Below are 72,089 nucleotides of genomic sequence, written 5' to 3'. Positions count from 1 at the left end.
CAAAGAAACGAGAGCTTTAAATGATACATTGGACCAGATGGATTTCACAGATATTTACAGAAGTTTACATCCGAACGCAACTGAATACACATTCTTCTCAAGTGCACATGGAACTATCTCCAGAATAGACCACATACTGGATCACAAATCAGCTCTTAACTGATACCAAAAGATTGGGATCGTCCCCTGCATATTCTCAGACCATAATGCTTTGAAACAAGAACTCAATCACAAGAAGAAATTTGGAAGAAATTCAAACACGTGGAGGTTAAGGACCATCCTGCTAAAAGATGAAAGGGTCAACCAGGAAATTAGAAAAGAATTAAAAAGATTCATGGAAACTAATGAGAATGAAGATACAACCGTTCAAAATCTTTGGGATACAGCAGAAGCAGTCCTGAGAGGGAAATACATCACAATACAAGCATCCCTCAAAAAAATGGAAAAAACTCAAATACAAAAGCTAACCTTGCACCTAAAGAAACTGGAGAAAGAACAACAAATAAAACACACCAAGCAGAAGAACAGAGTCAATAAAGATTCAAGCAGAAGTCAATGAAATAGAGACCAGAAGAACTGTGGAACAGATAAACAAAACCAGGAGTTGGTTCTTTGAAAGAATTAATAAGATAGATAAACCATTAGCCAGCCTTATTAAAAAGGAGAGAGAGAAGATTCAAATTAATAAAATCACGAATGAAAAAGGAGAGATCACAACCAATTCCAAGGAAATACAAACGATTTTAAAAACATATTATGAGCAGCTATACACCAATAAATTCGGCAATCTAGAAGAAATGGATGCATTTCTGAAAATTCACAAATTACCAAAACTGGAACAGGAAGAAATAGAAAACCTGAATAGGCCAATAACCAGGGAGGAAATTGAAGCAGTCATCAAAAACCTCCCAAGACACAAAAGTCCAGGGCCAGATGGCTTTCCAGGGAAATTCTATCAAACGGTTAAAGAAGAAACAATATCTATTCTACTAAAGCTGTTCCAAAAGTGAGAAGGGGATGTAATGCTTCCAAACTCGTTCTATGAGGCCAGCATCACCTTAATTCAAAACCAGACAAAGACCCCACCAAAAAGGAGAATTATACACCAATATCCCTGATGCACACAGATGCAAAAACTCTCAACAAGATACTAGCCAATAGAATCCAACAATACATTAAGAAGATTATTCACCATGACCAAGTGGGATTTATCCTGGGATGCAAGGCTGGTTCAAGACTCATAAAGCAATCAACATGATAGATCATATCAACAAGAGAAAAAACAAGAACCATATGATCCTCTCAATAGATGCAGAGAAAGCATTTGACAAAATACCCCATCCATTCCTGATCAAAACTCTTGAGTGTGTAGGGATAGAGGGAACATTCCTCAGCATCTTAAAAGCCACCTATGAAAAGCCCACAGCAAATATCATTCTCAATGGGGAAACACTGGGAGCCTTTCCCCTAAGATCAGGAACATGACAGGGATGTCCACTCTCACCACTGCTATTCAACATAGTACTAGAAGTCCTAGCCTCAGCAATCAGGCAACAAAAAGAAATAAAAGGCATCAAATTGGCAAAGAAGAAGTCAAATTCTCCCTCTTCGCAGATGACATGATACTGTACGTAGAAAACCCAAAAGACTCCACCCCAAGATTCCTAGAACTCATACAGCAATTTGGCAGTGTGGCAGGATACAAAATGAATGCCCAGAAATCAGTGGCATTTCTCTGCATTAACAATGAAACTGAAGAAAGAGAAATTCAGGAGTCAAGCCCATTGACAATTGCACCCAAAAGCATAAGATACCTAGTAATAAACCTAACCAAAGAGGTATCTATACCCTAAAAACTATAGAACACTTCTGAAAGAAATTGAGGAAGACACAAAGAGATGGAAAAATATTCCATGCTCATGGATTGGAAGAATTAATAATGTGAAAATGTCTATGCTACCCAGGACAATTTAGACATTCAGTACAATCCCTATCAAAATACCATGAACTTTCTTCAGAGAGTTGGAACAAATCATCTTAAGATTTGTGTGGAATCAGGGGAGGAGGGGCAAGATGGCGGAGGAGTAGGGTCCCCAAATCACCTGTCCCCAACAAATTACCTAGATAACCTTCAAACCATCCTGAAAATCTACGAATTCGGCCTGAGATTTAAAGAGAGACCAGCTGGAATGCTACAGTGAGAGGAGTTCACGCTTCTATCAAGGTAGGAAGACGGGGAAAAAGAAATAAAGGAACAAAAGGCCTCCGAGGGGGAGGGGCCCCGGAGGAGCCGGGCTGAGGCCGGGGCGACTGTCCCCAGGACAGGAAAGCCCCGTCCCGGAGGAGCAGGAGCTGCACCAACCTTCCCGGGCGGGCGGAAAGGGGCTCGCAGGGAGTTGGAGCAGGACCCAGGAGGGCGGGGATGCCCTCGGGCTCCCGGGGACACTAACAGGCACCTGCAAGCGCAGGAGAGTGCACCGAGCTCCCTAAGGGCTGCAGCACGCACCGGAGCAGTTCGGAGGGGCTCGGGAGCGGCTCCAGGGAGGGAGCTGCGGGGCGGGAGCGCAAATCCAACAACACAGGCCCGGGAGCACAGGGCGCCGGGACACAGCCCAGGATCCGGCCTCCCCCCGGGACAGGCAGAGGCCGGGAGGGCCCAGGACAGCAAGGACGCTCCTGCCCCGAGCTGAGCAGATCAGCGGCCCCGCCCCGGAGCCTCCAGGCCCTGCGGACGGAGAACCGAGAGCCCCGAGCCCCGTAGTTCCTGCGGAGGCTGAATCCAGGCTTCCAGAGTTGCCATAGCAACTGCCGCTGATCCTCCTGAGACCTCACGGGGTAAACAACCCCCGCTGAGCCCTGCAGCAGGCAGGGGCAGAGCAGCTCCCCCAAGTGCTAACACCTGAAAATCAGCGCAACAGGCCCCTCCCCCAGAAGACCAGCTGGACGGACCAGTTCCAGGGGAAGTCAAGGGACTTAAACTCTACAGAAATACTCCCCCGTGTTTTTTTTTTTCTTTTCTTTTTTCTTTTCTTTTTGATTTCTGATTGCTTCCCCCACCCCCTTTTTTTTTTACCTTTCTTTCTTTTTCTTTCCCTTTTTCTTCTCTTCTTTCCTTTTTCTTTTCTTTTTCTTTTTTCTTTTTCTCTTTTCTTTCCTTCTCTCTCTTTCTCTCATTCTCCCAATACAACTTGTTTTTGGCCACTCCGCACTGAGCAAAATGACTAGAAGGAAAACCTCACCTCAAAAGAAAGAATCAGAAACAGCCCTCTCTCCCACAGAGCTACAAAATCTGGATTACAATTCAATGTCAGAAAGCCAATTCAGAAGCACCATTATACAGCTACTGGTGGCTCTAGAAAAAAGCATTAAGGACTCACGAGACTTCATGACTGCAGAATTTAGATCCAATCAGGCAGAAATTAAAAATCAACTGAATGAGATGCAATCCAAACTAGAAGTCCTAACGACGAGGGTTAACGAGGTGGAAGAACGAGTGAGTGACATAGAAGACAAGTTAATGGCAAAGAGGGAAACTGAGGAAAAAAGAGATAAACAATTAAAGAACCATGAAGACAGATTAAGGCAAATAAATGACACTCTAAGGAAGAAAAATCTACGTTTAATTGGGGTTCCCGAGGGCGCCGAAAGGGACAGAGGGCCAGAATATGTATTTGAACAAATCCTAGCTGAAAACTTTCCCAATCTGGGAAGGGAAACAGGCATTCAGATCCAGGAAATAGAGAGATCCCCCCCTAAAATCAATAAAAACCGTTCAACACCTCGACATCTAATAGTGAAGCTTGCAAATTCCAAAGATAAAGAGAAGATCCTTAAAGCAGCAAGAGACAAGAAGTCCCTGACTTTCATGGGGAGGAATATTAGGGTAACAGCAGACCTCTCCACAGAGACCTGGCAGGCCAGAAAGGGCTGGCAGGATATATTCAGGGTCCTAAATGAGAAGAACATGCAACCAAGAATACTTTATCCAGCAAGGCTCTCATTCAAAATGGAAGGAGAGATAAAGAGCTTCCAAGACAGGCAGGAACTGAAAGAATATGTGACCTCCAAACCAGCTCTGCAAGAAATTTTAAGGGGGACTCTTAAAATTCCCCTTTAAGAAGAAGTTCAGTGGAACAATCCACAAAAACAAGGACTAAATAGATATCATGATGACACTAAACTCATATCTGTCAATAGTAACTCTGAACGTGAACGGGCTTAATGACCCCATCAAAAGGCGCAGGGTTTCAGACTGGATAAAAAAGCAGGACCCATCTATTTGCTGTCTACAAGAGACTCATTTTAGACAGAAGGACACCTACAACCTGAAAATAAAAGGTTGGAGAACCATTTACCATTCAAATGGCTCTCAAAAGAAAGCAGGGGTAGCCATCCTTGTATCAGATAAACTAAAATTCACTCCGAAGACAGTAGTGAGAGACGAAGAGGGACACTATATCATACTTAAAGGATCTATCCAACAAGAGGACTTAACAATCCTCAATATATATGCCCCGAATGTGGGAGCTGCCAAATACTTAAACGAATTATTAACCAAAGTAAAGAAATACTTAGATAATAATACACTTATACTTGGTGACTTCAATCTAGCTCTCTCTACCCTTGATAGGTCTTCTAAACACAACATCTCCAAAGAAACGAGAGCTTTAAATGATACACTGGACCAGATAGATTTCACAGATATCTACAGAACTTTACATCCAAACTCAACTGAATACACATTCTTCTCAAGTGCACATGGAACTTTTTCCAGAATAGACCACATACTGGGTCACAAATCGGGTCTGAACCGATACCAAAAGATTGGGATCGTCCCCTGCATATTCTCAGACCATAACGCCTTGAAATTAGAACTCAATCACAAGAAGAAGTTTGGAAGGACCTCAAACACGTGGAGGTTAAGGACCATCCTGCTAAAAGATAAAAGGGTCAACCAGGAAATTAAGGAAGAATTAAAAAGATTCATGGAAACTAATGAGAATGAAGATACAACTGTTCAAAATCTTTGGGATGCAGCAAAAGCAGTCCTGAGGGGGAAATACATCGCAATACAAGCATCCATTCAAAAACTGGAAAGAACTCAAATACAAAAGCTAACCTTACACATAAAGGAGCTAGAGAAGAAGCAGCAAATCGACCCGACGCCCAGCAGAAGAAGAGAGTTAATTAAAATTCGAGCAGAACTCAACGAAATTGAGACCAGAAGAACTGTGGAACAGATCAATAGAACCAGGAGTTGGTTCTTTGAAAGAATTAATAAGATAGATAAACCATTAGCCAACCTTATTAAAAAGAAGAGAGAGAAGACTCAAATTAATAAAATCATGAATGAGAAAGGAGAGATCACTACCAACACCAAGGAAATACAAACGATTTTAAAAACATATTATGAACAGCTCTACGCCAATAAATTAGGCAATCTAGAAGAAATGGACGCATTCCTGGAAAGCCACAAACTACCAAAACTGGAGCAGGAAGAAATAGAAAACCTGAACAGGCCAATAACCAGGGAGGAAATTGAAGCAGTCATCAAAAACCTCCCAAGACACAAGAGTCCAGGGCCAGATGGCTTCCCAGGGGAATTCTATCAAACGTTTAAAGAAGAAATCATACCTATTCTACTAAAGCTGTTTGGAAAGATAGAAAGAGATGGAGTACTTCCAAACTCATTCTATGAGGCCAGCATCACCTTAATTCCAAAACCAGACAAAGACCCCACCAAAAAGGAGAATTACAGACCAATATCCCTGATGAACATGGATGCAAAAATTCTCAACAAGATACTAGCCAATAGGATCCAACAACACATTAAGAAAATTATTCACCATGACCAAGTAGGATTTATCCCCGGGATGCAAGGCTGGTTCAACACTCGTAAAACAATCAATGTGATTCATCATATCAGCAAGAGAAAAACCAAGAACCATATGATCCTCTCATTAGATGCAGAGAAAGCATTTGACAAAATACAGCATCCATTCCTGATTAAAACTCTTCAGAGTGTAGGGATAGAGGGAACTTTCCTCGATATCTTAAAAGCCATCTACGAAAAGCCCACAGCAAATATCATTCTCAATGGGGAAGCACTGGGAGCCTTTCCCCTAAGATCAGGAACCAGACAGGGATGTCCACTCTCACCACTGCTATTCAACATAGTATTGGAAGTCCTAGCCTCAGCAATCAGACAACAAAAAGACATTAAAGGCATTCAAATTGGCAAAGAAGAAGTCAAACTCTCCCTCTTCGCCGATGACATGATACTCTACATAGAAAACCCAAAAGCCTCCACCCCAAGATTGCTAGAACTCATACAGCAATTTGGTAGCGTGGCAGGATACAAAATCAATGCCCAGAAATCAATGGCATTCCTATACACTAACAATGAGACTGAAGAAAGAGAAATTAAGGAGCCAATCCCATTTACAATTGCACCCAAAAGCATAAGATACCTAGGAATAAACCTAACCAAAGAGGTAAAGGATCTATACCCTAAAAACTATAGAACACTTCTGAAAGAAATTGAGGAAGACACAAAGAGATGGAAAAATATTCCATGCTCATGGATTGGCAGAATTAATATTGTGAAAATGTCAATGCTACCCAGGGCAATTTACACGTTCAATGCAATCCCTATCAAAATACCATGGACTTTTTTCAGAGACTTAGAACAAATTATTTTAAGATTTGTGTGGAATCAGAAAAGACCCCGAATAGCCAGGGGAATTTTAAAAAAGAAAACCATAGCTGGGGGCATCACAATGCCAGATTTCAGGTTGTACTACAAAGCTGTGGTCATCAAGACAGTGTGGTACTGGCACAAAAACAGACACATAGACCAATGGAACAGAATAGAGAATCCAGAAATGGACCCTGAACTTTATGGTCAACTAATATTCGACAAAGGAGGAAAGACGATCCACTGGAAGAAAGACAGTCTCTTCAATAAATGGTGCTGGGAAAATTGGTCATCCACATGCAGAAGAATGAAACTAGACCACTCTCTTGCACCATACACAAAGATAAACTCAAAATGGATGAAAGATTTAAATGTGAGACAAGACTCCATCAAAATCCTAGAGGAGAACACAGGCAACACCCTTTTTGAACTTGGCCACAGTAACTTCTTGCAAGATACATCCACGAAAACAAAAGAAACAAAAGCAAAAATGAACTATTGGGACTTCATCAAGATAAGAAGCTTTTGCACAGCAAAGGATACAGTCAACAAAACTCAAAGACAACCTACAGAATGGGAGAAGATATTTGCAAATAACATATCAGATAAAGGGCTAGTTTCCAAAATCTATAAAGAACTTATTAAACTCAACACCAAAGAAACAAACAATCCAATCATGAAATGGGCAAAAGACATGAAGAGAAATCTCACAGAGGAAGACATAGACATGGCCAACATGCACATGAGAAAATGCTCTGCATCACTTGCCATCAGGGAAATACAAATCAAAACCACAATGAGATACCACCTCACACCAGTGAGAATGGGGAAAATTAACAAGGCAGGAAACAACAAATGTTGGAGAGGATGCGGAGAAAAGGGAACCCTCTTACACTGTTGGTGGGAATGTGAACTGGTGCAGCCACTCTGGAAAACTGTGTGGAGGTTCCTCAAAGAATTAAAAATAGACCTGCCCTACGACCCAGCAATTGCACTGTTAGGGATTTACCCCGAAGATTCAGATGCAATGAAACGCCGGGGCACCTGCACCCCGATGTTTCTAGCAGCCATGTCCACAATAGCCAAACTGTGGAAGGAGCCTCGGTGCCCATCGAAAGATGAATGGATAAAGAAGATGTGGTTTATGTATACAATGGAATATTACTCAGCCATTAGAAACAACAAATACCCACCATTTGCTTCAACGTGGATGGAACTGGAGGGTATTATGCTGAGTGAAGTAAGTCAATCGGAGAAGGACAAACAGTGTATGTTCTCACTTATTTGGGGAATATGAATAATAGTGAAGGGGAATATAAGGGAAGGGAGAAGAAATGTGTGGGAGATATCAGAAAGGGACACAGAACATAAAGACTTCTAACTCTGGGAAATGAACTAGGGGTGGTGGAAGGGGAGGAGGGCGGGGGGTGGGGGTGAATGGGTGACGGGCACGGAGGGGGACACTTGACGGGATGAGCACTGGGTGTTATTCTGTATGTTGGTAAATTGAACACCAATAAAAATTAATTTATAAAAAAAAAAATAAATAAAAAAAATAAAAAAAGAAAAAAAAAAGAAAAAAAAAAAGATTTGTGTGGAATCAGAAAAGACACCAAGTAGCCAGGGCAATATTGAAAAAGAAAACCAGAGCTGGGGGCATCACAATGCCGGATTTAAAGGTGTACTACAAAGCTGATCATGAAGACAGTGTGGTACTGGCACAAAAACAGACACATAGATCAATGGAACAGAATAGAGAATCCATAAATGGGCCCTCAACTCTATGGCCAACTCATGTTCGACAAAGCAGGAAAGACTATCCACTGGGGAAAGGACAGTCTCTTCAATAAATGGTGCTGGGAAAATTGGACAGCCACATGCAGAAGAATGAAACTAGACCATTTTCTTACACCATACACAAAGATAAACTCAAATTGGGTGAAAGATCTAAATGTGAGACAAGAGTCCATCAAAATCCTAGAGGAGGACACAGGCAACACCCTTTTTGAACTTGGCCACAGTAACTTCTTGCAAGATACATCCATGAAGGCAAGGGAAACAAAAGGAAAAATGAACTATTGGGACTTCATCAAGATAAAAAGCTTCTGCACAGCAAAAGAAACAGTCAACAAAACTAAAAGACAACCTACAAAATGGGAAAATATATTTGTCAATGACCTATCAGATAAAGGGCTAGTATCCAAGATCTATAAAGAACTTATTAAACTCAACAGCAAAGAAACAAACAATCCAATCATGAAATGGGCAAAAGACATGAACAGAAATTTCATCAAAGAAGACATAGACATGGGCATCAAACACATGAGAAAATGCTCCTCATCCCTTGCTATCAGGGAAATAACAAATCAAAACCACAATGAGATACCACCTCACACCAGGGAGAATGGGGAAAATTAGCAAGACAGGAAACAACAAAGTTTGGAGAGGATGTGGATAAGGGGGAACCCTCTTGCACTGGTGGAGGGAATGTGAACTGGTATGGCCACTCTGGAAAATTGTGCAGAGGCTCCTCAAAGAGTTAAAAATAGAACTGCTCTATGACCCAGCAACAATTGCACTTCTTGGGATTTACCCCAAAGTTACAGATGCAGTGAAACGCTGGGACACCTGCACCCCAATGTTTATAGCAGAAATGTCCACAATAGCCAAACTGTGGAAAGAGCCTCAGTGTCCATTGAAAGATAAATGGATAAAGAAGATGTGATCTATATATACAGTGGAATAGCCTTTAGAAATGAGAAATACCCACCATTTGCTTCAACGTGGATGGAACTGGAGGGTATTATGCTGAGTGAAGTAAGTCAATCGGAGAAGGACAAATATTTTATGGTCTCTTTCATTTGGGGAATATAAAAAAATAGTGAAATGGAATAAAGGGAAAAGGAGAGAAAATGAGTGGCAAATATCAGGGAGGGTGGCAGCACACGAGAGACCCCTGACTCTGGGAGATGAACAGAGGGTGGCGGAATTGGAGGTGGGTAGTGCATTGAGGTGACTGGGTGACGGGCACTGAGCGGGGCACTTGATGGGATGAGCATGGGTGTTATGCTAAGTTGGCAAATTGAACTCCAGTAAAAAAAATTCAAAATAAAAAATAATAAAATAAAATAAAAAAGAGAAAAAGAAAAGTTATCTTACATTATTAATTATTTGGGAAATGCAAATCCAAATCACAATGAGAAACCACATCTCACCCACTTAGAATGACTGTAATAAAAAAGATTGAAAATAACAAGTGCTGGTGAGGATATGGAGAAATTGGAACCCTCATGTTTAAAATTTCACCACCATTTTAGGGATCCCTGGGTGGCGCAGTGGTTTGGCGCTATCCGGGAGACCCTGGATCGAATCCCACGTCGGGCTCCCGGTGCATGGAGCCTGCTTCTCCCTCTGCCTGTTTCTCTGCCTCTCTCTCTCTCTCTGTGTGACTATCATAAATAAATGTAAAAAAAAATTTCACCACCATTTTGGAAAATAGTTTGGCAGTTTTTTAAAATGTTGAACATAGTTACCACATGATCCACCAATTCTGCTAGATATAGTCCCAAGATAAATGAAAACATATTTCAGAAAAATATTTGCTCATGAATATTTATAGCAGTATTATTTATAATAGCCAAAAATGGAAACAATTGATGAATGTATAAGTAAAATGGAGTAAATCTACACAATGAGATATTCAGCAATAAAGGGGAATGGACTATTATGCCCTTGTATGGATGAACAAGAAGCCAGACATAATACATTATATATTGTATGATTTCTTTATATATAATGCCTTATATGGGAAAATCCATGTAATCAAAATGTAGTTTAATGGTTGCCTATGGCTGAAAGAAAGAAGAATGGAGACTGATCTCAAATATGAATAGGATTTCTTTTTGTCATGATGAATATATTCTAAAATTAGATTATTGTGGTGGTTACATAACTCTGTAAATGGACTAACAACCATTGAATTATACACTTTATTTTTTTTATAAATTAATTTTTATTGGTGTTCAATTTACCAACATACAGAATAACACCCAGTGCTCATCCCGTCAAGTGTCCCCCTCCGTGCCCGTCACCCATTCACCCCCACCCCCCGCCCTCCTCCCCTTCCACCACCCCTAGTTCATTTCCCAGAGTTAGAAGTCTTTATGTTCTGTGTCCCTTTCTGATATCTCCCACACATTTCTTCTCCCTTCCCTTATATTCCCCTTCACTATTATTCATATTCCCCAAATAAGTGAGAACATACACTGTTTGTCCTTCTCCGATTGACTTACTTCACTCAGCATAATACCCTCCAGTTCCATCCACGTTGAAGCAAATGGTGGGTATTTGTTGTTTCTAATGGCTGAGTAATATTCCATTGTATACATAAACCACATCTTCTTTATCCATTCATCTTTCGATGGGCACCGAGGCTCCTTCCACAGTTTGGCTATTGTGGACATGGCTGCTAGAAACATCGGGGTGCAGGTGCCCCGGCGTTTCATTGCATCTGAATCTTCGGGGTAAATCCCTAACAGTGCAATTGCTGGGTCGTAGGGCAGGTCTATTTTTAACTCTTTGAGGAACCTCCACACAGTTTTCCAGAGTGGCTGCACCAGTTCACATTCCCACCAACAGTGTAAGAGGGTTCCCTTTTCTCCACATCCTCTCCAACATTTGTTGTTTCCTGCCTTATTAATTTTCCCCATTCTCACTGGTGTGAGGTGGTATCTCATTGTGGTTTTGATTTGTATTTCCCTGATGGCAAGTGATGCAGAGCATTTTCTCATGTGCATGTTGGCCATGTCTATGTCTTCCTCTGTGAGATTTCTCTTCATGTCTTTTGCCCATTTCATGATTGGATTGTTTGTTTCTTTGGTGTTGAGTTTAATAAGTTCTTTATAGATTTTGGAAACTAGCCCTTTATCTGATATGTTATTTGCAAATATCTTCTCCCATTCTGTAGGTTGTCTTTGAGTTTTGTTGACTGTATCCTTTGCTGTGCAAAAGCTTCTTATCTTGATGAAGTCCCAATAGTTCATTTTTGCTTTTGTTTCTTTTGTTTTCGTGGATGTATCTTGCAAGAAGTTACTGTGGCCAAGTTCAAAAAGGGTGTTGCCTGTGTTCTCCTCTAGGATTTTGATGGAGTCTTGTCTCACATTTAAATCTTTCATCCATTTTGAGTTTATCTTTGTGTATGGTGCAAGAGAGTGGTCTAGTTTCATTCTTCTGCATGTGGATGACCAATTTTCCCAGCACCATTTATTGAAGAGACTGTCTTTCTTCCAGTGGATCGTCTTTCCTCCTTTGTCGAATATTATACACTTTAAATGGGTGAAGATTATGGTATGCAATTTATATATTAATAAACTTTTACAAATTATTGGAATAGGCAGAAAGTGGAGTGCATACAAAGAGATCACCAAAAAAAAAAAAAAGGAGTGGTCATCAAAATAACAGGGAAACCTGGAGAAAGTAAAGTCACAGGATCAAGGATATACAACATTTTAAGGAGGAAGTTGTAAGGAGTATGGATTGTTATGACAGTGACATAGTAGAAAAGTGTTAACAAGAACTATTTTTAAAGAGTGACGGTGGGAATTCAGATGACCGTGAGTTGAAGAATGAGTGGCAGATAAGGAATTAGATTCAGTGAATCTAAATAATTCACTCAAGTAGTTTGACTATGAAGGAGAAGAGAGAAATGGAATGGTAGCTCTAAGGTGATGTCAAACAGGAGAGTTTTATTGTTTTCAAAGTGACAGACACTCGGACACCCTTATTTGTTTAGAGGAGCTAGTAGAGAGGGAAATCGTGAAGACATAGAAAGATCTGGTAACCAATGGAACAAGAGCCTAAGAGAGTTGCAGGATTTCTGATGTGAAGCACAGAGAAGGAGTTTATCTTAGACTAGGGGAAGGCTACCTCTTCTCCTGCACCTGGAGGGAAGGAGGGAAGGCTGGGTTAGGGCATAAGGAAGGTTGTATACTTGTGTTATGAAATTAAGGTATGTTATACTTGAGAAATTTGATTTCCTTGTAAGAATCAGAGTTACCTGCTGAGTGTGAGGAGAAAATGCATAAGATAAGAGGTTAGGAGAAAAGGGAGCAGAATTGGTATAGCTCTATGGAGAAGAGGAAAGAGAACTGACAGAAAACAGAACAAGATTTCTAGGCAGCAGTGAGAGCCCCAGGTGAGGTAGAAAACACCTGTGTGGTGACAAGTGGCTACAGACCCATAGAAACTCTACTTATTGTTACTCTGTTTTTTAGAGTTAAATGAAAAACCAAACAAATATTCACTGCTTACACTCTAAAAACAATACCTCTATTTGAATATATTTTATCTGTTATTTAGATTTTGCACTTTACCTACTTCTGGGAAGCTCAAAATCCACATATTTAAAGTCTATCTCATGACTAGTCCTAATAGCACTTTGCCAGAGGATAGGACATTTAGGTGCCTGATGCCAAAGGGCAGTAAGATGAAGAGAAATGTCAGATAGGGGGAATAAAAGTGTGATTTGTCTTTTTCAGAAGAAAAAGAGAACAATCTTGAAGATCTCAGGTCTTATCATTGTCTTCTTCCATCTCATTAACTCTAGCAATTAGGACATCCAGTTTGGATTGCATCTCATTTAATTTATTTTTTATTTTGGCCTAATTAGATCTCAATTCTGCAGTAATGAAGTCTCTGGAGTTCTTTATGCTTTTTCCAGAGCCACCAGTAGCTTTATAATTGTGCTTCTGAATTGACTTTCTGACATCATATTGAAATCCAAATTCTGTAACTCTGTGGCAGAGAGTACTATTTCCAGTTCTTTCTTTTGTGGTGAATTTTTCCTTTTAGCCATTTTGTTCAGTTCAGAGTGGCTGTATGAATGGGCTGAGTCAAAAATATCAACCACAACCTAAGTAAAATACACCGTAGATGATTTTAAAGAGGTCAGAGACCAGAAAATAAAAGAAAAAGAACAGAACAAAATAAAAGGACCACTAAAGTGAAAAACAAATTTTAAAACAAAGTAGTAAAAATAAAAAGCCAAAACCCCCAAATGATGAAGAAAAAAGAAAGAAAAAATAAGTAAAGAGGAAAAAGAGAAAAAAGAGGGGATGGTGGTGGTGAAGAAGTGGTAGTGGAGAGAGAATATAGTGTACCTGAGCGGTCCTAGAGGGCGATCCTCTTTATTCTGAGTGTATTTTGTCCTGTATGTTAGAAGATGCTCAATCCCAAATTTATATAAACCAGCAATACTTATTGAAAGCCCAACATTGACCACCAAAAGATAAACAAGATAAAAGAGGGGGCAGAATGCGAAGGAAGAGAGAATATAATTTCACAGAATGAACCATCATGCTATTCCACTTGGTTCTGGATATATGTTGGTTGTGTTTTAGAAGGTATCAACTTCCACCATTGTAAAACCAAATGAGGCAGAAAAAACAAAAAAACACAAATCAAAAACCCATATCTCCTATATCTACTAAAATTAAATTGAATACGTTGAAGGGAATCCAGAAGTGAAAAATATATATAAGACATGCAGTTGTTTAAATATGATAGTCACAAAGGAAAAAACTTAAAAATGAAAGAGCTGATAAAATATTTTAGTTAAGGTGGGAAAAGAGAATAAAGTTGGAAATTTTTAATCTAATTTTTATAAAAATGAGTCATAATGGAAAAAAGAAAAAAAAAGAAAATTGAAAAAGGGACTCTAGTTCTGTAATACTATTTTCCCGCAGTCCTGGAGCTTTCCAGGGCTGCTTGGTCAATAAACTTGCTCTTTCCTTGTTCTTCCAGGAGTTCTTCTGGGGGAGAGGGTCTGCTGTGCTGATTCTCAGGTGTCTGTGCCTAGGTGGAGATGCCCCACCCCTTGCCTGATGCTGGGCTCAGTATGAGCTGTTTACCTGTGAGGCCTTTGTTCCCTAGAGGCCCCCCGCCTCTCTCAGGCACAAGGTGAAACAAATTGAATAAACAAGAATGGCGTTGGCCAGATTTCCAGCTCTGGAGTCGAGCTCCCGCAAATACCTAACCGCAGTATCCCAGTCCACACTAGCCTAGATATTCCTAGGGGTAGGCATGAGTGCACTGATCTGCACAGCTTGTGGTACGTCCAGCGGCAGGAGAATTCTTGCCTTCCTGTACCCTCCCCACTTCTGCTTGTCCCAGATGGAATGCAGGATCGTTGGCCCTGGATCCCAGGCCCTGTACTGCTGGACCCGTGTTCCTGGGGACAGCCTCTCCCAAAGGCAATGCGGCTCAGCCACCTCCATCTGGAGCCGGCCCACCTAACTAACTGGTTTCTTCCAAATGCCCCAGAGGGCTGCAGTGCTCCAGCTATTTGCTGATACTTGACCGAGGTTTGTGGTGAGCATTCCCGGGGTGCCCCTCCTCTTATAGTGATTCTGGGAATCTTGAGGCTTCACTGCCCCTCCTCCAATTCTGCCTGATTTCCCTGCTAAGCACTGTTTTGTCAGGGAAAACTCTGGCGCAGATTTTTAAAGTTCCCACTTCTCCAGGGCTGGGCTTTCCTGTCCTGGATGCTTTCACTGCTCTGCTTTAGCCCGGCTACTTGAAGTTCTCCGACCCTATTTTATTCTTTTAAAAAATTTTTGGAGGGTATTATGCTGAGTGAAATAAGTCAATCGAAGGACAAACATTATATGGTCTCATTCATTTGTGGAATATAAAAAATAGTGAAAGGGAATAAAGGGGAAAGGAGAAAAAATGAGTGGGAAACATCAGAAAGGGAGACAGAACATGAGAGACTCCTAACTCTGGGAAACGAACTAGGGGTGGTGGAAGGGGAGGTGGGTGGGGGGTGGGGGTGACTGGGTGACGGGCCCTGAGGGGGGTACTTGATGGGATGAGCACTGGGTGTTATTCTATATGTTGGCAAATTGAACACCAATAAAAAGAAATTTATTAAAAAAATTTTTCCCCTTCCTACCTTGTTAGAAGCGAAAACGTTTCTCTCTGTAGCATTCCAGCTCTCTCTTTAAATCTCAGGTCGAATTTGTAGGTGTTCAGCATGTTTTGAAAGTTATCTAGGTAAGTTTGTGGGGCGAGGTGAGTTGAGGACCCCTACTCTTCTGCCATCTTGCCCTTCCCTCCAATTCAGTAGTAGAAATATTTCAAAGAAGACATACAAATGGCCAGCAGGTATATGAAAAACTGCTCAACATCACTAATCAGGGAAATGCAAATCAAATCCACAATGAGATATTATCTTACACCTGTCAGAATGTCCATTATCAAAAAGACAAGAGATAACAGTAGTGGCAAGGGTGTTGGAAAAAAGGAAATATTGCAGTTATAAGGAATGAAGATTTGTACAGCCACTATGGAAATTATTACTGAGGTTCCACAAAAAAATTAAAAATAGAACTACTATATTATCCATCAATCCCACGTCTGGGTATATATCTGAAGGAAATAAAATCACTATCTCGAAAAGATAACAGCACTCCCATGTTCATTGTAGTATTATTCACATTAGCCAAGACATGGTAACAACTTAAGTGTCCACTGATGGGTGAATGGATAAAGAATATATGTATGCACAGAGACACAGACACAGACACACACACAGGAACATTATTCATTCACAAAAATATTTGCTACAACATGGATGCAACTTGAGGGCATTGTGCTAAGTGAAATAAGTCAGACAGAGAAGGACAAATATTGAATTATATTACTTATATATGTTATCTAGAAACATAGAACTAATAGAGATGTAGAGAAGAATGGTGGTTGCCAGGGGCTAGGAGCTTGGGATAAGCAGATGTTGATCAATGTGTACAAACTTTAAATTATAACATTAATAATTTCTGGGGATATAATCTACAGTATGGTGGAATTAGTTAAAAATACTGTATTATATACTTTGAGTTGCTAAGAGAGTAAATCTTACATATTCTCACCACCACCACAACAAAAAAATGGTAATTATGTGAGGCAATGGATGTGTTAAGAACCCTTACTGTGGTAATCATCTCTCAATATATATGTGCATCAAATCATTATATTGTATAACTTACACAATGTTATAAGTCAGTTATATCCTAATAGAGCTGGGAAACAGAACATTTAAAAATTGGTCAAAAATCAATAAAATAGAATGTAGTAAAACAGTAGAGGTAAATCGTTTCTTAGAGCCAGGATGCCTGGGTGGCTCAGGTGGTTAAGCATCTGACTCTTGATTTTGGTTCAGGTCGTGATTGCAGGGTCCTGAGATTGAGCCCCATATTGGGCTCTGCACTTGGCATGGAGCCTGCTTAAGATTCTCTCCCCCCTTCTCCCTCTGCCTTTTCCCCTTCTCGAGAAAAAGTTTTTACGGTAAGAACAATCTTACAATAAAAATTTTAAAAATGCTTCTTTGAGAAGATCAGTAAAATTAACAATCTCTAGTGAGAATTAGAAAAAAGAAAACACAAATTATTAATAATTGGAATGACAGGCAACATCACCACAGATTCTACAGATATTAAAGTGATGATAAGGGACCAATAAAAGCAACTTAATACCAATAAATTAGACAAGGTATAAAAATTTACAAATTCCTTGAAAGCCTTAAACTATCAAAGCTCACACAAGAAGAAATATACAATTTGAGCATTCCTGTACTATCTTAAAAAATGATTTTGTAGTTAAAAGCCTTCTCACAAGGAAAACTCGAGGACCAAGCAGATTTCAGTGTTGTACCAAATATTTAAGGAAGAAATAATACCAACTCTACTAAATTCTTCTGGAAATTTCAATAGAAGATAATACTTCCCAACACATTACATGATCTCAGCATTTCTCTTAAACAAGGACAAAAATATTTAAAAAGAAAACCACAGACACAAATCCATCATGACATAGATGTAAAAAATTTTAAGTACTTAACAGATAAAGTAATATATTTTTAAAATAAAGTGATATTTAACATAAGATTATACATAATGACCTAGTTGAGTTTATCCCAGGTTCTCAAGTTAATTTTAACATTTGAAAGTTGGTCAGTATAATTTACCAAATTCATATATTAAAATATAAAACAGGGATCCCTGGGTGGCGCAGCGGTTTGGCGCCTGCCTTTGGCCCAGGGCGTGATCCTGGGGACCCGGGATCGAATCCCACGTCGGGCTCCGGGTGCATGGAGCCTGCTTCTCCCTCTGCCTGTGTCTCTGCCTCTCTCTCTCTCTCTCTCTCTCTCTCTCTCTCTCTCTGACTATCATAAATAAATAAAAATTAATAAAAAAAATTTAAAAAAAAATAAATAAAATATAAAACAATATATTCTTCAAAATTTAGACAACAAGCATTTGAGAAAAACCAACATCCTTTCCCAAGAAAAGCTCCCTGAAAACTAGGGGTAAAAAGGAACTTCTTCAAATTTATAAAGGGCCTATGCAATAAGAAATAGTTAATATCATAGGTTATAGTGAAAGTCTGAATGTTTTGCTCCTATAATCAGGAACAGTACAAGGATGTCTGCTCTCACCACTTCCATTCAACATTGTAATAGAGATTCTAGCCAGGGTCTGGAGGTAGGAAAAAGAAACATAAGGTATCTACATTGGGAAGAAAGAATTAATGCACTATTCATAGATGGCATTATCATCTAGACAAAAAATACTAATGAATTGACAAAGTTAGATTACCAGAATAAATTAGTTATTTATTAATAAGCTGAAATGTGGGGCACCTGGGTGGCTCAGTCAGTTAAGTGTCTGCCTTTGGTTCAGGTCATGATCCCAGGATCCTGGGGTCCAGCTCTGAATCACGCTCCCTGCTGACCTAGGAGCCTGCTTCTCCCACTCCCATGGCCCCTACCCCTACCCCAGCTCTTGCTCTCTCTCTCTTCTCTCAAATAAATAAATCTTTTTTAAAAAGCTGATATAGCTCATGGATTGGCAGAATTAATATTGTGAAAATGTCAACGTTACCCAGGGCAATTTACACGTTTAATGCAATCCCTATCAAAATACCATGGACTTTCTTCAGAGAGTTAGAACAAATCATTTTAAGATTTGTGTGGAATCAGAAAAGACCCCGAATAGCCAGGGGAATTTTAAAAAAGAAAACCATATCTGGGGGCATCACAATGCCAGATTTCAGGTTGTACTACAAAGCTGTGGTCATCAAGACAGTGTGGTACTGGCACAAAAACAGACACATAGATCAATGGAACAGAATAGAGAACCCAGAAGTGGACCCTGAACTTTATGGTCAACTAATATTCGATAAAGGAGGAAAGACTATCCACTGGAAGAAAGACAGTCTCTTCAATAAATGTTGCTGGGAAAATTGCACACCCACATGCAGAAGAATGAAACTAGACCACTCTCTTGCACCATACATAAAGATAAACTCAAAATGGATGAAAGATTTAAATGTGAGACAAGACTCCATCAAAATCCTAGAGGAGAACACAGGCAACACCCTTTTTGAACTTGGCCACAGTAACTTCTTGCAAGATACATCCACGAAAACAAAAGAAACAAAAGCAAAAATGAACTATTGGGACTTCATCAAGATAAGAAGCTTTTGCACAGCAAAGGATACAGTCAACAAAACTCAAAGACAACCTACAGAATGGGAGAAGATATTTGCAAATAACATATCAGATAAAGGGCTAGTTTCCAAGATCTATAAAGAACTTATTAAACTCAACACCAAAGAATCAAACAACCCAATTATGAAATGGGCAAAAGACATGAACAGAAATCCCACAGAGAAAGACACAGACATGGCCAACATGCACATGAGAAAATGCTCTGCATTACTTGCCATCAGGGAAATACAAATCAAAACCACAATGAGATACCACCTCACACCAGTGAGAATGGGGAAAATTAACAAGGCAGGAAACCACAAATGTTGGAAAGGATGCGGAGAAAAGGGAACCCTCTTACACTGTTGGTGGGAATGTGAAATGGTGCAGCCACTCTGGAAAACTGTGTGGAGGTTCCTCAAAGAGTTAAAAATAGACCTGCCCTATGACCCAGCAATTGCACTGTTGGGGATTTACCCCAGAGATTCAGATGCAATGAAACGCCAGGACACCTGCACCCCGATGTTTCTAGCAGCAATGTCCACAATAGCCAAACTGTCGAAAGAGCCTCGGTGTCCATCGAAAGATGAATGGATAAAGAAGATGTGGTTTATGTATACAATGGAATATTACTCAGCCATTAGAAACGACAAATACCCACCATTTGCTTCAATGTGGATGGAACTGGAAGGTATTATGCTGAGTGAAGTAAGTCAATCGGAGAAGGACAAACATTGTATGTTCTCATTCATTTGGGGAATATAAATAATAGTGAAAGGGAATATAAGGGAAGGGAGAAGAAATGTGTGGGAAATATCAGAAAGGGAGACAGAATATAAAGACTCCTAACTCTGGGAAACGAACTAGGGGTGGTAGAAGGGGAGGAGGGCAGGTGGTGGGGGTGAATGGGTGATGGGCACTGAGGTGGGCACTTGACAGGATGAGCACTGGATGTTATTCTGTATGTTGGTAAATTGAACACCAATAAAAAATAAATTTATTATTAAAAAAAGAATTGTTGCAGTAAAAGTGTCTATCTCTTGTTTTAGTCTTTGGTCATCTGTAGAATTATTCAAGAATAAGTTTGTTGGGGGCGTCTGGGTGGCTCAGTAGATTAAGTGTCTACCTTGGCTCAGGTCATGATCCCTGTGTGAAGGATCTAGCCCTGTGTCAGGCTCCCTTCTCAGTGGAGAGTCTGCTTCTCCCTCTCCTCCTTGCTTCTGCTCTCCTATCAATGCTCCTCTCTTTCTCAAATAAACAAAATCTTAAAAAAATAAGTGTGTTGGAGATCAAGAGACCATTGGCTGACATATGAGGTTGTCCTGGGAAATCAGAGGGTCCTACCCCCCAACCCCTAACCCCCTCTCCATCCTTAGAACACACGTTTTGCCAAGCATTCCCACAACTGGAGCTGTTTTCAAGAACGCAGCCTTGAAGACCAAGGAATGTGCTGTCAAGACCAGCCAGTCAGCATATGCAACTGAACCCAGTTCAGGCCTCTAAATAAACTTTTAAGATTCCTGTGGGTAGGTAAGGAGATTTACTCATCTTGTGGCTGCCCAAGACAAGCCTCATATGTAAGTTCCCTTGCTTATTAAGACTGCCACCTACCAATATGGAGTGGTCTTCCCCTTTCTGCCGTCTGCTGGCCTCTGTGTACAGGGTCCAGTTTTGTGAATCAACAAAGTAATGTGAGAAAATAAAAGCCTTAGAAATGTGTTACCCAAAATATTTCCTTTAGTTATAAATATATTTAGTGGAATGCCCAATCCTTTTTGTTCTGATTCCTAAGTGTAGTTCTTTTATCCTTTTATTCCAGTTTAGTACAGATGATGGTTCCTGTTGTGTTCCTTTGAGAGCCACGAAAGGGTTGACTGTACACACTGTTATTAATAGATATTGGGACAACACCTAAAGGGGAGGTGGCATATTTTTCAAGGAGGAAGGACACTTGGTGAAAAAGGTTCTGAGAAGATGGTGGTGGCAGTGGCTATATAGTTTTTCAATCTTTCCAAACACATAAAAACAGAACAACTCAAGAGCAAAACCAGAATCCATAGATAATATTTTCAGCAAATCTAGGTTGTAAGACATCCCTTAAAACGCCCAAATTCAAGTATATGAGGACAAGTCACCAACAGTCATGTTACCTACATGGTACCAGTGTCTGTGCAGGAGGAAAAAAGAAGTGCTGGAATAGCATCTGCCTAACTTGCTAATAGAACCACAAACCAACTCACCAGAAAGATCAGCAGAAATTCTCAGAGTTTTTCATATCAGGTGAGAACAGGGGGCCCAGCTCAAGAGGCACTAGAGGTGCTAGAAGCATCAGAGCCTTTGTGAACTCTTAAAACTGGCACCTCAGGCCTCTCTTGACAGGAGCCCACAATTAGGAGAAACTACTGGAGGCAGAATCACAATTCAATAGGAAATGAACAAGAGAGACTAAGGAAGTGAGAAGGTTTAAAACTGCTGTACAGAGATGTTCACATTTGTGGCTATTTTGAGCACTTGAAATGTCCTAGTCAGAATTGAGATATACTGTATGTGTAAATTACATACCAGCTTCTGAAGATTTAGTAAGAAAATAAAATATCTCAATTTTTATATTGATTAAATTTATATTGAAATAATATTTTGGATAGATGGAATTAAGGAAACTATTAATTCCATGTGTTCCTTTATACATTTTTTAATTTAGCTAGTAGAAAATGATAAATTACATGTGTGGCTAATATTCTTTCTATTGGACAGAAATCCCTATTATCAATGTTTGTTATGCCTTTTAGACATCTCAAATGGAAAAGTCAATTACGTAGCTGGCTATCCATAACTGGAGTACAAGTGGATGGGTAGGAATAGATATACAATATTTTGATTCACCAGCTTAAAACAATATTTAGAGACATGAAACTAGATGGGATCTCTAGGAAGTAAATATATATATATTTATAGGCAAAAAACTGAGGCCTTTGGATATTCTAATACTTAAGAGGTGTGGAAAATGAGAAAAGTCTAGGAGAAAGTGGGGTGAACACAAAGAGAACACTCTTTAAAGACTAAGGAAGAACATGCATTAAAGAAAAGAGAATGATCAATGGTGTCGTATGTTGCCAAAAAAGTAGTAAGTGTCTGCCTTTGGCTCAGATGATGATCTCTGGGTCCTGGGATCCATCTGCCAGTTGGGCTCCCTGCTTGCTGGGAGCCTGCTTTCCTCTCCCTTTGCCCTACCCACCCTCCCACACTCCCCTCTCATGTGTACACATACACTGTAATATATTTTTTAATCTTTTAAAGATTTTATTTATTCATCAGAAACACACACACACACACACAGAGAGAGAGAGAGAGAGAGGCAGAGACACAGGCAGAGGGAGAAGCAGGCTCCATGCAGGGAGCCTGATGCGGGACTCGATCCCAGGACTCCAGGATCACTCCCTGGGCCGAAGGCAGGCGCTAAACTGCTGGGATCCCATAATAAACATTTTTAAAAATTACCCTTTACATTTTGTAGTACGGAGGTCTACTCTGTGATGGCATTTGGTACTTCCATAAAGAGGGAGCATTAGAAGGACCAAAGGTCAAAAGAAGAGCCTGTAGTCAATAGGGGTATATGGATTTTGGTATGGTGAGCTTGGGTTAAGGACATTGGATTAAGGTCCACTCCCAAGCACACCAACTGCCCAGATATCTCCTAAAACACTAGCATGCAGTATGGTAGTGGCATCTCTTATTTAGCCCACTGAATGCCGGCTCACTATAGGAAGGAACCAGACCTAGTACCTGAACTAATGATTCCCTCAATATCTGAGATAAATAGGGGGTGTTGTGTGGTCAGAGCCACCTCCAGGGACAAGGTATGGCTTCCTAGATATGTATCTATGGGGGGTCTCTAATTCTCTGGGGCTAGTCTACAGAGCTAATTATATATACAGGCCAGTCACTAACATCTGCAGTGGCTAAAGTACAAATTAAGGCCCATGACCTCCATCTCTTCCCATTGCCAGCTATGTCTTATGACAAGAGGTGTCTTCCACCCAACCCTGAGAACACCTGTCTACATCAAATTTTGCATATCCTTTGCTCTTACAGTTGCCTCCTGGCAACATTTCAGGCCTAAGAGTATATATTCCACAGGCCCAGATCTCCCTTCCCTAGGAGAATAGGGCCTTACAGAATCTGGAAGCAGCCTTGGGGAATGAGGGAACCTAAAATATTTTCCACAAAAATTGCAGGGTGTTGGGATCTGGTGGGATCTGTCTCTGTGGATTCCTAGCTTTGTAGTCCGAATACAGCATGAAGATGGCCTAGGCAGAAACCTCTAATATGTGAGGCCCCAGAAAGAGGGCCCTTCTTGGCCAAGTCTATGCCAGACTTGGCCTTATACTAGAAAAGCAAAGAGAAGAGAAATCTGGCAAAGTAAGGAGAGGGAGTTCCTTTTACTGGTTTGGTTTATTTATTCATTCCATTCCTTTCCTGTAGTCTCCCACTGTGTTTCCACAACTTCTTAGAAAACAGCTGAATTTCATTACAGAACTAGCAATATTATCAAGGTGTAAAATGTAGTACATAAAAGACCATGTCATTAGTTATTCCAAAAACTGTATATATCCTGTTCACAAAATGATGGTGCATGTCCATCCAGTTCTTGCCAAATAGATCTATACACACATACACAGACAAACACACACACACACCCTTACATACCTGCTCACAAATTCAGTCACAATTATTTTTTAATGAGATTATTTATTAACACATTTTTCACTAAAAATCTTATTTCATTAGATTATTAACCTTGAATCACCCTCCCAGACCTTCCTTTCCCTCACACAGACCTCAGGAGTTCCCTTCCCAGTATACAATTTTTTTCCTCTAGAAACTGAAACCTTTCCTCTTGGTACTCTTGACTCTTGCTGTTCTCCTCCTTCCTGAGACTTCTTTCAGGCACTCCCTACTTCCATCTGGGGAGTATTTCCCCAACACACACACACACACACGCAGAATCATGTCCTCTTTCCTGACCCTGGATATCTCCATCACCCCTCCTTGGGCTGAATTTTGCTCCCTTTTCTTGTCTAAGTTTGCAAATCACCTATGGTAAGAGGGTATATATCACATAAATGGGAATTTCCTGGACAAAATGCACTTAGATAGTAGAAATAAATGATTGCTAGAATATTTTATTCCCTCTCCCTTCCAAAGAATTCAGCTAGCATGCTAACAACTTTTTTTAATCCTCTAAATCAGATGTAGGATCCAGGTTTTTGGACATAAAAAAAAAAACACTACATCTTAAAAATGAAGTCAACATTTTTATTTTTTTCATTCAAAAATTTCATTATCTAAAGGTAACATGGAAAAGGGAAATCTCAACTCAGGGGCAAAAGCAGGCCTTTTTGAGGAAAATGTGGGCCTGGAATCAAGGGCCAACAGCAAGTAAGTGCTAGGCAGTGCCATTATGGGAAGTAAAGGCTTTAAAACTGCGTCTCCAAACAATAGCATCAAAATTATGTTGGTTAATAGCTAGAACCCTTGTAAACCTCACAGGTAACTGCAGAACAGGCACCCCTTTCAGGTTAGTGGGTACATGCTAATTCCTATTGCGGCTGTCACACCACAGGACGTGTAGGGGAGGAAGGCATGCTCCCTGTTTCAGCCTGCTCTTCCGCAGAAAGAGGGCTCAGGGCATCAAGCTCTGGCAGCAAGGCACGCCTCAGGCTTGCAGGACTAGGAGTGGAAATGGAGCCCAAGCCACAAAACGTAGGGGAAGAGGGGCTCTGGCCAGAAAAATTAGTGGAGGAAGAGGCGGAGGAAGAAGAGGAAGAGGAAGAAGAGGAGGAGGAAGAGGAGGGGCTCTGGCCAGGAGACCCGGAGGCAGAGGAGGAAGAGGAGGAACTCCCACCACACTGCTCAAAGAAAGGAAAGAGCCTACCAGGAGGTGACGGAGAGGAGGCACGCATACGGACTGCATGCCAATGAGGTTGGGCAGCAAGGCTTGGAGCCTCAGGATTAGGAGAGCTTGACCTACTCTGGCAGACTAGCCTTCGTAAGGCTAACCCAGTGGAAGAAGGAGGACTCAGGTCAGCAGACACAGGTAGAGAGGCGTGGCTTCTAGGGGATGACCTCAGGATGGTGCGGCTCCGCAGGACAAAGCCTGGAGTCGGGAAGCTGTTGCGGAGAGCAAGGCCTATCTGGTTGGCTCGGCTTCGGAGGGCAGGGCCGGACCCGGATGCACGGCTGCGGAGAGCAGGGCCTGGTGGGCTGGCGTGATTATTGACGGCAGGGCCTGGCCCAGATGCACGGCTACTGGAAGCAGGGTGGCTGAGAGCAGAGCCTGGAGCGGCTACACCGCGGCGGTAAGCTGGACCCTCCGCGGCTGCACGGCGGTGGAGAGCAGGGCCCGACGCGGAAGCACGGCGGTGGCGGAGAGCAGGACCTGAATCGGAAGCACGACCTTGGGGAGCTGGGCCCGGCGCAGAAGTACGGCGGCGGAGAGCAGGGCCCGACACGGATGTGTGGCTGCGGCGGTTGCGGAGAGCTGGGCCCAGCGCGGAAGCACAGCGGCGGCTGCGAAGAGCTGGGCCTGGCGAAGAAGTATGGCGGTGGCTGCGGAGAGCTGGGCCCGGTGAAAAAGCATGGTGGCGGCTGTGGAGAGCTGGGCCCGGTGAAGAAGCATGGTGGCGGCTGTGGAGAGCTGGGCCCGGCAAAGAAGCATGGAGGTGGCTGCGGAGAGCTGGGCCTGTAGAAGAAGCATGGCGGTGGCTGCGGAGAGCTGAGCCCGACCCAGGCACATGGCGATGCTGGAGAGCAGGGCCTGGCGCAGATGCACGGGAGTGAAGAGCGGGGCCTGGTGCGGATGTACTACGGAAACGATGAGCAGGGCCTGGTGCAGATGTACGGTTGCGATGAGCAGGGCCCAACCCGGAAGCATGGCCATGGAAGGCGGGGCCTGGCGGGGTGCCACGACCATTGACCGCAGGGCCTGGCCTGGCTGCTTGACTGCGGAGCGCTGGGCCTGGTCTGGCCTGACTTCGGAGGGCAGGGCCTGGCTGAGATGCGAGACCGCATGGAGAAGCCTGAGAACGGCGGCGGCCGCGGGGCTGAGACGTCGGAGAAGATGGTGGCACAGGCACGGGGCACTGAGGCCCAGGAAACAGACAGCGCCGCCGCGGAGGCTTCTGAGCTTCAGCAGTCTCCTCAAGGCTGGTCAGCTCCCTCCCATGGCCCTTCCCTGGGCTCATGGCCTGGGTCGGAGGCCCGATGGCGGGGCCCACACCCCTCATAGCTTGCACCATGGTGGCCACGCTGCCCGCGTGTGAGGTCTGGAGACCTTGGCCTGCCTCAGGCACCACACATTTCAGCTTGGTGCAGGGACTGCGGCCACCCTGGAGGTTAGCTCGCTCCCTCTCCGGCACACAGCCCATAAAGGGCAGCCATGGGCCCTCGCCAGTGATCGAAATAGCGCCCACGGCAGCCAGGGCGGAGGTGGAGGAACCTGCTGTGCCACTGTGCAGGGCGCCACCACCTGATGGAGACAGGTCGCTCGAGACCGAGGGGACCGAAGCACCGGGATCGGGGTTGCTGACCCCGCAGGCATCGCCAGGAGCAAGGGCGACCTCATTCTTTGGCCCTGGGGGCACCTCACCCAGCTGTTGCTTCTGCGCCTTCTCCTTGGACGATGGGGTGGCCATAATGCTAGATTCTCGCTCAGAGACTCGAAAGCGTGGCTGCAGATGGCTGCCTAGGTAGAGTTCTGGCTGAAGCAGTGAGGAGGATGGGCGTGCCCTGGTCGGATTTTTGCTTTTGATTGGCCGGCTGGTTGTCACATGACTGTTGTCTTAAAGGGGGCGAGCCAACCTAGCTCCATCGCGCGCCAAACCACAATAGTGCTCCACTATTGTGGGGGGTCGCTACTGCAGGCTCCACATGTGAATTCCCCATCCATACCTTGACCCCTATGAGAAAGAAAGAGAGAGAGTGTGTGTGTGTGTGTGTGTGTGTGTGTGTGTGTGTTTCGAGGGAAGGGGTGGGGGCGGCGATGCTGTCTGTATAAACAATTTGAGTCACCCCAAATCAGTTTAGCTTGTCAGCATCACTCTGGTGGTTAAACTTTGAAGCAGTGGCTTGAAAGAAACACCACACTGGCCAACAGGAGATACCTCTGTGCTGAGTGTCCCTCCTGGAATCCAGTCAAGACACTGGGCCCATGTGTGACTCCAGAATCGACAGTCCCAGAATGCCTCCCGGCTGCAGTCTTGAAAGCCACCTGAAATCAAGAAATGGATGGGGCCCACTCTGTCATGCCTTGGGATGTTCAGCACTGCTGCCATGTACCAGAGGGGGAATTTGAAGTAACATGTTTCCCCCCTGCCTTATCTCCTGAGGCTTGAGCTGGAGTCGCCCGAATTAAAGATAACATGGTCCTTAAATATACATCATCATTTGTATGGGCTGTATAGTAATCCACTGATGCATGTATATTAATTTATATGAGCCAGTCTCCATTCTTGGCTACAGTTCTCTATTATGTTGTGATGCACAGACTTAAAGTTTAATATTTAGACACTAATTTTTAGTCACTATTACAAAAATTATTACTGTGTGCTCAGAAACCAAAACAGAAAAGCAAAGTGAACCTAAACTAGGATAACTAGAACCTAAATTCCCACATATCCATGGGTAAATATTGGTAATGTTTTAATTATTTTTGGTAGAGTGGCCATTTAAAAATAATTAGTAGTTATTGTTTCATAAAATGGAATTATTTATACATACTATTTTGTAACCTGTTTTTGGGTCTAGACAAGACACTTCCCATAACAATAAATAGGTTTCCACAAATCCAGTTAACTACAAGATATTCCTTTTATGGAGGAAGCTTACATTTTCAAATACTGCTGTAATGATCAACACGTCTCCAACTTTTTACTCTATAAACACATCAGTGTGAGACATATCCTTTTTTTTCCTTTTTTTTTGAGACATATCCTTTTTGCTAAAAATTACCCATATCCTCAAATATGACCTCACTGTGAATAAATTCCTAGGAAATTCTTGATACAGGCCATACACACCTGTGATTCTTTGATAAACATATTGGTAACTGGTTCTCCTGAAACTTGCTGTTATAGCAATTTTCGCAGAGTAGAATGGATACTAAGTGGGACGGATGAGTAACTGGACTGAAACACAACTCAAAAATGGAATGGTATTTGGAATGTTAAATAATATAGAATGGAAAAGATTTGAAAGGGAATGCAGAATGGGATGAAGTGGAGACTGCAGTGGAGGTGAAATGGGAAATTGAATGGGATGGAAATGGAATGAAATATAATGGCAAAATGGAATGGAATGCCCAACAGAAATAAATATCTAATAGCATATGGAATAACAGAAAAATATAATGTTATATGAAAAAGGAATGGAGTATCATGTGAAATAAGTAAATAGAAGGAAATTGAAATAGGAAAGACTATAAAATGGAATAAAATAAGCAATGACCTGAAATAAATGGACTATGAAATACTATAAATTTTGAAATACCATAAAAAGATGGAATGGAATATGGAATACAAGATTATGAAGGATAGAATGGGACTTGAATAAAAAAATGTGGAAAATAATGATGAAGTAAGGATGGACTTAAAATGAAGAATAAATGAATAGAATGTGTTCTGGTCATCTACCATTCTATAGTATTGTGGAGCAACATACATTTAATTATATTCATGGATTAAATAAAGCTAGAATTCAGAAAGGGTAGAGCAGGAATGGCTTGTTTCTGCTCTATGATGTCATTGTCTGAAACCTCAGCTGGGAAAACTTAAATATCTGTGAGATCATGAGGGAAGGACAGCAATCTGTGATGACTCCTAGATTTTGGCCACAGTATCTGGGCAGACAGTGGTCCCACTTCCTGAAAAGGGAAGGCTTGCAGATTATGGACACAGTGGAGATTGGTGATCCTGTTCTGACCATATTGGCCACTATACCCTCTGTACTTGTCCCAGTCATTTAGGGTTATGAACCAACCTCACCTTATAGCCATTCTCTTAATTCTATAGGTCACCTTTCACAGGTTTCATAAGTCCAGTTTCCTCTTGGGAGTCATTTCAATTTACTCTCTGAGATCTTTTCTTTACTCCTTTCTGGGATCTCAGGGCCTTAGTCATGATCCTAACTTAGTAATAATTAAAATACTCTCATCTATCCTTGTTTTCTTTATATATCATATATATACATATATGTATATACATACACACATATATCCTTTTATATATATCCTTTTATATATATCCTTTATATGAAAAATAATGTATACATAGAAAAATATATATAAAGGAGTCATATAATAGACATTCTATTTATTGATTTGCTCTTCTCTAAAGATCTCAAACATTAAAATTGTTTTAAAAGTTCAAACAAACAAAAAGAAATAAAAGTTCAAACAGCTGTACTTTTTAAAGAAATATGCTCATTGAAAATATTTGGAAGATAAGGCTGAGAGAATATTCCAGATATTCCAGATATTTTTTCTATGAGCACATACATACACATACACTATCTCTAAACAAGAGCACAGAGAAAGAAGGATAAGGCCCTGAAGACACACCAACGGAGCTAAAGAAGAGAATTTAGGGACTTCCTAAGCTGAGTCTTAATTTCAACTCAGTTCGTGATCTCAGGGTCATGGGGTCTAGCCCCACATTGGGCTCCACACTCAGCACAGAGTTTGCTTGAGATTCTCTCCCTCTCTGTCCCCTTCCCTCTCCTCTGCACGCACAGTTGCTCTCTCTCTAAATAAATAAATAAACAACAAACAAAAAACCTTTAAAAAAAGAATTAAAAGTCTTAAACATGTCCATTTAATGTTACAATTTCTCTTCTGGGGATTAATTCTAAAGAAATAACTTAGGGGCACCTGGGTGGCTGTGTCAGTTAAGTGTATGCCTTCGGCTCAGGTCTTGATCCCAGGGTCCCGGGATTGAGCCCTACATCAGGCTCCCTGCTCAGTGGGGAGCCTACCTCTCCCTTTTCTCCCTGTGTTCTCTTGCTATTTCTGTTTTTCTCCCTCAAATAAATCTTTTTTTAACAAAAGATTTTATTTATTTATTCATGAGAGACACACACAGAGAAAGAGAGGCAGAGACACAGGCAGAGGGAGAAGCAGGCTCCATGCAGGGAGCCTGATCATGTCCTGGGTCAAAGGCAGGTGCTTAACCACTGAACCACCCAGGGATCTCCTCAAAGAAATATTTTTTAAAAATAAAATATTCATAGACTTACAATGTTATATGCTCAAAGGTGATTCTTATAGTGTCATTTATTTAAAATCTCAAACAATCTCACTTTGCAATAGGATATTGGGTGTCCATAGAATAAACATACAGCTTTTATAGGATGTTTTTGAAAAAAAATTTTAATACCATGGGAAAATATCTTTGGTATACAAAAAGTACATGGTGTATCTCTATCTACTGATCTATATTTACATCTCTGTATTTTTTTTTTTACCTACCAAGCTCTCTACATATATTAGAATTTCATTCACTATAGTGCAGTTTTTCTCAACCAGAGGCATTTTGCCCCTTGGGGGGAATTTTGAAAATGTCTGGAGAGAGGGAAAGGTACTAGTGGCATCTAGTATGCAGAAGAAAGGGATACTCTCAGTTAATTCAATGCATAGGAGAGTCTCTAACAACGTGCAGTTATCTGATGCAAAATGCCAAAGCTGTCCAGTTTGACAAACTGTGCTGTTGAGCATTTAGATAATTCAGAAAAGTTCAAGACAAAATTTAAATCACAATCCTTCTAGTGATTGATAACTATTATTAAAAATTTGATATGTGTATTTTCTATGATGATCTTATGCTTTTTAAACAGCAAAAAGATGCTTTTTGAAATTAATTCATTAAAAAAATCAAGCTTACAGATGTTTTCACATGAAATATTCTAGTCATTGCTTAAGAACTTGGGCAGCCCTGGTGGCTCAGCGGTTTAGTGCCTGCCTTCCGCCCAGTGCATGATCCTGGAGACCCAGGATTGAGTCCCACATCGGGCTCCCTGCATGGAGCCTGCTTCTCCCTCTGCCTGTGTCTCTGCCTCTCTCTCTCTCTCTCTCTCTCTCTCTCTCTCTCCCTCTCTCTCTCTCTCTCTCTCTCTCATGAATAAATAAATTAAAAATCTTTAAAAAAGAACTTATATAACTTAATTTTAATTTCAATTCATTTACATGGAGGAATATTCTACAAATAACAATCCATCTCCTCTATGACCTGATTCTCAACACTCTACTCAAAGCATTAATTTCTAAATATTTATATATTTGCTTTAAAAAGTTGTGGGCAGGGATCCCTGGGTGGCGCAGCGGTTTGGCGCCTGCCTTTGACCCAGGGCGCGATCCTGGAGACCCGGGATCGAGTCCCGCGTCGGGCTCCCGGTGCATGGAGCCTGCTTCTCCCTCTGCCTGTGTCTCTGCCTCTCTCTCTCTGTGTGTGACTATCGTAAATAAATAAATAAAAAAAATTTAAAAAGTTGTGGGCATCATAATCATAATGTAACATTTCTAATATATAAAGGGCAATATGGGGATCCCTGGGTGGCGCAGCGGTTTGGCGCCTGCCTTTGGCCCAGGGCGCAATCCTGGAGACCCGGGATCAAATCCCACGTCGGGCTCCTGGTGCATGGAGCCTGCTTCTCCCTCTGCCTGTGTCTCTGCCTCTCTCTCTCTCTGTGTGACTATCATAAATAAACAAAAATTAAAAAAAAAAATAAAGGGCAATATGTTTGACTAACCAGGTCATGGTAATCTCACTACCACTCCAGTGACTGTTTTGCAAATGGATGTTTCCCAGTTGTAGTTTATAAGGTATAAATGTAAAATGCCTTGGGGTCTTTAGAGAAAGGTTTCTCCGCTCTTACCAAAAAAATAAAAAAATAAAAAATAAAATAAGAAAGATATAAATTGCTTACATAAAATTACTTAAAACATTATATATCATGTTGGAATTCATAAGTGAATTTGTACGATTGCTGGATATAAGGTCAATATTACAACATTGAGTAGTTTTTCTAAATATTAGCATAAAAATTATGAAGAAAAAATGTTATGCCTTTTATTATAGAATCAGAAAACATCACTAGGGACAAATCTAATAAAATAATCACAGGGGCAGCCCGGGTGGCTCATGGGCAGCCAGGGTGGCTCAGCGGTTTAGCGCCACCTTCAGCCCAGGGCCTGATCCTGGAGACACGGGATCGAGTCCCACGTCAGGCTCCCTGCATGGAGCCTGCTTCTCCCTCTGCCTGTGTCTCCCCCTCTGTGTGTGTGTGTGTGTGTGTGTGTGTGTATCATGAATAAATAAATAAAATGTTTTTTTTTAAAAAAGGAATCACAGTTGGGCTCCCTGATAAGGGGGGAGCCTGCTTCTCCCTCTTCTACTGCCCCTCCCCCCTGCTTGTATGTGCACATGCTCTATCACTCTGCTGTCTCTCTCAAAACAAAAACATCTTAAGAAAGAAAAAAGAATCACAAGATTGCTGCCCAGAAATCTGCATAACACTTCTGAGAGAGGGCAGCCCCGGTGGCGCAGCGGTTTGGCGCCGCCTGCAGCCTGAGGTGTGATCCTGGAGACCCAGGATCGTGTCCCACATCGGGCTCCCTGCATGGAGCCTGCGTCTCCCTCTCCCTCTGCCTGTGTCTCTGCCTCTTTCTCTGTGTCTATGAATAAATAAATAAAATCTTTAAAAAAACACTTCTGAGAGAAATTAGAGAAGACCTAGGTGAATCAGAGATATATCATGCTTATGGATTAGAAGACAATATTATTAAAATTAAAGAGATTTCTTATTAAAATGTTCTAAGGCGTCAGTATAATCCCAGTTGAAATTCCAGCTGGTTTTTTGTAAATGAAAACTGGTAAACTGATTCCAAAATATTTTTGGATATCAGTGATTTAAGAATAGCCAAAGCCATCAAGAAGAAATCTAATGGACTTTCACAGCCAGATTACGTGGCCCATTATAAAGGCAAAATAATTAAGATAATGTGATTTGTGTACACGAATAGACAAATAGACTGATGGAACAAAGAGCCCACAGACACATATATGGTCACATATATATGGTCACCTGATTTACAACAAATGTACTAATGCAGTGGATAGTCATTAGAGTAAGTGGAGCTGGACTAATTGGCTATCCATCCATATGGAAAAAATTAATTTGGCCAACTCATACACAAAAACTAGTTCCAGAAGACTATACACACACACTCATACACTCACATATAGTCTTCCCACATACATCCAACAAATATCTTACATACAGAAGAAAATAAGTGAAGAAGAAAAAAAGTAGATGCAATTAAACATCGGCACAATATGTTAACAGGTACTTCAAAAAATGGGACATCCAACTAACCAATAAAAATTGCCCAAACTCAGTCATCAAGGATATGCAAATTGAAATAATGAAATATCTATAAACATCTCCCAGGATACCCCAAATCACTACCAATATTGAAAGTTGGAGAAAATAGAAACTGGAACTATTAACTGCTGGTGGGAGTGTCGGTACTTCTGTGGGGGAAAACTGTTTGGCAGTATCAAAGCTGAGTTTATACATTTTCTGTAACCCAGCAACTCCACCTGTATTAGTTTTCTATTTCTGCATACTATATTACCACAAACGTGGTGGCTTAAAACAGTGTCTGTTTTTAGCTCACAGTTCTGTAGTTTCAGAAGTTCATGTGTGGCATGGCTGGGTTCTCTGGTCAGGGTTTCACAAGGTGAAATCAGCCTGAGAAATCAGTTGGCCAGTGCTACAGACTGAATGTTTGTGTCCTCTACAATCTGCAAGTTCAACCCCTAATCCCCATTGTGATGGTATTTGGGGATGAAGCCTCTGGAAGGTAAATGGGTTTGGATGAGATCCTGAAGGTGTGGCCCCATGATGGGACTGGTGCCCTTATAAGGAGATGAAAAAGAACAGAGCTTGTGAGGTTACAGCAAGAGGGTGGCCATCTGCAAACCAGGAAGTGGGCTTTCATCAGACATCGAACTGCTGGCACCTTGATTTTGGACTTGCCAGCTTCTAGAACTGTAAGAATGAAATGCTTTTTGTTTAAGTCACCCAGTGTATGGTATTTTGTTATAGCAGCTGATTTAAGACAACCAGGCTGTGTTTCTTTTGGGGGGCTCTTTTGAAGAACACATTTCCTAGCTCATTTAGGGTATTGACAGCATTTAGTTCCATTTTTATCTTCTAAAGATTTCTCATAGTTCCTTGCCACATTCATCCCTCCAAACACCCCCACACAGATTAATCTCTCTGGAAGTGAACACTACATATTATACAAGGTCGAAGGTCATTAGGAATCATCTTAGAATTCTGCCTAGGACACTGGGCCCTCTGGCCCCCAGGGATCCAGTCTGTCCCACATACAAAATTCATTCATCCCATTCCACAATTTCCAAATTTCTCATAATAGTATGGCATCAGCTCAATCCCAAATGCTCACTGAAATCTCATCAGCTCAAAGTCTAGAATCTCATCTCAGTCATTAAATCAAGCATAGATGAGTTTTCTGGGTAAAATCCATGCAGTACAACTCCCATGGCACAATCCCTTTCCAACTGGCCCTAGTGACACTAAAGTGACAAACAATTTTACTCTGACACACAGTGCTGGGACAGGCCTATAACATTATGATTTAATATGGGGCAGGGGGATGGGAATGGAAGGCAGAGAGGAGTTAAGAGTCCAAAGCAGTTTGGAAATTCAGCTGATTTCTACTAATAGTCTGTCCAAGGCAATCAGGGCTTTCTCTAAGGCCACTTAGGCTTTCTCTAGCATGCACCTCAAAATTCCTCCAGCCCTCGCCGACCATCCAGTTCCAAAGCCACGCCTACATCTTTAGCTGTTTGCAATGGTGGCACCCCACATTCAGGTACCAACATCTGTATTAGTGTCCTGTTGTTGTGGAATAGATGATCATACCCATTTACTAGCTCACAGTTGTGCAGGTCAGAAGTCTGTGCCAGAGTGAGATGGCAGTGGACTTGCTGTGCTCTTTTCTGGAAGTTTTTAAAGGGAAGAGTCCCTTCCAAACACATCCATGTTGTCAGCTAAATTCGGTTCCTGGCTGCTAGAGGACTGAGCCCCTTTCTTTCGCTGGCTGTTAGTCGGGGACAGTACTCCTCTCCCAGAAGCTGCTTTCAGTTCCTCACCATGCGGCCCCCTGTGAATGCCTGCAAATGGCTCCAATCTCTCTTTCAGGTGGGGCCTCTGCTCTTGTAAGTGTTCCCCTGATTAGGTCTGGTCCACCAGGTACAATCTCCCTATCTTAAGGTTAACTGATCTGTGGCTTTAATTACACCTGAAAAATCCTTTTTACTATGTAATTTCACATAATCATGGGAGTGCTAGCTCATCATCCACACCCAATGGGAGGAGATTGTGCAAAGACAAGGGTCACTGGGCATCATCATAGAATTCTGGCTACCACCCAAACCATGTACATATCAAACAGCATTGCAAACATGTTCTCCAAAACACCTGAATAAAAATGTTCACAGCATCATTATTGATAATAGTCATGAACTGGAAACAATCTGAACATCTATCAACAGCTGAATGAATACAGTGTTCTCTACTCATGGTAGACATACAGACACAAAACAAGCAAATGTCCCTATATACAGTAAATATAAACAGATTACCAAATCATAATACTGGGTGAAGGGAACCAATTATAATTCTGTTTGTATAAAGTTTTAAAACAGGCAAAATGAATATATAGTGTCATAGGTCAGAATAGTGGTTAAGTCAGGTGTAATGACTAGATGAGGGCATAATATAGGTTTCAGGGGGTTCCAGTAATGTTCTATACCTTAATCTTGGTGATTCATGTTCTCACTTTGATTTTTTTAATAATAGTATTTTATAATATTTTTAATTTAAATTTTAGGTAGTTAACATACGGTGCAATATTGGTTTCTAGAGTAGAATTTAGTGATTTATCACTTATGTACAACACTCATCTGAACAAGTACCCCCCTTAAAACCCATCACCCATCTAGTTCCTCCCCTGCCATCCTCCTTCCATCAACCTTCAGTTTGTTCTCCATCATATAAGTCTCTTATGGTTTGTTTCCCTTTCTCCTTTTTTCTCTTTTCCCTCTTCCCATATGTTCAACTATATTCTTTCCTAAATTACACATATTAGCGAGATCATATGGTATTTCTCTTTCTCTAATTTCATCTAGAATAATGCATTCTAGCTCCATCCATGTCCTTGCAAATGGCAAGATTTCATTCTTTTTGATGGCTGAGTAATATTCCATTGTATATACATATATACCACCTCTTCTTTATCCATTCGTCTATTGATGGACATTTGAGCTCTTTCCATAATTTGGCTATTGTTGGTAATGCTGCTATAAATATTAGGGTGCATGGAGTGCTTGCTTGTTTTCACTTTGTAAAATGTCATCAAGTTGTTGCCTATTATAATTTATGTACTCTTCTTTTTATATGTTCTACTTCATTGACAAATAAAAGCTAATGTAAAAGAAAAAACCTTATAAAAGGCAAGAAGAACAGACATATACTTCAGACTCACAATCCCTTATAGGCAATTTTAAAATTGAAAATGTTTTGATAACTAATTTCCCGGACTCATTTGCCCATAAAATTTGACCTGAACTGGCATGAAGCTATTTGCAATCTTTATATATCTTAGAGTGATTATTTATATGTTTCACTGCAGAAATATTGTTGTATTAGATATAGTAGTATTATTCCAGATCCTGCTCTGGATCTTATAGAATGTATGGTGTATGAATTCTGAAATATTTAGTCCCAAGACTTTTAGATAAGTATACATATATAGTAGTAGAGAATTTTTACATTATTCTGTCAGCTGATGACAGATCAAGAACTGAACAAGAACTACGAAAAACTGCAGTTTGAATTTATCGAATTCTTTGTTCAGCACTTAAGATGATTATATGATTTTTCTTCTTTGTCTTATTGGTATAATGGATTGTTAAAAGGTTAAAATATTCCTAATATTACACCCTGCTCTCATGACCAGGAAAATACCAGGGTATGGTAGATTTTTACATATTGTTGAATTTTATTCAAACTTTATTGATAAGAATTTAATCTATGTTAATAAGCAAAATAGATCCATATTTCTCTATGTGTGTAGAATATTATGACTTCCAGGTTTTGGAATCAGGGGTTGGACTCCATTAAATAAATTTGGAAGATTTCTATCTTTTCTTCTAGCTTCTAAACAACATTTTTATTGTTTTAGGGATTTGTGATCCATTAAAAGAATGGGATGACATTATTCAACTTTCCTTGTGTATTCAACAGAAATTTTGGTTCCCAAGCCCAGTGAAAGAATCACACCATTTTCTGACAAAGGGGTAGGTATCAGAAGATGTGTATTCCAGGAAACGGAGAGAGAGTTACTACTATAAATAACATGGATGCTAACCTCAGATAGATTTGGGTGACTGTCCCCATTCCACCACTTACTTAGTGTATGACTTTCTTTTTTTTTTAGATTTTATTTATTTATTCATGAGAGACAGAGAGAGGCATACATAGGCAGAGGATGAAGCAGGTTCCTTGCAGGGAGCGGAATGCGGGGCTCGATCCCAGACCCCAGGGTCACATCCTGAGCTGAAAGCAGACTCTCAACTGCTGAGCCACCCAGGCATCCTTGTGTATGACTTTCAACAAGTTAATCCTCTAAGCCTGATTTTCTTCATTTGGGAAATAGGAATTTCCTCTTGCATTGCTTATCCCAAATTTAGCCAAGTGTAATTTTCTCATTATTACTGAAGTTAATTAATATGCAAACCTGATGGAATCAAGAGTAAAATGTGTGGGGTACCTGAGTGGCTCAGTCAGTTAAGCATCTGCCTTTGGCTCAGGTCATGATTCTGGGGTTCTGGGATCCAGTCCCACATCAGGCTCCCTGTTCAGTGGTGAGTCGGCTTCTCCCCCTGCTCATACTCATTCTCTCAAATAAATAAATAAATAAATAAATAAAATATTTTTTAAAAAAGAGTAAAACGTGTTAATTTACAAATATTCACAATTAGCATCAACAAGGGAGAGACAACCTCACATCTGTCAGAAGGGATAAAATCAACAACAGAAAAAAACAACAACAACAGGTGTTGGCAAGGATGTGGAGAAAAAGGAATGTTTGTGCATTCTGGTGGGAATGCAACGTGGTGCAGCCACTGTGGAAAACAGTAGGGAGGTTCCTCAGAAATTTAAAAATAGAACTACTTTATGATTCAGCAATTGCACTACTGGCATTTACCCAAAGAAAGCAAAAACACTAATTCAAAGGGATATATGCACCCCTATGTTTATAGAAACGTTACTTTACCATAGCTAAGGTATGGAAGCAGCCCACGTGTCCATTTATTGATGAATAAAGAAGATGTGGTATACTTTTACAATGGAATATTATTCAGCCGTAAAAAGAATGAAATCTTGCCATTTGCAATGCCATGAATGGAGGTAAAAAGTATAATACTTAGCGAAATAAGTCAGAAAAGGACAAATACCATATGATTTCAATATCATATGTGGAATTTAAGAAATAAAACAAATAAAGGTTAAAATAAGAGAAACAAATCAAGCAACAGACTCTTAATTATACGGAACTGATGGTTACTAGAAAGGAGGAGGGTGGGGGATGGGTTAAATCGATGAGGATTACGAGTGCACTTGTGATGAGCACTGGATGATATATGGAAGTGTTAAATCACTAAATTCTTTTTTTAATATTTTTTTAAATTTTTATTTATTAATTTATGATAGTCACAGAGAGAGAGAGAGAGAGGCAGAGACATAGGCAGAGGGAGATGCTCCATGGACTGGGAGCCCGACGTGAGATTCGATCCTGGGTCTCCAGGATCGTGCCCTGGGCCAAAGGTAGGCGCCAAACCGCTGCGCCACCCAGGGATCCCCCTAAATCACTAAATTCTACACTTGAAACTAATATTAATATTAAACTGTACATTAACTAACTGGAATTAAAACAAAAACTTGAAAAAGGGGAAGCAATAACTTTTAGGAATTGTATGCACGTTTAAGCAGTTATTTAATTTTCTTGAAATTAAGCTGATTATAATGTATTTTTCTACATAGAATTTCTATATACTATTTTTATATAAAATACATTACCTAGACTAATTTTCTCAAAATAACATACACACAAGATCTTTATTTTTTAAAGATTTTATTTATTTATTTATTATTATTATTTTTTATTTATTTACGATAGTCATACAGAGAGAGAGAGAGGCAGAGACACAGGCAGAGGGAGAAGCAGGCTCCATGCACCGGGAGCCTGACGTGGGATTCGATCCCGGGTCTCCAGGATCGCGCCCTGGGCCAAAGGCAGGCGCCAAACCGCTGCGCCACCCAGGGATCCCCAAGATTTTATTTATTTATTTAAGACAGAGAGAGAGAGAGAGAGAGAGAGAGAGAGAGAGAGAGAGGCCATTAGAGCAGCGGGGGAGGGGCAAAAAGAGAGGAAAAGGGAGAAGATGACTCCCCGCTGAGCAGGGAGCCAAACAGGGGAGTCCATCCTAGGAGCCTTCGGAGATCATGACCTGAGCTGAAGACAAATGCTTAACCAACTCAGCCACCCAGGCGCCCCCATACAAGATTTTTAAAGTTAAATAGTGACTCTAGCCTTTCATGAAATCACCCCCAGCCCTACACACCTCACTTCTGCTCTAGCTGAGACTTTCATCTTTTCTGTCTCTCCGAAATTTACCATATTATTTCTAAATCATAGCCTTTTTTAAAAAGTTTTATTTTTTTTTAATTTATTTATGATAGTCACACACACACACACACACACAGAAAGAGAGAGAGAGAGAGAGAGAGAGAGAGAGAGAGAGGCAGAGACATAGGCAGAGGGAGAAGCAGGCTCCATGCACCGGGAGCCCGACGTGGGATTCGATCCCAGGCCTCCAGGATCGCGCCCTGGGCCAAAGGCAGGCGCCAAACCGCTGCGCCACCCAGGGATCCCCAATCATAGCCTTTTTTTAAAAAAAAATCATAGCCTTATATTGATTTTAGCATACTGCAAAAAAAAAAATGGCCACAAATGAGGACTTTTGGTTTCAGCGCCCTTGTGTGAAGAGGCTGGAAATCATCACCCCCTTTCCTATAACAAGAAGACTTTGTACAAACTGAATCAACTTTTTTTTTTAACCCATTGGAAAACTGAGGTTGCAGGGCAATCCTTAAAAACAGATTTAACAACCAAGATTTGCTTACTTGGAGCACATGCGTCTAGAGCCATAAACATAGAACACTTAAATGATAAATTTGCTTAATTGCTTAAAGCTGAGCCTGTACTGCTAGGATAGTAAGGGAGCCTCCACGTGTTTGTGGGCTTTACCTCCAGTAAAAATGTTTCCTTGTCCAGGCAGTGCGGGGCGACGCCGTAAATGCCGGGGTCAGAGACAGATGCGTGGAAACTCTGCACGCCGCACCTGCTGCAGAAGCTGTGCAGCGCCGGGTGCGTGTGGGACCGATACGTGACGATGCTCTAGGCGCCCAGCAGCAGAGTGAAGCGTGAGGCCGGGACGAGGAAGTGTCGATGCTGCTTCTTCCTGCACAGCCTGCACCTGCAATCCACCATGCGCAGGTCTGCGGGCGCCCAGACCGCGAAGCCGACCGCGCCGCAGTGGCAGCCGCCGGTGTGATACACCAGGCCGGGGTACTCGAAGGTGTCCAGCAGGAACTTGGCTGCGCCCTCGCCGCTGAGGCCCCGCCGCTTCCTGAACGTCTCCCGGCGCTACCGCTGCGCGCCCAGGTCCAGCTCATTGAGGGACTGGGAGGGCGCTAGGGCGGAGTATATGGCAATGTTCTTTGTAGCCCTCTTCACTGGCCTGCTGGCTTTCTTCCAGCCGTGTTCTTTGCCACAGCCAGGCTGCTGACCCTGGCTTGGACTAACAGGCAGCCGTGCGCGCCAGGCGCCAGGACCCGTGGCTGAGCTGGTGAGCTGTAGTGAGGGTGAGGGTGGAGGTGGGCAGCGGGGAGAACCGGGAGCAGGGATCCCTGGGTCACTCTGTTGTGCGGTTGGGCGGCAGTCCTATTCCTTATCCTGAGTGTGGCATCCTCAGCCATAAATGTAAATCTGGCTAAGCTGTCACCCTGCAGTGCTGGCTGGAGGACAGAGGGTGGGGTGTTGGGGGGTGGAAGTTCAGGGGAGTGCTTGGGTTCTAAGAACTTTTGGGACTACCCTTTTGTCTGCACTACCACGGTTGCCCACTTGTTAAAAATGAGGCCAAAAGACCCTTCCCCTGACCCTAAAATAACTTTACTGGGATAACATGTTGGTAAGCTGTATTCATAGCCCCTTCTCCTAAGAGATTTTTTTTAACATGGTCTGTAGACACTGGAGATTGCCTATATCCTTGCTCAGTTTGTTACACATACCTGCCTTGGAACCATTGACATGACCCTGCAGTTTTCTGAATCCCAGTAATCTTCTATGAGAAAAAGGTAATTAATACACTATATTTCGAGTGTAGGGGGTAGTAAATTCAAGAACATATTTTAAGTATTTAATACAGCAGAAAAGAATTAGATTTATTATATCTATGTTATTTCTAAATTCGTTTCCCAATATTTTCCTTAGTTTTAAATTTTTTATTAGATTTATTTTTAGTTTTCTTCTGTGCTAAGATTTGGGAAGTATTCTGGTTGCTGGATGGGAAAAAGCCCGCATAATCTGATCCTTCTCCTAAAGCATCTCAATTTTTAGTGTATAGCAAACAGATAAATTACATGAAAGGGTTTACCATGAAGAATTATCTGTCTTTTAGGGGTATTATGAGAATGTAAAGTAGAGACACAAAGGAAGAAGCTACATACTGGGATGGACTGGAGATGAGTGGCCAAAGAAGAAACAGGATACCAGAGAAAGCCATATCTTTGTATGTGTGAAATGACAATTCCACTTATCTTTGAGTTCATGTTCTTGATTCTATCAGTGTAATCCTGAAAAATATCTGTGCCTTTCACCCAGAAAATAAATAGAAAGAGCAGGGGGCTCTAGGAACACATTTGGAAGTATCACTAAGTTTATTTTTCAAATGAGGGAACTGAGACACAAGATGGTCAGAATTTTCCATGGTCCCACTGGAAGTTAGTAATAAAGCTGATATGACCTAGATAACCTGACCCACTCCCCCATCTCCCCCCTTCCCCCACTCCCCCTTTCCTATCTCTTCCCCTTCCCTCTCTCCTCTTCCCCTACCTCTTCCCCCTTCTCTCTCCTCCCACTCTCTCCCCTCTTACACACTATACCCCCTCCCCCTCCTCTTTCCTCTTTTCCCCTCCTCCCTCTCTAGCCTGCCCCTCTCTTCCCCCTCCCTCTCCTTCCTTGCCTTCCTTCCTCTCTCCTCTTCTCCCCTCCCCCTCTCTCCCTTCCTCCCTCCTCTCCTCCCTCTCCCCTTCCCTCTTTTCCATTCCCCTTTCCCCCCTCCTCCCTCTCTCCCCCTTTCCTCTCTTCTCTAACCCCTTCCCCCCTCTTTTTTCTCTCCTCCTCCTCTTCTCTCTTCCTCTTCCTCCTCTCTCTCCCTTGCCCCCTCCCTCCCTTTTCCTCCCTCTGTCTCATCCCATGGTGCCTTGGCATATCTCCTCTTTACTGGACCTTCTGCCTACCTTTTATAAGGACCCTTCTGATTACATTATAACCATCTGGACCGCCCAAGATAACCTCCTCATGTCAATATCATTAACTTATTCACATTTGCAAAGTCCCCTTTTCCATATAAACTAATGGAAGGATTAGGATATGAAGTGTTTTTACATTTTACCATAATTTCTTGTCCCAGAGGCTAGCAAACCCTGGGCATTTTCACTCTCAGACTTGCCAAAGGTACTTCTATTATCTTAGCCAGACTGAGATCAGACCTCCCCCTGCCAAGCCTTCCCATAGCCAGACCCTGACCCATTGGACATAGGACCCCATGTGTCCTATGGGGAAAAGAGGAGTTTTATCCCAGTGTGATAAATAAGCTGGAATCTAGGTTGTATTTGAGAGTGGTGGGTTATTCATCCAGATTCTTACAAATCCTGCCCCAACAAGAGGCAGGGTTCAAAGGAGAAATATCCAAAGAAGACTAGCTCTCATATGTGGGGAGTCCTAATAACTCCTTTCTTGGGTGCCCCTTACACTTTTATACCTCTTTTTCTTTCTTTTTTATTAGTTTCAGAGGTAGAGTTTAGTGATTCATCAGTTGCATACACAGTACTCATTACATCAAGTGCCCTGCTTAATGCCCATCACTCAATGATCCCTTCCCCCACCCACATCCCCTCCAGCAAACCTCAGTTTGTTTCCTAGAGTTCAGCAGCTCTTATGATTTGCCTCCCTATTTTCATCTTATTTTATTTTTCCTTCCCTTCCCTTATGTTCATCTGTTTTGTTTCTTAAATTTCACATATGAATGAAATCATATGATATTTGTCTTCCTCTGATTTATTTCTCTTAGCCTAATACCCTCTATTTCTATCCAGATCTTTGCAAATGACAAGTTTCATTCTTTTTGATGGCTGAGTAATATTCCATGGTGTGTGTGTGTGTGTGTGTGTGTGTGTGTGTATACATATATATTCATTACACCTCTTCTTTATTCATTCACCTGTCAATGGACATTTGGGCTCTTTCCATATTTTGGCTATTGTGGGCATTGCTGCTATAAATATTGGGGTGGATGTGTTCCTTGGAATCACTATGTCTGTTTATTTTGGATAAATACCTAGTAGTGCAATTGCTGGGTTGTAGGGTATCTCTATTTCTAACTACTAGAGGAACCTCCATACTGTTTTCCAAAGTGGTTGCACCAGTTTTCATTCCCACTAACAGTATAAGAGGGTTCCCCCTTTCTCTGCATCCTTGCCAACATCTGCTATTTCCTGGATTGTTCATTTTAGCCATTCTGAGAGGTGTGAGGTGATATCTCATTGTGGTTTTGATTTGTATTTCCCTAATGGAAAGTGATGTGGAGCAGTTTTTTCATGTTTCTATTAGCCATTTGTATGTCTTCTTTGGATAAATATCTGTTCGTGTCTTCTGCCCGTATCTTGACTGAATTTTTTGGTTTTGGGTGGTGTTGAGTTTGATAAATTCTTTATAAATTTGGGATACTAGCCCTTTATCTGGTAAGACTTTTGCAAATATCTTCTCCCATTCCATAGATTGCCTTTTAGTTTGTTGACTGTTTCTGTGTAAAAGCATTTTATCTTGATGAAGTCTCAATATTTTTGCTTTTGTTTCTCTTGCCTTTGGAGAAATATCTAGCAAGAAGTTGCTGTGGTCAACCCCCAAAGAGGTTGCTGCCTATGTTCCCCCCTAGGATTTTGATGGATTCTTGTCTCACATTTAGGTCTTTCACCCATTTTAAGTTTATTTTTGTGTATTATACCTCTTTCATGTTTCATTCAAGTCTAAGCTTAGATCTCATTTCCTTTAGGAAAACTTTCATGGCTCCCTATCTGAATCTTGGATTGGTGCCCCCCATCAATGCCCACATCCTCTATTTCCTCTATCATACTCCTAATACCTATTACTTATATTTTTAAAATGTATTTAAATTATGACATAGTTTTATTTTCAGAATATTTATTGATTATATATGTTATCCATTTTTGGTAAGTAGTTAACTTGGCTGAAATCAAATGGAAAATTCCATCTCCACTGTGGTGTAGTAAGTGCTCAAATATCAGTTCAGGTTTTTTTTTTTTTTGACCCTCCTTTTTTTAAAGCATTATTTATTTTTGACGAATAAAAATTGTGTATATTTAGGGTATACATTGTAATGTTTTTATATATGTATGCATTGTAAAAAGATTGCCATAATCAAACTAGTTAACATACTTATCCCCTCCCATAATTAACTTTTTTGTGGGTAATGCAAACAGTTGGAATCTACTCCCTTAGTGGAAACACTTATTATTAAATGTTATTAGTAACACGAAGCAGGATTGTGATTTCTCGGGTTCATGCCCATCCATCTAGTTAATATTTTTTAGTGTAGTTAGGACATATAGTAAGACACAAGATACTCTAAGAAAAGCATGTGGAAGAATATAAGAAGCCTCTGCTTTTAAAAATTTATAATCTAAAAAAATAAAAAATAAAAATAAAAATTTATAATCTAATTAATGCAAGAGATTTTTAAAAAGAGTGAAGAATTAAAGGTAAAAGTTGGGGAAATAATTATTCTTAAAATAAGAATGCTAATTAATAAATGCAGTATACAATGTAGCAATTGCCCTAGGCCAGGGTAATCAATGAATGATAAAATCATCGAGTGAATTATTGGAGAATATGATATTGAAGTTATTAGCTCACAGGCTACTTAATAATTACTAAGGGAAAATGTGCATTTTATTAGAAAGGTAGTTAGTTACCAGTTTAACCAAAATTGAGGTAAACTGACATTACATGCCTTTTGATTTACAGTATTAAATATAAAATCCCACTTTTGTAATATTTTTTCCAAAAATTTAACCAGAATCTAATCATGAGGAAACTGACAAATATAGATTGTGAGACATTCTAAAGGAAAACTGGCTGGAGTGTTCAAAAGTCCAATGTCATGAAAAATGAAAAGAGGTTGAGGGATTTGTTCTAGATCCTTAAAAAAAGACAATAGGGGCATATGTGCAACAGATCAAATGATTGAATCTTGTATTAGGGAAAATAAGGTCTACAAAAGATATTTGAGGGTCATTTGAGAAAATTAAAAATATATTTATATAATATCAATTTTTATATAATATTGAATTAATGTTTAATTTCTTAATTTTGCTAAAAGTCACATAGGGAATGTCCTTATTTTTACAAGATGAATGCTGAAATATTTAGAAGTGCCATAATATTTTATTATTTCTTCCAAATGATACACCATAAAGTTTAGATAGTTTATAGATAAGATGATTGATAAAAATAATAGAGTATGTGCATGCAAATATGGAAGATTATTAACATTTGTCTTCAGCTATTCATCTTATGATTTTATTTTTAAGATTTTATTTTTACGTCATCTCTACACCCAATGTCAGGTTTGAACTCACAATCCAAAGACTAAGAGTTGTGTGTTCCACAGACTGAGCCAACCAGGTGCCCCTTTGGGTACTCATTTTAGTTTTCTTTTAGCTCTTTCAAATTTTATGTAAGTTTTTTCTGTAAATTTGAAAATTTTCAAAATTAAAAGTTGGAGGTAGATATTTAGTTCAGTTGTCTAGCATCAGCTATAATCCAACAAACATAGAAACCAATTATCTACTAGTTTCCTAAATATTATATTGAAACTTATGAATTGTTATTAACAACCTCAAAGATGCATCACATGCCAAGGCAGAAAACAAAGAACACATGAAAAAACTCATGTATGCAACTTGGACAAATGCAAGTATTAATGCTCACTCTAAAAGAAGAATCATTTATAATTTAATAGTGGAAATAAATGTTTCTAAATAAATAAGTACTTTATTTTCCCTTGGAAGGAGACATCCTCTTAAGAAAACAACTAAATATAAAACTTTAGAATGTAATTTTTACAGAGTTATCCCCTGATTTACATATGTCTCCTGGAATCTCAGAATCAAAACTAGAGTGTTTTTGTACATTCATCTAGTGTTTAGTCAACCCATGCATTAGAAAACTATTTACTTCTTAATCTGTGTACAATGATATACTCAGAACACACATATTATTTTTAGCCATTTTGTGAAGGTAAACAAGACTACCAGTCTTCCACTAGTTAGTTGAAGTCCAGATTGAAGAATGTTACTCCTTTTTCCACATTTCCTCACCCTCACTTTATTTCTTCTCTTGAGTTATACTAGTTTTATAACTATTTATGATTCCTTGGACCAAATACCTCAATTACCACAGCATCAAGTCTCCTTCATCAATTTGTGCAGCTTCTGAAGACAGGGTAAGGCTTTATTGGAGAGCAGTGAATCCAAAAGGCAGGTCCAAAGTCAAAGCTTTAGTTTGCCAGATAGATTTCCCTGAATTTATAGTTTCCCACAATTCAGAATATTTCCCTCTAGGTCAGGGGTTCATAAGGCCATTTCATGGGTTTAGAGAGGTCAAAATTATTTTTTTAATAATACGAAACATTAGTTGCCTTTCCATCCTTACTCTCTAATGGATAGCAGATTTTTCCAGAGATGACAGGACCTGTGATGACACCATCACTCTGACATTTAATGGACTGTGTGTTTGTATATTCGTGTATTTGAAAAATTTCTCCATTTTAATTTCTAATATAGTAAACATCAATTGATAGGACTCACATAAGCTAAAGCACTTTAACATCCTCAAAAAATTCGAAGAGTATAAAGGGTTTCTGAGACCAAAATGTTTGAGATTCATTGCTCTAGTTCATTCATTTAAAAAAAATTATTTAAAGCACATCATTTGCCATGTAAAGGCTTTGTGACATATATTGGGAATACAAAGATATCTCAAAATAACCATTTTTTAGAAATATTTTATTTATTTATTTGACAGAGACAGCACAAGCAGGGAGAGTGGCAAAGAGAGAAGCAGGCTCCCTGTGGAGCAGGGAGCTGGATGCGGGGCTCAATCCCAGGACTCTAGGATCTGACCTGAGCCGAAGGGAGATAGATGCTTAATCAACTGAGACTCCCAGGTACCCCTCAAAGTAACCATTTATAAAAATCTATGTAGTACATACTGTAAGTTGGGAGGTTTATGTACCTTATTCAATTTTAACCTCCCAACATACCTTTAAAATAGGTATCACCTTCGTTTTACAGACGAGGAAAGTTAGTCCTTAAGACCAAGTCTAAAACCCAGTAGTGTCCTATCAGAGTATGAAACCAATATAAATTCCACTTCATCAGTGGGAGGGGCAAGATGGTGGAAGAGTAGGGTCCCCAAGTCACCTGTCCCCACCAAATTACCTAGTAACCTTCAAATCATCCTGAAAATCTACGAATTTGACCTGAGATTTAAAGAGAGAACAGCTGGAATGCTACAGTGAGAAGAGTTCGCGCTTCCATCAAGGTAGGAAGAAGGGGGGGGGGGAAGAAATAAAGAAACAAAAGGCCTCCGAGGGGGAGGGGCCCCGCGAGGAGCCGGGCTGAGGCCGGGGCGAGTGTCCCAGGACAGGAGAGCCCCGTCCCGGAGAAGCAGGAGCTGCACCAACCTTCCCGGGGGGGGGGGGGGGGGAGGCCCCGCAGGGAGTTAGAGCAGGACCCCAGGAGGGCGGGGATGCCCTCAGGCTCCCTGGGACACTAACAGACACCTGAGCGCCCAGGACCTCACATCTCTCCACTCATAATCTATCCCCACGCTGTTATTATTTTTATTTTTTAATGAATCTATCTATCTATCTATCTATCTATCTATCTATCTATCAGAGAGAGAGAACAAGAAGGGAAGAGGGGTAGAGGGAATGGATAAGCAGACTCCCCACTGAGCAAGGAGCCTGACAAAGGGCTCAATCCCAGGACCAGGGATCATAACCCCAGCCGAAGGCAAATGCCTAAACTGACTGAGCCACCCAGGTGTCCCCCACACTATTATTCTTGCCACATTACATATTCAGTAAACAGTAGTCCCATCTCCTAGTCTACTTCATTGGCACTGTCCAGTGAGTTCTTTATTATGTACCTACTGTGTGCCAGTCTGTGTGCACTGGGATGAGAGAGAAGAATCAGGCATACTTCTTGACTTCAGTCTAGAAAAAGAGAAACGCATTGTATTATATTTGTCTGCCTGGGCTGCCATAACAAAGTGCCACAGCCTGGATGGCTTAGACAACAGAAAAATGTTTCACAGCTCTGGAGGTTAGAAGTTCAAGATCAATGTGTTGGCAACTTTGGTTTTTTCAGAGGCCTCTCTTCTTAGATTGCACATGGGTGCCTTCTTGTTGTGTTCTTGTGTTCTCACACGTCTTTCCTCTGTGTGTGCGTGTATACCTCTGGTGTTTCTTTGTCCAAATTCTCTCTTATAAGGATACTAGTCAAAATGGATCAAGGCCCACCCTGAGGGCCTTATTTTTTTGTTTAAATTCAATTAGCCAACATATTGGCTATTAGTTTCAGATGTAGCATTCAATGATTCATCAGTTGCATATAACACCCAGTGTTCATCATGTTAAGTGTCCTACTTAATACCCATCACCCAGTTACCCTATCCCTCCACCCACGTCCCCTCCAGCAACCCTAAGTTTGTTTCCTATGGTTAAGAGTCTCTCATGGTTTTTGTCCCTCTCTGATGACTTCCCATTCAGTTTTCCCTCCCTCCCCCTATGGTCTTCTGCACTGTTTCTTATATTCCACATATGAGTGAAGCCATATGATAATTGTCTTTCTCTGATTGACTTATTTCGTTCAGCATAATACCCTCCAGTTCCATCCATGTCAATGTAAATGGTAAGTATTCATCCTTTTCAATGGCTGAGTAATATTCCATTGTATGTATAAACCACATCTTCTTTATCCATTCATCTGTTGATGGACATCTGAGCTCTTTCCACAATTTAGGTTTTGTGGGCATTGCTGCTATGAACATTGGGGTGCAGGTGTTGAGGGCCTTATTTTAACTTAGTCACTCCTTTAAAGGCTTTTACATGAATACAGTTGCATCCTGAGGTACTAAGACTTCAACATATGAATTTGGGGGTGACAAGATTCAGCCCATAAGAAATGTAACATAGAGGATTTTTTTTTAAAGATTTTATTTATTTATTTATTCATTCATGAGAGACAGAGAGAAGGCAGAGACACAGGCAGAGGGAGAAGCAGGCTCCACGCAGGGAACCCAATGTGGGACTCGATCCTGGGACTTCAGGATCACACCCTGGCTGAAGGCAGGTGCCAAACCACTGAGCCACCCAGGTGTCCCTAACATAGTTTTTAAAAATAAGCTCTTTCCCTTAAGGTCGGGTTGACTTCAGGCCTCAAATAGAATGAAATAAGGAAAAAGAAATTTGGAAGACGCACCCCAGGAATTCTGCAAATGCTACTACAATTTGAGGTGATTTCAAAACAGACAGTTTTGGGCAGCCCGGGTGGCCCAGCGGTTTAGCACTGCCTTCAGCCCAGGGCATGATCCTGGAGACCCGGGATCGAGTCCCATGTCAGGCTCCCTGCATGGAGCCTGCTTCTCCCTCTGCCTGTGTCTCTGCCTGTGTCTCTGCCTCTCTCTCTCTCTCTCTGTGTCTCTCATGAATAAATAAAATCTTAAAAAAAGAGACAGTTTTGTGACACAGTAACATGTGGCCCAGGAATACATAATTTAATGAGCAATCACTATGTGCCAATCATTGTGTATATATTTATACATATACATATGCACACGTATATAAATGTGTGTAAATGTATAAAAGTGTGTATGTATGTATGCATATACATATGGTTTAATTCTCAATACATCCAAGACCAGTAAGTATTGGTCTTATTCACATTTTAGAGATGATGAATCATATCTATAGGGAAGTTTAATCAAATTACCCAAGATTATTTAGCAAAAAATCACAGTACCTAAAATCAAATCTATATGATATTCTGAATCCACAGTCAAATATTTTACTATGTTATTTTCCTTACGATGGAAAAAATAAATCTCTTTCTCTGTCCCTGTATGTCTCTGTCTCTCTCTCTGTCCTCTCTCAGGAAAAAGGTATGCCATTATTATTGTCAACAAGTTACGCAGTTATTCTCCTATTGCTCCATTTAAGAAAAAAAAGCCATGTGTTACAGAGATTGTGTAACAAATTGTCATTATAAACAATTGAACTCTATTAAGTGGGACAAATAAGTACAAAATGAATTAATGTCAATAAGTCAACAATTATTCTATGAGTATCTGTTTGCACTGAGTTAGGTATTAGCAGTGTAGGAGTGTGTTAAATCTTTCTCTCTAAATTCAAAGTTCCTATAGTCCTGTTGGAATGATGGTGCATATCTACCTTGTACACTGGTAAAACTGAAGGCAGTTTGTAGGCTGTCACAAGCATCAGATTATTTCTGGCACATAGAGTATATGTAGGGAAACTGCTCTTTGCCAGCACACTGACAAACCTGTATATGGGCCATATAATCTTCAAAAGTTTAAAGTGGAGCAGGGTAGAATACCCTGTTGTCCTCCAGGAACATGGAAAGAAAGGCTAGTTTCTGATATCCTGCTATAAGATTATTTCTCACCATCTCCCTTATCACCTCTCTGGTTCCAATACTTTTCATCTTGATTCCTCCCTTCCCCCGACCTTAGAGTACAGGTGAAAGCTATAGAATAGCCCAAGGCCTAGCTGCAATATGGAAGTGATTCCTAAGTAACACAGTTCCATATCACTGATGATGCCTTGCATCTGGCTAATTTTGCTATGATATCATCCTGTGGAACAAGGGAAGTGGGAGGTGACACCATGTTTATATTACTTTTCCTGTCGAGGTAAGAAACAAACTGAGTCTATCTGGGCTTGTAGTTACTTACCAAAACTGTCAGCTTGTTTGACAGTAAGCTTTCAGTAAATGTTAGCTACTACTTCTGTCATACATCATTTGAGCATGGTCCAGGTATACAGCATCTGTCAATAAATGGAAAGAATTATTATTTATGCACATTTTGCTATCATAAGGGAAAATGTGAAATAATAAATGTTATAACTGTAGACAAAATATACCAAATATACCAAATATACCAAATTCCAGTGTTCTTGATACAGATTTTTTTTCTTTCTTTCTTTCTTTGACAGAGAATGAGAGAGAGAGAGAGAGCACAAGCAGGCAGAGCAGCAGGCAGAGGAAGAGGGAGAAGCAGACTTCCAACTGAGTACAGAGCCTGACGTGAGGCTTGATCCCAGGACCCTGGGACCATAACCTGAGCCAAAGGCAGATGCTCAACTGACCAAGTCACCCAGGTGCCTCTTGATACAGATTTGATCTTTATCTGAGTGTATGATGATCTAGCCCTAAGGAATATACAAATTCTGGCATCATGTGGAAGAGTCTAGCTGTTGGGACCAGAAATATCTGGGTACATGATAATAATACTAATCATACAAAATCCCTCTTTATTGTGCCAGATACTGTTTTGAGCTCTTAACATATACCATCTATTTTGATCCTTACAAAAATCTAGAAGGCATGTGCTACAACTGTGCCCATTTGACAGATGAGAAAACATAGGATCCCAGGTTTGCAAATTTGTCTGGAACCATACAGCAAGTGAATGGTAAAACTGGAATTGAAATCCAGGATGTCTAACTCTGAAGCTAAGCTCAACATGTTATAAGATCACGAAAATCACACAATTGCTTAGGGCCTCAATTTCAATATCCATAAAATGGGGGAGCAACATAGGAGTTTGCACACAGGAAAGCTGTTTTTAAAATATGTTATTAAAGAACAGAGCTTAATGGCTGACATATAATAGGCACTCATTAAATGGTTTAACAATTTTTTAACAATTTTTAATTGTAGTAAAATATATATAAAATTTATTACCTGAAAATTTAAATTTAAAACATTTTAATTTTATTTAAAAATTAAAATGAAAAAATTTTAATTTTATTATCTTAAAATTTTAAGTCATTTGTGTTAAGTATATATTAATACTGTTGTGCAACAAAGCCACAGAACTTTTCCATCTTGCAAAATGGAAACTATAACCATAAAACAATATCCTATTTCCCCCTCCCCTTAACAAACAGTATACTGTCTGTTTATGAGTTTGACTGACCTAGACATATAAGTGGAATCATATAGTATTTGTCTTTTTGTGACTGGCTCATGTCACTTAGGATAATGTCTTCAAGGTTAATCCTTGTTGTAACATAAGTCAAGATTTCTGTCCTTTTTAAGGCTGAATAATATTCCATTGCATGTACTTATCTTTATACACTTATCTTTCTTTATACATTTATCCAATGATGGACACTTGGATTGCTTCTACCAGTTGGCTATTGTGAATAGTGCTGCTATGAACATAGGTGTGCAAATATCTCTTCAAGACTTTCTTTCAATATTTTTTAGATATATACCCTGAAATAAAATTACAAGGTCCTATGGTAACTCTAATTTTAATTTGTTAATGAATGTGCTTAATTTTTTCCACAGTGACTGCATCATTTTAATTTCTACCAACAGTGCATAGAATGTACAGTTTCTTCACATCTTTGACAACACTTGTTATTTTCCGTTCTTTTTTTAAGAGCAGCCATCCTGTGGGTGTGAGGTGATATTGTGATTTTGATTTGCATTTCCTTAATGATTGGCGATACTGAGCATCTTTTCATAAGCTTGCTGCCAATATATATATAATTTTTATAGAAATGTCTATTCAAGATCTTTACCATTTTAAAAGTGAGATTAATTTTGTTGTTGAATTATAGCAGTTCTTTATATATTCAGCATATTAACCTCTTATCAGACATAGGATTTGCAAATATTTTCCCCCATTCTGTAGGTTGCTTTTTTCACTGTTGATTCTGTCCTTTGATACACTGTTTTTAATGGTCAATTTATCTATTTTTGTTGTCTATGCTTTAGGTGTAATATCCAAGAAATCATTGCCAAATTTAATGTTATAGAAGTTTTCCCCTGTTTTCTTCTAAGAGCTTTATAGCTTTTGCTCTTACATTTAGGTCTTTGATTTATTTTGACTTAATTTTTGTATATGGTATAAGTTAAGAGTCCAACTTCACTCTTTTGCATGTGGATTTCCATTTATCCCAATACCATTTGTTGAAGAGACTCTTCTTCTTCATTGACAGTTATTAGCACCCTTGTCCAAACTCATTTGACCACATATGCAAGGGTTTATTTCTGGGCTTTATATTCTGTTCCATTGTTCTATGTTTGTCTTCATGCCAGTACCAAACTCTTTTGATTAATGTAGCTATGTTTTGAAATCAGGATGTGTGAATCCTCTGATTTTGTTCTTTTTCAAGATTTTTGGGGTCTATTTGGAATCCCTTGATTTGCATTTCTCTGATGATTATTGATGATGACCATATTTTTATGTACCTATGGCCATTTGGATGTCTTTTTTGGAAAAATATCTATTTGATTCCTCTGCCCATTTGTGAATTGGATTTTTGTTGTTGTTATTGAGTTGTGTGAGTTCTTTATATTTTGGATATTAAGCCCTCACCCAGTATATGATTTGCAAAATTTTAATCCCATTCTTTAGGTTGCCTTTCATTTTGTTGGTTTTTTTTTTGTTGTTGTTCTTTACAGAATCTTTGATGTAGTTCTATTTTCTTAGTTTTGCTTTTGTTGTTTGTACTTTTGGTGCCATATCCAAGAAATTATTGCCAAGACCAATGTCAAGAAGCTTTTTCCCTACATTTTCTTCTAGGAGTGTTATAGCATAAGGTCTTATGTTTAAGATTTTTTATCTATTTCAAATTAATTTTTGTGAGTAGTGTAAGATAGAAGTCCAGTTTCATTTTTCTGCATGTGTTTATTCAGTTTTCCCAACACCATTTGTTGAAGAGACTACCCTTTCTTCATTAGGTGTCCTTAGCTCCCTTGTTGAATATTAGTTAACATTATATATGGGGGGTTAATTCTGAGCCCTCTATTCTGTTCCATTGCTCTCTGTGTTTATTTTTATGCCAGTACCATACTTTTTTCATTACTATAGCTTTGGAGTATAGTATGAAATCAGAAGTGTGATGCCTCCAGCTTTGTTCTACTTTCTCGGGGTTGCTTTGGCTATTTGGGGCCTTTTGTGGTTGCATACACATTTTAGAATCTTTTTTTATATTTCTGTGAAGAATGTTATTGGAATTTTAATAGGAATTGTATTGAATCTATTAATGGCTATTTTAACAATATTCATTCTTCTGACTCATGAATGTGGGATGTCTTTCCATTTGTTTGTATCTTCTTTGATTTCTTTCAACAAAGTCTAGTAGTTTTCATTATACAGATCTTCCACTTCTTTGGTTAAATTTATTCCTAAGTATTTTATTGTCTTTGATGCTATTGTGAATGGGATAGTTTTCTTTACATCTTTTTCAGATGTTTCATTTTTAGTGTATAGAAATGCAATTGATTTATGTGTGTTGATTTTGTGTCCTGTAACTTACTGAATTTATTGATTAATTCCAATGGTTTTTATTGTGTCTTTGGGATTTTTTTTACATACAAAATCATATAATTTCCAAATAATGAGAAATTTACTTATTCCTTTCTGATTTGGATGACTTTTATTTGCCTTCCTAATTGCTTTAGGTAGGACTTTCAGTACTATATTGAATAAGAGTGGTAAGAGTGGGTATCCTTGTCTTGTTTACCATTGAGTATAATGTTAGCTGTGGGTTTGTCATATAAGGCCTTTATTATGTTGAGGTATGTTATTTCTATACCCAGTCTGTTGAGAATTTTTATCATGAAGGGATGGTGTATTTTGTCAATGCTTTTTCTGCATCTATTGAGATAATCATGTGATTTTATTCTTTTAATTTGGTGTATTACATTTATTGATTCATGTATGTTGAACCATCCTTCCATCCTAGGGATAAATCCTACTTAGTCATGGTGTATAATCCTTTTAATATATTCTTGCTAATATTTTGTTGAGAGTTTTTACATCTATATTCATCAGGCATGTTGACCTCTAGGGTTTTTTTTTTTTTTTATAGCGTCCTTTTCTGGCTTTGGTATTAGGGTAATGCTGGCCTTGTAGACTGAGTTTGGAGTATTCCCTCTTCTTCAAATTTTTGGAAGAGTTTGAGAAGGATTGACATTTATTTTTCTTTAAATATTTGGTAGAATTCACCAGTGAAGCCATCTCATCCTGGGGTTTTCTGTGTTCAAAGGTTTATTACTGATTCGATCTTTTTTACTTGTTATTAGCCTGTTCTGATTTTCTATTTCTTACTGATTCAGTTTTGGTAGGTTTGTAGAAATGTATCCATTTCTTTTAAGTTATCTGATTTGTTGGTATGTAATTGAAGACAGTAGTTTCTTCTTATCCTATCTCTTTCTCCGTAAAGTAATGTCTCCTCTTCGTTTCTAATTTTATTTGTTTCCACCTTCTTCCTTAGTCTAGCTAAAGGTCTGTCAGTTTTATCTTTTAATAAGCAGCTTACTTTTGTTAATCTTGTATGTTGTTTTTCTGATCTCAATTTTTTTCACTATGATTGGTATTATTTCCTTCCTTCTGCTAACTTTGGGCTTAATTTGTTCTTCCCTTTCTAGTTCCTTGAGGCACTTTTTTTATTTTAGATCTTTCTAATTTTTCAATATATGCATTTATCTCTTTAAACTTCCCTCTCAGGGGATGCCTGGGTGGCTCAGTGGTTGAGTGCTTGCCTTTGGCTCAGGGTGTGATCCCTGGGTGCCGGGAATAGTCCTACATCAAGCTCCCTGCATGGAGCCTGCTTCTCCCTCTGCCTATGCTTTTGCCTGCCTCTCTCTCTCTCTCTCTCTCCTCTCTTCTCTCTCTCTCTCTCTCCCCTCTTCTCTCTCTCTCTCTCTCTCTCTCTCTCGAATAAATAAATAAAATCTTTAAAAAATAAAAAAAAATAAAGTTTCCTCTCAGAATTGCTTTTGCAGCATCCCATAGGTTTTGGTATGTTGGGTTTCCATTTTCATTTGCTTTAAGATGTATTTTATTTCTTTTTTGATTTCTTCATTGTTTTAAAAAATATTTTATTTAAATTCAATTTGCCAACATATAGTAGAACACCCAGTGCTTATCTCATCATGTGCCCTCCTTAGTGCCTGTCACCCAGTTACTCCATCCCCCCACCTCTCCTGCAACCCTTTGTTTCCCAGAGTTAGGAGTCTCACATGGTTTGTATTCCTCTCTAATTTTTCCCCACTCAGTTTCCCTTATAGTCCTTTTCACTATTTCTCATAGTCCACATATGAGTAAAACTATATGATAATTATCTTTCTCTGATCGACTTATTTCACTCATAGATTGTTCAGAAGTGTGTTTTTTAGGGGCACCTGGGTGGCTCAGTCAGTTAAGCGCTTGACTCTTGGTTTCAGCTCAGGTCATGATCTCAGCATCATGAGATTGAGCCCCACATTGGGCTCTGCACTCAGTGTAGAGTATACTTGGGATTCTTCCTCCCTCCCACTTCCCTCCCCTTGCTTGTTTGGGTTCTCTCTCTCTCTCTCTCTCTCTCTCTCTCTCTCTCTCTCTTTCTCTCTCAAAGTTCTTGCAAGTACTAACAGAATGGCATAACAAGGGACTATAGATACTGAATTTGAAATCTGTATATAGTGGTGAGAAGGGAGGAAAAAGAAAAAGAAGATACAATGAAATAAATTGAATAAGTGGGTAAAGGAGAAGGGAAATGAGGAAATCAGTCTCATTATGAATGTGAAAGCTCTAAGCATACTTAGTAATTTTATCAATCAGTGGGTTCACATCTTTGATTCTTACCATAGGGAAATGGCTCTATCATGGTGTCCTGGTGCCCTTTTATGTATATATATAGGCAAAGGCCTAAGCCACAGCTAATCTGAGTCCTATAAGAACACCTTGTGATCTTCTCAGAACACAAGAACATGGGAAGCTATGGGAGGGAACTGCTACAAGGCCATTTACTCACATACCTATCTCCCCACCGAGGCTCTCAGGAGACAATTTCTCATCTCCTCCCGGATTCTGAGGAGATAGGAAGCTTTCTGTCCTGTGTTCCTCAAGATAGAGCTAGGAAATATAAAGTCACTTAGCTGTTGTCTAGATTTGGCTCCTAGCAATAAGTATCTCACAATTTGTATTGTAATCTCCTGCCCCCCTTTTTTCTGTTACCCTTTTTTGATGTGTGGGACAAAGATCACAGGTTGCTGGTACCTTTGGATAATCTTCCTTTCACTATCTATGTAAGTAATAAAATGTCTAAATCTAAAAGTGTCTCATTGCATCTTTTCAAATCAAAGTAGTCAGGCCTTAACGTTGGCCTTGCCTTGTTTTTAATTAGTGAGCTTGACAAATTTTGTATCCAGTGTGGGGCTGGAAAACTTAAAATGTCCTTTTAGAGAACATGGGACTGCACAGGCCAGGTTAGGAGATAAGATAGATTTCCTGGCATCTGGTAGCATGTGCTCTCACCTATGTGGTGCACAGAAGAGAAAATAGGGCCCTCCTACTAAGGGAGTATATGGAACCTGTTAGGACGGGTAAGATTCCTCATGACCAGGTAGTGCAGCCCTTGGCCTAGGAAGTGAGCAAGGGTAGAGGAATCAGGGTTTTCCCACAGGAGCCTTGTGAGCCAGGTTAGGTTATAAGACTCCCAAGGATCCACTAGTGTTAACCCGTTGATAAATGTTTGGAGGTCAAGTGGCTAGAAATAAGATCAAAATCAGCTGCTCAATTGATGTTTTTATTAGAAGTGTATTGTTGAGACCTGTGAATGGCCATTTAAAACCAAAAGTAAATGGGAAGGAAGATATGTTTATCATGCAAGTTGCTCCCTCTGTGCCACCCTTTTCCTCCACCCCTTGAGCTTTTAGCTACAGTGTAATCCAGAAGTGCCTAAGTTAAAACTCTTTGTTCTGTGTTTCTGTTAAAAAAGAAAAGAATAGAAAGAGAAAAAAGCACCTAATAGATTGTGAGGAAACTTGCCATGGAGAATTTTTTTAAAAAGTTAAAGTAGCTTGTGAGTGAGGTTCAGGATGATTCACTGCATGTATAGTTGCAAAAATGTGTAATTGGTTTGAAATGTGATACATATTTTAAATTTGAATGTTTAGAAAGTATTAGAAAATTCTTTTGGTATCCAAAGTTTTCACTCTATAGTGATGTTTTGTTGTTTGGCAAATTAAAGATCTCATTCTCAGTGGCCTTGGCTGCCCACTAGCAGGAGTGACTGATAAGCCCCCAACAAAATTCAAGGCCTGCTTGGCAAGAAAAATTTCTTCAAATAATAGCAGCTTCACAACATTGAAACTCTCTGGAAGTCAAAGAAAAACTGTCTTTTGCACACTAAAAAACAGTATGTTCCTGATAGAAAAGTTGTAACTCCGCAAAACCTGCCCATTTATCTTACAATAAGAGAGATGATACTACAGGGGATTTTGGCCCCACAGGTTCCTGGAAGATTGGCTCCATTCAGATTTTTAACCCCCACCCCTTAGAGGCCTCTAAGGTTGAAATGCCCTCTTAGAAAAAAAAATAGGTCAGACCCTTCAGGTTGAGTAGCCAGGTATGGAATGGAACCTTGGTGGGTAGTAGCAGATCTAGTTACTGAAGTGTTCAGTTCAAGGTAGACAGCTGGTGCTTGATCATCATGATGATGAGTTCCATCAATAGTTACGGTTAGAGATAGGAGGAGGAAACCTTATAAAGCCAAACAAAGTATCCATGGTTGTTATTCACCCTCCTTGCTATTGGAAAAGCAAAATTATTTCCTTCTGATCATTAGCTATAGCCACAGATAAAGTACTCCCTGATAATCAAGAGTTGTCAGATATTCAGAGATGTGTTACGGTCTACTCTTACCATGACTAAGAAATGTGGGAAATTAGAGATAGTTTTGAGCAAAAACCTAATGAAACTACAGAGGCTTGGCGCCTTTGACAACAGGTGAGGGAGCCATACTAGTTTTGATGGGTGAGAGGGGATGGAAACCACTACGTTACCTAAAGATGGGCCCCTGCTTGAAGCCAGGCATGCCACATGCACCTTGGCTGATGGATGACATGAGCCTGGAAAAACATGTAAAGACCAATCAGGGCTTGTTGCAGTGTGGGCCTTTACATTTGTAATAAAATGGTGGTCTACCTGAGATGAGTTTCTGTCATCTGATAAACACACATGGATGAGAAGGGGGAAAGTTATAAATTCACTTATGGTCACTGTAACCTGAGCCTGGATTTATAATGGAAAACATGAGTGCTCAAATGAAATACTGATCCAGGGTCAAACTGTTTGTTTAGTTGATAGTACCAGGCTATCAAGAACAATAACATCTTTTCTTGCACCCCAGAGACCACTTCTAGATTCTGTCCAACAAATTGTCAGAATGGAAGCCTGGACACAAGACTAAGAAAATGTCTTTTAGGCTAATGAAGAGAAAAAATTTGAAATTCTATGCCAAAGGACCATGTGGAACAGACTATTATGCCAGGGGAACTCATAGGGAAGAGTGACAATTTGCCCGTTGTCTTAGTCTATTCATGTGACTATAACAAAATACTATACACTGAGTGTCTTAAACAGCACACATTTATTTCTCACAGTTCTAAAGCCTGGGAAGTCCAAGATCAAGGTATGAGCATATATAGTGTCTAGTGCGAGAGCCTGTTTCTTGGTTTATAGATAGCCATCTCCCTGCTGTGGCCTTACATGGCAGAAGGGTTAAGAGAGCTCTATGGGGTCTCTCTTATAAACACACTAGTCCCACTCATGAGGACTCCATTTTCATGAGCTAATCGCATCCTGGTCTGCACTTCCAAACACACTGGGGATTAGAATTTTAACATATGAATTTTGGGGGGACATAAACACTCAGTTCATTGCACCCATGAAGGAAACTTTCTATCAGACCATAAGAGGACTACAAAACTTAAAGTTCTGGCTGTAGTAGGGAGTGTTCCTTTGGCATTTACTGTGGAAAAATAGGAGAAGGCCTAAGAGGACCTTGCTCAAGTTTGTGCCACTTGAATTAGTATTGATCCAACATCTTCAATATCACCTCTTTACCCAGACCTTACCAACCTTCAAGACAAACAAGATTAGGACAAAGGCCAGGATCCTTCCTTCCCTAAGAGGGTCTGAAGGCCTTGTGCACTGGTCAGGGGGTATTGGGGACATGATGGAAATGAAGGTTGCCAAAACTTTTCAACTCTTGGACATAGCACTATGGTGCTGACCAGCACCCATGAGCATGGCCAGTATGGTATGCTAAATGATGCCTGCCCCCCCAAATGTTCACATCCTAATCCCCAGAACCTGTGAATATGTTACATGGCAAAGGGAACTAAATAGGTGTGATTAACTTAAGGATCTTGAGATGGGGAGCTTATGCTGGATTATACAGGTAGGCCCAAATTGATCATAAGAATCATTATAGTCTTTATAAGAAGGAAGCAGAAGGTCAAAGGACAGAATATTCTATTTGGCTGGTATTGAAAATAGAGGAAGGGGCCATGAGCCAATGAATTCAGGTAGCCTCTAGAATATGAAAAAGGCAAGGAAATGGATTCTTCCCTGAAGTCTCCAAAAAGAATGCTGGCCTGCTAATGCATTAATTTTAGAATTCTGACCTCCAGAACTGTAGCAGAATAAAATTGTGTTGCTTTGAGCCACTAAGTTTGTGATAATTTGTTATAGCAGTGAAAGGAAAATTAGCCTCAAATTAATTGGATTTGGAAATAGATCTCAGATTGGACAATGGACTTATAAAACCTTATATGTGGGCATCTGGGGACCAATACCCACTAAAGTTGTTGTAACATACTTTTCTTGACTTTAAGGGATATTCCCTATTGAGAAATACCACAATTAGAACAGTGGTGGTGATGTGAATGCAAAACCAAGAATCTGGGCAGCCCCGGTGGCGCAGCGGTTTAGTGCCGCCTACAGCCTGGGGTGTGATCCTGGAGATCCGGGATTGAGTCCCATGTCGGGGTCCCTGCATGGAGCCTGCTTCTTCCTCTGCCTGTGTCCCAGCCATTCTCTCTCTCTCTCTCTCTAAATAAATAAATAAATAAATAAATAAAATCTAAAAAAAATTTAAAAAAAACCAAGAATCTGCTTAACTTCCTGAGCCTAGTCATGTAGTTACTGTAAAGCAATAAAGATACCAAGGATTAGTGGAGACAGAGATGCTTAATGAAACTATATAATCTTATATTATTTCTATGTGTCTGGTGAAAAAGGCCAATAATATTTGATGTTTCACTTTGAACTATTATAAACTCAATGCAGTAGTCTCTCTCATCCCTGAAATTCCAGATAGCATAATGATGACTGAGTCTTTTGTGAAGACTGAAGGATTCTGATGTGTGGTGTTGAGTACCACTGATCTCTTCTTCAGCATCCCTCTGGATCTACATGATCAAAGCTAATTTGCCATCATGTGGGTCAGATTAAAATATATGTTTACTGTGATGCCTCAAGGTGATCTGAACTCCCCCATGATTTCTCATCACTGAATAGGCTGAGACATAGAAAAGACTGAAACTACACCACAGTTTTTCTAGTAACATTACATGGAAGACATTATTCTGTGCTGGAATGGCTAAAGACAGCATACAGACTGCCTTAGATAGGTGTTATAATATGTGAGTAACCAGGGCTGGAGAATGAACTCTGACAAGAATCAGTGGCCAGCCAATGCAAGCAACATTCTTGGTAACTATGTGGGCTGATGCCCAGAGAATAATCCCTAAATGTGTTATAGAAAAACGGATTATCTTAAAAACCCCAGTAAACAAAAGGGGGCGCGACATCTGATAGACTTGTTCAATATTTGAAGTTCATCGTACCTCATATGAGGAAAAAGTAACCATCTTTGAATGTGGCCCTGACCAACAACAGGCCCTAGAAACTATCTAGCAAGCTGTATAGACTTCCACTTGGGCCACTCAGCTCTAAGGATCCCTTTCAGGTACAAGTTTCAGTACTTGAAAATTATGCAGACTGGTGCTTGTGACAGAAAGATCTGATCACCAGGCAATGATGTTCCTGAGGGTTTTGGACAACCTCCCCCACTTCCCTCACCAGGCAGCAGGTGACTACATGGTATACCTCATTTGAGAGACTATTAGTGGCTTGTTATCAGGTGTTGGTGGACTCTGAGACACTAACAAAGCAACAACGTTATTACACCCTGATATCCCTACCATGGGATGAATCAGAAATGAAAACACAAACAAAATAGATATTTCACAAAAGCATCCATTATTAACTGGTAGTGGTATATTCAGGGGAAAAGTAAGATTGACATTATGGCATCTAATAGTACATAAAAAAGTGTCTGGTCACTCTCCAGATGAGGTTGTCTCCACTATGGGGTCTATGCCAGCACCTTGGGCTTCTTGAAGGCTTTAGTAACTTGAGGTTCCTGAGGATACCTGGGCCTGGTTCACAGATGGATCAGCTGTATCAAGGCCAATGAGGTGTACTGGGTGCCTGCTTCTGTGCAACCCCAAAGAAAACTATACTACAGCACTGCATGAAAAAGGAAACTTTGTTCAAAAGTATAACACCCCTCAGAATGCACCCTGTTACATGGTCACTGACTAATGGGCAAAAGCCAGCAGGCTGGCAGTGTGGTGCCTGGCGGGAGGATGGCTAGATAATTAAGTCTGAGCCTCTGTAGAGACATTATATGGCAGCAAATCACACAAGACTTACAGCCCCTGTTGCTGACCTACACACACATATACACACGTATATCAACTTGACTATTTGGCCTATGTGGAAGACAGATGGATCTTGGAGAATGACAGTGGATCATCATAAGCTTAACCAGGTGGTGCCTCCAGTTGTAGTTCATTTCTTTTGGATTGTAGCACATCTCTTCATGGGTCATGCTTTATACCTCACGTTTAGGGATCTGATGAGACTTGAATCTAGTTACAGGTATAGCAGCAAACAGGTAGTGGGAGTATCTTGATGAGAATCTGCACTGTCTTGCATGGCAACTGCCTGGGTGAAGACATTACAATTTCCTCAAGTAATGCAGGGCTAATCTCAGGAGTGGAAGGGCTGCTAATTCTGGGAGTGAGAGTTGCTGCCACTGGGGTTGGGGAGGTCATTTTCACTGGTAACACAGACTCATCAGAATTTAGAGGCTTCTTGTCCTGAACTTCATCAAGATCTTCCCATATGTTCCCATCCCAACTTATAATATCCCATTCTTTCCTAATCAATGCCCTTACTTTAATAGTAGACACCCTGTGAGACTGGGAGTTCAATTTGTGTTGTAATTCAGCTAATTGCTGGATGAAATTCTGTGTTTGATTTTCAGCAATCTCAGCCCTGCAGCTGCAGGAGATAAGAGTCTCCTTCAGGGCACACATAGAAACTTTCAGATAATTTATGTGGTGCTTGAGCTTGGAATTCAAATCCCTCAGCCTATTCTTTTTTTTTTTTTCATGACATTAGGAACAATCTCCTAATGAGCCAACCTCATTATATTCACCAATTTTCCAAAAATATTCAAATCTATCATGTATGCAGTCACCCAGCTCCTTCTTGTAAGTGGCTGATTAGGAATATACAATACAGATATTTCACCTATCTGTATTGCCAGATCCTGCCATGTTTATCATTGCTTTCTTTACTACTGGAAATAGTCATTAGTATCTTTAAATCTAATAAGTATGGAGATTCAATTCCAGAAACTCTGAAACAGTTCATAAAACTCATTCTTAGCATTTGTTCCTCTAGAACCACTGTCAGTATCAAAATTAGTGTTAATCGGGGTTCTCCAGAAAAACAAAACCAATTGGATATTAACTTATTCATTAATTTATTATGAACAATTGGCTCAAGTGATTATGGAGGCTAAGAAGTCCCAGGATCTAACACCTGTAAGCAGGAGACCCAGGAAAGCTCTGAAAGCCTGAGAACCAGGGGAAGGTGATGGTTTAAGTCTCAGTATCAGGGCAAAGACTGGTATCCCAGCTCAAACACTAAGGCAGAGAGGAGACAAAAATTCTTCCCCCATCTGCTTTTTTATTCTATTCAGGCCCTCAACAGATTGAATGATGCCACCCACACTTGGAATGGCAATCTGCTTTACTTAACCAATTAAATTGTTAATCTTATTCAGAAATATCATTACAAATATATCCATAAATAATATTTACTCAAACATCTGGACATCTGTGATGCAGTCAAGATGACACATAAAAGTACCCATCATACTGATGGGTATCCATAAAAGGATACCTGGTTACAGCATCCATCTGAATATAGCATTGCACAGGATAATTCATCTACAATTCAGGGCTGAACCCCAAAAGCAAGACCTAGTACATGGGGCTAAGAAGCCTGGCAAATGTGCCCAAACTGCTAGATACACAGTCAAGGGGCAAAGGGAGCTTTGGGGCACATATCCAGAGGTACTAGATCCAGCCAGTCCTGGCAAACAGACTATAATATCTCCCCTCTTCTCCTCTTGAGAGTACCACTGGGCATTGGTTTCATAGACACCTTTTCTGGGTATGACATTGCCATTCCTATCCAACTAGCAAATGGGGACCATACTATTCAAAGCCTCTTAGGTGGACTATGTTGCATATTTTGATTCTCTAAACATGAGTATACATGGATACTGTCTTTATAGCAAAAAATAACAAATGATGGGAAGCTATATAGGCATTCTGTGGAAATCTTATGCCCCATATCATCCCCAGGCAATTAAAAGATAAAGTAAACTCATTAAGGAGAAAGTGAAAAAGATAACTGGATAATGAAGGCTCAGTTCCCAGTGGAACACACACTTATATAGGCAGTTTGGGCTCTAAATATGGTAATTCCTCAGAAGGTTACCTTCCATTCAAATAAAATGCCTAATTATGAGGTTGGGGGGTTTGGGGGGAAGCCCAGATGGGCTGTAAGAACATCCAAACTACATAATTCACTCTTCTCCCTATTGTTTATTGCTTCCATACCTGCTCCTGGGAAATCAGGCTATTAGAATTTGCAATAAACAAGACTGTGGGGATGGGAGATTCTAATCTGATGCTTTTTCAGTTGTCTGGCTCTGGTTGCTAGATTTGGGCAATTGTGGGTATTGATAATAATAATCATTAATATGAGGTAATAACCCCTAAGGTGATCTGGGCATGGCCCACATGTCAGGGGGTATGAGATCATGTCAAATGGTAGAAGAAATACAAAGAAGAAATTTCTGAACCACACAGGTATGAAATCAGGGATATGGTGGTACACATTGGAAGGATTGGGAAAAATGGTGAAGTGATTGCGGCAGGAACCAGTCACATCAATCATGTGAGTATGGAAAGAGAATAACAATCTGGCTGGTGGGGAGAGAAAATCTTTGACCTTGGGTGGTCAAGAATGGAGAAAGAGATTATTGATTTCTATCTACTTTTGTCAGTTCTTATCCGTAGTATATCTGGTCAATTTAATACTGAGCTACACCATTACCCATAACTTAATTGCTGACCAAGAAAAAAAATCTTAGTTTAAAAATTCTCAGAAACCATCCAACATCTGCTGACTCCAGAAAGAACAGCCTTGAAACAAAGAACAAGATTAACATTCTAGTTATCTGATATGCTCCTCCTTAGCCTTATGTTGTTATGGCTGAACTCTGCTTTTACGTACTGAACTGGTTTGACTGCAACTGGCTGAGGTCTCTTCTCCTGATTGTTCCAATTATCTAGTAGGAGTTATAGTTGCCAATCTTATCCAGTGTTGTCTAAGTCAAACAGAGCAGATTTTGTACAATCCCCTATAAGTATAATTAATTGATTTATCTGGGTGGTGCAATAAAGAATCTGACTCCACTTTTATATTATTGTGGACTACTGGCAACTTTTAAGCCAGGCCTCTCTCTCTTGCTCATCTACCCACATTTGGGCAAGCTGATAAAGTGTACCCTTCATTGGTGCCAATGGGAGTTTTAAATCATGCATAGGGACACTCACCGTGATCCCACCCCCTAACCACAATGGAAACTCCAAGCCAGTGTTCTTTTCTTGCTCTGTCAGGATATTTTCAGACCCATTTAGGAAGCCCACCCTGCTCTCTCTCAAAAATCCTCATTATGTGAATGTTAAACCTTTGAATATTCTCTTGATGTTTGGGGGCAATATCTGAACCTAATTTTGGGTGAGGGGTCCATCCTGTACCTTTAGAGTGGGCACAACTATTGGCAATGTGAGCAGTATAGACTAGGTGATGACCACCACCACTGGGGATCTTTTTTCTCTTACCTTGGCTTGATAACTAGTTCTGCTGTTTGGTAGAAAGTATGGAATTTGAACTGCTACCTGCTGGCTTGGCTTGCCTTTTGAGTGTATTCCTTTTTGTTGGATTTGTGAAGTTCTACCAAATTTCTGTTATAGATTTCACCAACCTAAGTTGAAAGTTTTGATAGATAATTAGCATTTGTGAATTGGAGTATAGGATTGTTATTCTCTTTAAAATAGCCCTGGGACATTTGTCATGGCCCAGACCCACCTATGTGTCTTAAAATGAATGGTGTGTTTCAAATTTAGAATAAACTGTTGCTTAACACTAGGCTCAGGGAAATAACTTTTACCCTGTGACCAGTTAATTGTGTGTATCAACCAGGCATTGGTCTCCCATTCTATAGAGCATTTATAGAAAAGGCTAAACCCTGTGAAATATATACAGTCTATGAACTGGTCAAGTGGTCACTTGTGTGGAGGAAGAACAATCACTATTTGGAGAGTAGTTGCTATTTAAAGATCTGAATTAATGAAGTCCACAGCCCTAAATGCAGATGGCTTGCTAGGACTCCACAAAATACTTTAGTTCCTGATGCTGCCTATACCTGTCACCAAAAAAAAGATCCCAATTCTGAGGATAATTATGGAAAAATGCCAATGACATTCCTGTAGCATACCAAGAGATTAATTCAAACCCAACTTAAACCCAGGTCCTTAAACCCTAAAAAACGAATATTGTGATGTGGGAGGCCCTTAATCCTCATGATACGAATTTGAGGCTCTCTGGAAGAAGAAATTTATAAATAAATAGGATAGGATAAATAAATAGCCTCCAACTATATGGAAAGAAAGAAAAAGAGAGGGAGGGAGGGAAGGAAAGAGAAAAAGAAAGAAATGAGGATTAAGGAGTGCGCTTGTGATGAGCACCAGGTGATGCATGGAAGTGTTGAATCACTATATTGTATACCTGAAACTAATAATATACTATGTTAACTATACTGGAATTAAAATATAAAGTTTAAAAAAAGAGAGAGGAGAGGAAGAAGGAGGAGGAGAGTAGGAGGAGAAAAAGGAAGAAAAAGAAGAAAAAAAGTGGGTGTAGGGAGAAGAAAAAAATGAAATAAAGGTCCAGAATCTGACCCAATTGGAAACCCAAAATTTACCAAATTTATTCATACAAGAAAAAGATAAAGAGGCACTAATGACATTTGTGCTTCTACAGCACAGGTACTGGATTAATTTCAACAACTGCTGAAATGCAAAATTGGCAAAACTTCATGGCCTTAATCAATTCTGGGGCTCAACTTGCAGTTATATCTTCATTCTCACTACGTTTATATATGGCAGATAGATAATCTTGTTTCAAATTAGAGGGTGTTTTTGTATGAGATTAACATTCAGCCCTGGAGCAGAGGGAGTGTGCAGCCAGGTTGGAGCCCCCTGGGGGCACTGCCTGGCCTCTCCCTCAGACCATGGGGTTCTCTGCAAGGTTGCAAGGTTGCTGAGTGCAATGATGTTGTGTATCACCAAACACTTCACGCTGAAGCACCTCTCCAGTGGGGACCTGCTCCAAGACAACATGCTTTGAGGCACAGAAACTGGTGTGTTAGCGGAGACTTTTTTTTTAAGTTTCATTTATTTATTTATGAGAGAGAGAGAGAGAGAGAGGCAGAGACATAGGCAGAGGGAGAAGCAGGCTCCATGCAGGGAGCCGGATGCGGGACTCCATCTCAGGTATCCAGGAACAGGCCCTGGACCGAAGGTGGCGCTAAACCTCTCTCTGAGCCACCTGGGCTGCCCGCCAAGACTTTTATTGACCAAGGAAAGCTCATCTCAGATGATGTTATGACTCGACTGGCCCTTCGTGAGCTGAAAAACCTGACCCAGTATAGTTGGCTTTTGGATGGTTTTCCAAGGACACTTATGTAGGCAAAAGCCCCAGATAGAGCTCATCAAATTGACACAGTAATTAATCTGAAAGTGCCTTTTGAGGTCATTAAGCAATGTCTCACTTCTTGCTGGGTTCATCTAGCCAGTGGCTGAGTCTACAACATGGAATTCAACCCTCCTCAAACTGTGGGCATTGATGACGTAACTGGAGAGCCTCTCATTCAGTGTGAGGAAAATAAGCCAGAGACGGTTGTTGAGAGACTGAAGGCTTACAAAATCCAAACAGAGGCAGTCCTGGAATATTATCAGAAAAAGGAGGTGTTGGGATGCTGGAAACATTCTCTGGAACAGAAACTGACAAAATCTGGCCCTATGTCTATGCTTTCCTACAAAAAATTCCACAAATAAAGGAAAATGCATATAACTAGTAAGATGGGCAGAGGCTCCTCTGTGCATTTAGAAGTTCCTTATCCTGAGACTGGCATGTATGAATTCTTTGAAAATTATTAGTTTCACTTCTGATTTTATTCTGAAAATTAAGGATATGCCAAATAAGTCAGATATTAAGATTCATTTTTTAGTCTAGTGTGTTGTATCCAGTTATCTTTTATGGATGTGCAAATCAGAAACATCAGGTACATCTTAACTTTTGAAAAATCTTCTAAAGCATAATTAAAAGAGCAATTGGTAGTAGTATAATTTTTGTTTGGAAGAGTAAATGGTTGATAAAAATTTATTTTTTCTGAAAAAGTTAAAAAAAATTCCTTGTCATTTGGGAAAGTATCTCATTGGAGAAATTTGCATAGACTGATGCCAAAAAATATGGCATCATTAGCACTGTGGTACATGGTTTTGTGAGACACCATGCCTACTATATTTCAGGAAAAAAGCAACTGGATATGCAGATTAGTTTCAGGATGCAAATTCAGATACAGTCAACAAAACTCAAAGACAACCTACAGAATGGGAGAAGATATTTGCAAATAACATATCAGATAAAGGGCTAGTTTCCAAAATCTATAAAGAACTTCTTAAACTCAACACCAAAGAAACAAACAATCCAATCATGAAATGGGCAAAAGACATGAAGAGAAATCTCACAGAGGAAGACATAGACATGGCCAACATGCACATGAGAAAATGCTCTGCATCACTTGCCATCAGGGAAATACAAATCAAAACCACAATGAGATACCACCTCACACCAGTGAGAATGGGGAAAATTAACAAGGCAGGAAACCACAAATGTTGGAGAGGATGTGGAGAAAAGGGAACCCTCTTACACTGTTGGTGGGAATGTGAACTGGTGCAGCAACTCTGGAAAACTGTGTGGAGGTTCCTCAAAGAATTAAAAATAGACCTGCCCTACGACCCAGCAATTGCACTGTTAGGGATTTACCCCAAAGATTCAGATGCAATGAAACGCCGGGACACCTGCACCCCGATGTTTCTAGCAGCCATGTCCACAATAGCCAAACTGTGGAAGGAGCCTCGGTGCCCATCGAAAGATGAATGGATAAAGAAGATGTGGTTGATGTATACAATGGAATATTACTCAGCCATTAGAAACGACAAATACCCACCATTTGCTTCAACGTGGATGGAACTGTAGGGTATTATGCTGAGTGAAATGAGTCAATAGGAGAAGGACAAACATTATATGGTCTCATTCATTTGAGGAATATAAAAAATAGTGAAAGGGAATAAAGAGGAAAGGAGAGAAAATGAGTGAAAATATCAGTGAGGGTGACAAAACATGCAAGACACCTAACTCTGGGAAATGAACAAGGGGTAGTGGAAGGGGAGGTGGGTGGGGGGTTGGGGTGACTGCTATATGTTGACAAATTGAACTCCAATAAAAAAAAATTAAAAAAGTAACAAACTAACTTAAAATAGAACAACTGGACACTTCACCAAAGAAGATAATGAATGAGCAATAAAAATATTAAAAACTCCTTAACACCATAAACCATTAGGGAAATCAAAAGCATATTCAGCTACCCACTATACATATTCCAATAGCTAAAATGAGAGAAAACTTATATAACAAAAGTACGAAAATCTCACTAGGATTGCTGATGGGGATGCAAAATGATACACTCACTTTATTTTTTATTGGAATTCGATTTGCTAACATATAACATAACACCCAGTGCTCATCCCGTCAAATGCCCCCCTCAGTGCCCATCACCCAGTCACCCCATCCCCCCCACCCACCTCCCTTTCCACTACCCCTTGTTCATTTCCCAGAGTTGGGAGTCTTTCATGTTCTGTCACCCTTACTGATATTTCCCACTCATTTTTTCTCCTTTCCCCTTTATTCCCTTTCACTATTTTTTATAGTCCCCAAATGAATGAGACCATATAATGTTTGTCCTTCTCCGATTGACTTACTTCACTCAGCATAATACCCTCCAGTTCCATCCACGTCGAAGCAAATGGTGGGTATTTGTCATTTCTGATGGCTGAGTAATATTCCATTGTATACATAGACCACATCTTCTTTATCCATTTGTCTTTCAATGGACACCAAGGCTCCTTCCACAGTCTGGCTACTGTGGACATTGCTGCTATAAACATTGGGGTGCAGGTGTCCTGCCATTTCACTGCATCTGTATCTTTCGGGTAAATCCCCAGCAGATACACTTACTTTAGAAGACAACTTGGTAGTTTCCTATAGTTTGAAACATACACTTACTACATGACCCAGCAAATCCGACTCCTAGATTATTTTTTTAAAGATTTTTTAAATTTTATTTATTCATGAGAGACACACACACACAGAGAGGCAGAAACATAGGCAGAGGGAGAAGCAGGCTCCCTGTGGGGAGCCTGACGTGGGACTCAATCCCAGGAACCTAGGATCATGCCCTGAGCAGAAGGTAGATGCTCAACTACTGAGCCACCCAGGCGTCCCCCCACTCCTAGATTATTATCTATGAGAAAAACCCGTTATGCTAATCCAAAACCTATAGATAGAAATTTATGTTGACTTTATTCATAATTACCAAGAACTGAAAACAACTCAAATGTCCT

The 72,089-nt window shown here is 40.2% G+C and overlaps 2 pseudogenes; one reads left to right on the top strand and one right to left on the bottom strand.

The window, feature by feature from the left end:
• Nucleotides 1-35,104: 35,104 nt before the first annotated feature.
• LOC129517913 (centromere protein V-like protein 3) lies at nucleotides 35,105-41,759 on the bottom strand (annotated as a pseudogene).
• Nucleotides 41,760-68,676: 26,917 nt separating this feature from the next.
• On the top strand, nucleotides 68,677-69,481 carry LOC129517912 (GTP:AMP phosphotransferase AK3, mitochondrial-like; annotated as a pseudogene).
• Nucleotides 69,482-72,089: the final 2,608 nt, after the last annotated feature.

The sequence above is a fragment of the Nyctereutes procyonoides genome, unplaced genomic scaffold (genome assembly GCF_905146905.1).
Source record: "Nyctereutes procyonoides isolate TBG_1078 unplaced genomic scaffold, NYPRO_anot_genome, whole genome shotgun sequence".
Lineage (NCBI taxonomy): Eukaryota > Metazoa > Chordata > Mammalia > Carnivora > Canidae > Nyctereutes > Nyctereutes procyonoides.
The sequence above is the reverse complement of the archived record's forward strand: the minus strand, read 5'-3'. Positions and strand labels throughout refer to the sequence as shown.